A 72,089-nucleotide genomic window follows, 5' to 3' on the forward strand; every position below is an offset into this window, starting at 1 on the left:
AATTTCTTAAGGTCATCCTCTGACCACTTAGACTCACTCTTGACAGATTTTACTCCGTCAACAATTTCATAGGGAACAAACGGGCCTTGGACTATAGCCAGCCATGCACTCATGTTTGTTGCCTGAATGAAGTTTTTCATTCTGTTCTTCCAAAATGTATAGTTTGACCCGAAGAACAGAGGAGGCCGACTAATCGATAATCCCTCAGGGAGTATCTGTGTTGTTTGATTTCCTGGAAGGAAACAAGTGCTGTTCTCAGCCATTTACAGGGATCATCTCAAGATAGTTTTATCTTGAATAGTGAGCTACTGAGATCTGATACCACTTGTTGGTCCCGTGTAACTTAATATGATTAGTTCCAAGGGGGGGGGGGGGTTAGGAACTAATATAACTTTTTCGCTTAATAATGCTGACTTAATTAAATGTTTAATATTTTAACTCAGCTTTAGGTCAGCAAGGCTAAGTGAAGTGTGAGACAGCTTTAATCAGACACTGACTAGAGCTGTTTCAATTATGAGTTGGGAGATAACACTTTAGGTCAGCTTCCGACTCAGCACCCTGATTACTCTGCGTCGGCTTATACAAATTATATACTGAGTAATTTAAGCAAGCAACACATACATATATATCAAGAGAAAGGGTTAGAGATTACTCAGCAGTCTTATCCTGGTTCGGCCTCACCGCCTACGTCCAGTCCCCAGAATCCCTCCGGGCTTTTTCAATCCACTACTGAGCTCTTTAAAGGTAGAGCACAAACCGTTTACAAAGCAATTAAGTATAAAAGAGTACCGTCCTTTATTCGTCTACTCAATCCTACTGAGCGCTATAACCGAACACTCAGATTTTCTCTAGCGCTGAGTATTAAAACCGAGTACTCAACTTCACTCTTCTAACCTTTACAATTGATACATGATTGTTCTCTCTAAATGAAGAACACTTTAGATGAATACAAATTCACTCTAGACTTTTACACAATGATTGGAAATTGGGTGTAAGAACTTGCTTTGATTTCAGACAGCTTCTATTTTGGATTTTCACTCTTGTGAAGATTTGCTTTTCTGTCTGTATTGGCTTGTATGTGTTGTAAGGATCCAAGTGATGAACTTGTCCTTTTATAGTGAATTCTGAAGCTTCAAATCATTTGAATTCTGACATATCCGTTGGGAGTAACGGTCTTCAATCGTCATTCATTGGTCAGCTTCCAGAATCGCAGGCCAATCCTGCCGTCTGATTTTAACAAGCGTCAGGCTTGCCAGTTTCGTCTTCTTACGCGAGGTTCGTCTTCTAGCGCTAGTTTTGTCTTTTTGCCAAATGCCAGGTGATCCAGGCGTCTCGAAAAGGTCTTTGATCACATTTCCAAGGCTTCTGAATTAGTGCAGACCTGTGTCGGACTTTGTCTTCTAGTCAATGGATCATTGGCGCTGTCCTGATGAATATACAGCTTGACTTGATCGGCTTTGCCTTCAATCTTTTTCTTTATCTATGCTGAGTCACATTCTCCTCAGCTTCTTCGGTCAGCTTTGCCTTCAAGCGTTATTCAGAAGAAGACTTTTCTTTTAACGGGGCTGAGTTACATTCTACTCAGCTTCTGCTGTGTGTATTTACTCATGCTGACTTCGTTCTGTCTTTCTTTTTATGAACACTTAGTTCCTGTTCTCGTTAGTTAATATACTCAACATTGAACAAACACATTAGTACAATTAAACCAAAGCACTTAAATTTAATTGTCTTAATCATGAGATTAACTTAAATAATTTTGTCAAATCAAAATCATGTGGAAAGGTGTTTCAATATTATAAACTATATCTGACTCTCCTATCCCTCGTAAATTAGGGTAGATCGATTAAGCCAATACCGACAACTGATTCAAGGAGTGATGGTGTGATGGAGATCCAATGTCAGGTGTAGTTTATATCTCTATAGTGTTTTTTATACCAACTTAGTTTCCACCATAGCCTAGTGGTTAAGAGCTTACCTATGCCTTGGGAGGTCATGAGTTCGAATCACATCCGGGTCTGGTGGGGATTTTTCTTTCTTCTTTAATGTAAGCGCATTGCGCAACTTTAAAAAAAAAAAGTTTCCACCATAGCGTACATCGATATGATTTCAGTCATCACTTTTTGTAATAGTTTTCTTATAGTCTTGCTAATGCTTAGAGTTGAATTTAGTTATGACAAAACTCCTCCTACACCAAGTTGGCTCTAAATGTACTTATATATATAAAAAGCAAACATTGAAAATAAATTGTTATGCAATAAAAAAAAAATTATAGCCTCAATCTAATCAATTTATATTTTTTTTTGGTAGAAATCTAATCAATTTATATAAGTTTATATATTACTGAGGTCTTTTTGTCGTTAAACATAACTACTATGATTTTTTTTATTAATTTGAGACAATCCTTTCTCTTAACTTTATATAAAGGGTAAATAATTATAAGATCATTGAGTTTTTACTTAGTACACTAGTCAGTCTTTCTGTTTTTAGAAATAATTATATAATCCTTCAGTTTTTGTTTTCATCAACTCCTTAATCCTTATGTTTGAGTCAATGATCAAACTATACAAAATAAATTTCAAAATACGAAAATTACCCTTTATTCTATGTTTTAATAATAAAACAGCTATTTTTCCTTTTTTATGTTTTTCTTATTTTTTCCTACATAATCTCTACAACATTGAGTAATTTGTTTATTAAATTTTATATAATCATAGAACTTTAATTTAGTAGTCTAAATTTTATTGACTCAAGAAATGAATGAAAAATATTTCAAAAATTATCAAATAAAAAGTAATTTTTATTTATCTCTAATAAATTTTATAAATGAAGGAAAAAATATTTGATTTTTAAAAAAAAATATTAATATTTAATGTTAGTTTAAAAACATTATATTAAAAAATAAAAATTTAAGAGAATAAAAATACATTTTTAATGATTAGTATATACAATTATATAAATTTTGATGTATACATATTTCATAAATTTTATTAAAACTATTTAGATTAAATTTGAAACTAAAAGATAAAATTTGTATGTAAATAACTAAGGGTAATTTGGACTTTTATCTACAAAAACAAATGAAAAGCTTATGTACAATAAAAGATAGGGTCCAATCTTCGTCATGTCAAAACCTGCCAAGACTTTCTTCAAGTTTTCAGTTAATTCCTAGTGAAAGGTCTATTTTCTTCTAAGTGTTCCGTCAATTTATTCATCGGTGTTTCATTCTATTAGATTTTTCTGTATATAAATTTCACTCTAAAAAGGACAAGCATTATGAACTATATCCGACTCTCCTATCCCTCGTAAATTAGGATAGATCGATTAAGCCAATACCGACAACTGATTCAAGGAGTGATGGTGTGATGGAGATCCAATGTCAGGTATAGTTTATATCTCTATAGTGTTTTTTATACCAACTTAGTTTCCACCATAGCGTACATCGATATGATTTCAGTCATCACTTTTTGTAATAGTTTTCTTATAGTCTTGTTAACGCAAGCTTGGAGTTGAATTTAGTTATGACGAAACTCCTCCTACACCAAGTTGGTTCTAAATGTACTTATATATATAAAAAGCAAACATTGAAAATAAATTGTTATGCAATAAAAAAAAAATTTATAGCCTCAATCTAATCAATTTATATAAGTTTATATATTACTGAGGTCTTTTTTAACGTTAAACATAACTATGATTTTTTTTTATTTAAAAAAACCATCCTTTCTCTTTGGGATTTTTTTATTTTTTATTTTTTAATATAAGTTTATGATTTTTTTTACTAATATGAGACCATCCTTTCTCTTTGAGATTCTTCTTTGGAGTGAATGTTCAAAATTTATATAAATATTTTTATTGAACATTAACCGACGGTTTAAACTTTTATTTCATTTAATTTTTTAACATGATGTCAGAGTTTGTTAGGCTCGATAATAGAGGGTCTGAATCCTGATGACCTTATGATAGAATAAATATGTGTGATACACGGTTCAAGTTCAAGGAATATTCACATCAAAGACTATAAAATAATTTAAGCAATCAAAGAGTTTCTTTTTTTTTATATAAACAACGAAGGCTCAAAGTCCAGAAAACAAAAACAAACTGGGAACTAAAAACAAGCTAAAAATTTACAACAAACCAATATACTTAATATCAGACTTTTGCCATCTGACAGGATCTCCTAGAGGCCTGCAGGAGGCACATCAAGCTCATGATGACTAGTGATTTTCTTCAGGCCGACAAAAGGCTGCTTCAATGACGGAAAGAGCAATAGAACAAAAACCTACGAAGTTCGCCAACCAGTCAGCGGCTCGATTACCTTCCTTATACGTGTGAACAAACTTGGCATATCAATCCCTATCACGTAATTTCCGGCACCGAACCAGCCAAAAGAAGAAGAGCCACTCTTGAATCTAGCTCCACTTTAACCTTTCGGAAACCCTTCTCCCAGGCTAAGAGAAAGCCAACGAACATACCCCAAATTTCCGCTAGGGTGATTGTACAGTGGCCAATATTTACCCCGAAGCCACCTAACCAAATACCTTGATCATTCCGAATTAGACTATGCAGAAACAAACCTAGGATTCCCTTTGCAGGTACCATCCGTGTTCACTTTGACCTAACCTAGTTCGGGCGCCAGTCGCCGAACCCGAATCTGACGATGCACCACCATATTAGCTCCAAAATTCATAGTGTATGCAATCAAAGTCTCTTATTACTCAACCCAATCTCTAAAAAAAAAAAAAAAAAAAATTATTTTGGCTCATTTTTATTAATTTATTTGGAATATTTGATTATACAAATTTAATGACGATAAAATAGAAACAAAGACACACGAAAAACACGTTAGTTCCATATTAATATTTTTGTTATATTAATATTTGGCTTAATAGAATAAAACGATATGGAAATGAGAATGATTGTAATCTAATTAATTAAGTATATGTGGAAGAATAAAAAGGAAAAAGAAATGAAACTTCTTAAAAAAAAAAAAGGGGCTTAATACATCATTTGCCTCCTGAATTTGTTCAGAATGGTTAATTGGCCCCTTGAACTTTCAAAGTGTCTCGATAGCTTCCTGAACTTGCATAAATTGTTCAGTTAGCCCCATAAACTTGCGTAAAATATAATCAATTAATCATTCAGTTGTAAAAAAGTAAGTAAATGTGGAAGATATGTTACACGTGACTTAGAATTTTATTACATACTTCATAAAATAGATTAAAACATGTTAAAAAAGAATTTCTTACTTATTCAACTATAAAACATTTTCTTCTCTAATATTATAATCGCATACCCCGATCTTGGTCGTTTTACTTTTTTAAGATGCGTGTAACATATTTTCTGTATTTAACTTACTTTTTTTACAACTGAGTGATTAATTAATTGCATTTAATGCAAGTTCATGGGGCTAACTGAATATTTTATATAAGTTCAAGGAGCTATCGAGACACTTTAAAAGTTCAGGGGGCCAATCAACCATTTTGGACAAGTTCAGGGGCAAATAATAACGTATTAAACCAAAAAAAAGGACTTTGAAATGTTTAAGTAATTGTGTGGAAAGTGGATTAAGAAAGGAGTGATGTGATTATCAACTACTAATTGACAACTTGTCCAATACGTAAGAAATTTGTAAGTGCTTGACTTCAACCACTATTTAATGCTATCAACAAACAATCAAACTAGGGGATCAAAAAAAAAATCCAAAAAAACCGATGGCGGAAACCGATAAAAGGTGAATTTTTTTGGTTCGGTTATTTTAATAACGTGATTCAGTTTAATCGTTAAATTTTTTTTGGTATTCGATTATTGATTTGATTAAAAGATCGGTTTAACCAAGCATCAAATCGAATTTATATTTAAATAAAAATCTAAAATTTTAGTTTTAAACATTATTGAATTAATTTGTAATATATAAATAGATGTATCTACGGGCTGGTCTTGGTCGAGTTCGGGCTGTGTTTATGGGATTTTATGTAAATAATAAGTCCAGCTTGGTTCATTATTAATTTAGGCGGACTCGGATTTATAAATCAAATTTCAAATTCAGTTCATATAAGTCCATCTAAAAATATATATATATAATTTTTAAATATATAAAAAATAAAATTTATACTAAAAAGTAAATATTTAATATATAAATATATAAATTCATTAATGATAATAGGCGGGTTGGGCTGGATCGGATTGAATAGGCAAGTTTTAGCAGGCCTGAGCCAGACTGAACCTAAGATTAATTTTCATTGCCCAAGCCCGGTGCAAGGGACACGAGCCTAGACGGACCTGATGGGTACCCGAACTCTTAGTATTTGGTTAATTGGTTTTGAATTGCAAATTCCAAATCAATAAAACTCAAATTTCATAATTTATAATATTTTAAACATTTAAATTAAAAATATGAAAATTTAGGTTATTTGGTTAGTATTCGAATTGAAATTTTCGGTTTAATCAAATCCTATTATTTTAGTTATTTAGTATGGTTCAGTTTTTAAAATTACAGAAACATCGGTTCAGATAGTAACCGAACCAACCGATGCTCATTCTTAAATGGAACAGATTAAATGCATTTTTTGTCATCCAATTTAAATTTGTGTCAATAAAATTATTCAATTTTGAATTTTATCTCAATTAAGTCACTTTGGCGATTTCAAAAGTAAAAAGCATTGGAAAAGTGGCGTGGCTGCCACCTCAATAGCAGTCAAAATTCACCGCTAATAGAAACATCACGTGGCTACTACTTAGATGACATGTGGCTACCACCTAACCGACAGAAACGACACGTGTCAGTTAGATGGAAATCAACCGTGTCTCGTTTCGATAAACTCATATGTCATTTCGGCCAACGGTGAAAGTTGATTAGTGTTAACGTAAAAGCCACATTCTAATGACGTAAATGCCAATATCTAACATGATCTACAAATTCAGTATTTATTTATACAGTTTAAAACCAAATATTTTGGATCTGACATATTTTTTTTTTCTTGAAAGAAAGGCTAGCTTAGGTTGTATATATTGTGTTTTTGTTTTTCAAAAAATGCTTTTGATTTTTGTCCTATATTGAAATTTGGATAAATCTCAGTGACCGTTGGTTAAGTTTGAACAATCAGGGTCATCTCTGAGACCATGACCCTGTTTGGTAAAAAACGTTTTGGGATAAAAAAAGCGGTTTTGATCAATTTTAGAGGTTTGACCACTAAAACCGCTGATTGGAGTGTTTGGTGGAGAGAGGTTTGGGATGAAAACGCTAATTTAGAAAAAGCTCTTAAAATGAGCTTTTTCCATTAGCGTTTTGGAATATTAAAATTAATGGACTTCTTTAACCCTAATAGATAGACTCCCTCTTCTCCTGCGCCAAAATTAATGCCCTTATTCGTCTTTTTGCACAAACCGCTATTATCAATCAGCTAATTTTTACCAAACAGGTCTACACAAATCAGCTAGTCAAATCAGCTAACAGCTAATGTAATCAGCTAACAGCTAACAGCTAATTCCCAAACAGGGCCATATGTAACACATATAGCTTTCAAACAGCGATGGCACCAAAATAGTAGATTGACTCTCTGAACTTTACAAATGTCGCACCAACTCTCTAAATTTGTTTATTTATATTACTAACTCTCTAAACTTGTCCATAAAATAAGCAAATTTAGAAAGCTGGTGAGACACTTGCAAAATTCAGGAAATCAATTTACTATTTTGGACAAGTTCAGAGAGTTGGTGATGTATTGGGCCAAAAAAATAGATATATTAACTTTATTATCTATTTAATATGACTGAGTTTATAAATTGCTCCGAAGCGTTCCGTTTTGGGATAAATAGTCATGATACTAATTTTAAAGAAATGACTGAGTTTATAAATTGCAAAAAGCACAGACTCATGTTTACAAATTTTTAAACCACATATATTGTCTTACAAATTGGCCAAATCACAAGATTTATTTGGTGTTGTTAAACATAACCTCAGTTTTCCACCCCTAGCCCCGTGAAAGGATGAATACCCTTTGAGGTTTTGGGGTGGGAAGTTGAGATTTTTTTCCTCTCCCGCCACGCGGACATGAGGAAATCACGCCTCACCTTGTGGTGAGACGTGATTTCCTCACGTCCGCGTGGCGAGAGAGGAAAAAAATATAAATATAGTGTATTATACGGACGGTTTATTGCGGATTACTCGGATTAGACGGTTCATTGCGGTTTACACGGTTTATTGCGGATTACTCGGATTAGACAGTTTATTGCGGATTAACCTTTTAGAAATAAAAATTAACAACATTAACATTAAAATTAATTAATATACACAAAATATTACATATATTTTCAAAAGTGTTAAAATGTGTTAAAAACAATAAGTTCTAGTAAATAACAACATATATCAGTTCGTTCGGCGCCACTCGTCCATAAACTGATCCATATCAGTCCTAATCAGTGGAGCCTCCTCATTATGTCGCCCAACGACCGACCACTCAGTGATATGCTACAAACGGCTAACCCATTGCAGAAAATTAAATATTAGAAAACAAACATATGTAAACCAATAATAAATAACAAAATAATAATAAACTTACATATTCGTTGTTGGAGCGAGCATGCTGGACCGGCGCATCCCGAGGGGCATGAAGGAGATGAGGATGTGAATATCGTCTGTACCACTCCATGTACCCCGCATCACAAGCAGTGGGATCGGCTCCAACTGGCTGGCATCGCCTCCGATCAATGCCACGAATCGATAGAAATCTCTGTCAGGTATCATCAACTGTAACAGATGAATGTGCAAGTCTGTACGATATAGACTTCCATGGTCGGAATACAATATTAGGTCTAATACGCTCAGCTGGGGTAGGCTGAACATAACCGACCTGCTGTAGGACTCGATCAGGCATATACGGCTCAACAGTGTCTCTACACCGTATCCAACCGGCGTAGGACACTCGTAGCTGATCGTCATCAGCGACTGGACCATAAGGCAACCACGTCACCTGCAAAAAATAATACTCAATTATAAATAATAGGGTAAATTCCAAAAACAACCCTTGTGGTTTCATGTTGTTCAAAAAAACCCATGTGGTTTGTTTTTACAAAAAAAAAAAGGACTGTGTTATATGCCGTTACCCGAAAAACGGAAAATGGATTAACACCGTTAGTTTTGATGACGTGGCAGAGGGTAAAATTGTCCAAATTAAAATAAATAAATAAAATAACAAAATAACAAAATAAAAATTAAAATAAATAAATAAAATCTCCAAATGACCACCTTCTCTTTTCTTCTTCTCTCTTCTTCCTGGACTTTCTTCTTCTTTTGTTACATATACGATCTTCTTCTTCTTCTAATTTCATTATTTTCACTTTCTTTTTAATCTCAATTTAAAGTTTTTCTGATCTCTTTCTTCTTTTGAAGATCTTTTATTTAACGGGATCTCCATATTAATGACAACAAGCTGTAGCGGACGACGATTCTTGCTGAGACGATTCGGCGGCACTCATTCTCAAATCCGTGGCCATGGCGTCGATTCTCCAAAAAAAAGTTTATCTATTCTTCTCCACAACTAAACCATCACAGGGAATTTGTTTGGTTTCAGTGGCCATGGCGTCGATTCTCGAGGAATTCAGATCGATCTCGGTGGATTTTGTTTGGTTTCAGTTTTTTTAATACTCCTTGATTTTTGTATTTTTATGCTTTGATTTATTATAACCAATTTTTAATTTATTCTTTTGTGCTGAGCTGCCTCTGGAATGATCAGATTGCTATTTTCCATTGTTTGCGCGGAGAGTTGTAATTGTAAGAGAAGAAGAAGAAGGCTGCTTCTGGAATGATCAGATTTCTGTTGTTTGCGCGAAGAGGAAGAAGAGGATTTCTGCTGTTCGCCGCGTCGGATCGTTGCTGGAGGAGACGAGAAAAGAAGAATCTCACCAGAAGAAGAGAAGAATGTCGAGGGATGCGTCTGTCGTCGAACGAGGAGAAGAGAAGAAAGAATCGCAGAGAGAGAGAGGAAGAAGAAAAGGAAGGACGCACGCAGGAAACAAGAAGAGAAGAGAGGAAAAAGAAAAAAATAAAAATAATTATTTTTCCAATTTTACCCCTTGCCACGTCAGCACTTTTAACGGTGTTAAGCCATTTTCCGTTTTTCAGGTAACGGCGTATAACACAGTCCTTTTTTTTGTAAAAACAAACCACAGGGTTTTTTTTTGAACAACATGAAACCACAGGGGTTGTTTTTGGAATTTACCCTAAATAATACTATACTAAATAATACTAAAATTATAAATAATACTATACTAAATAAAACTATACTATAAATAATACTAAAATACTAAATAATACTATACTATAAATAATGCTAAAATTTTAAATAATACCTCGGCTGCCGTCATGCGGTCCAATTGTGCATGTATGGTCTCAAGTCGGGCGGCCTCCCTGCCTGGAACCCCGACCTCCCATCTGCATGCCCGGGGAGAATCATCTAGGAACTAGAGTGGTAGTCGATGGGGCCGGAACACCAGAAAATACTCATATATCCACGCTTGGAGGAGGGTCAAACATCCGCAAATACCCAAGCACTTTCCTCTACTCGCTATCCCCAGCTGTCGATATAATGTGGCAAGTGTAGCAGGCCCCCAAGAAAGTCCAGTTGCCCCTCCAACACCGTCGTGAACCTCCTAGAGATGGGACGGCCTGATCCTATTGCCACTCTTGGCGACAAACAAGGTGGATCCTAACATAAGCCACATTCACGTTGTGACTCGAGTCCCATCCTCCCGACCCACCCCTTCATGGGTAAGTCTCTCCACAACATCAGCAAAAACACCTCCACCACTCCAGTAATGTCAGGATGGCGATAGCAACTCCTCCTGACTGACCTCGAACATCATCATACACATGGCCTGAGCCGCTCAGCACTGCATGCATCGGAGACCATCTGACCGTGCACCGGGATACGTAGAATCTATCATACATCGTACAATAGAATATTCATCTCCCCGAACGGCATGTGGAAGGAGTTCGTATCGGGCTGCCACCGCTCCACGAACGCAGATATCAGAGGCGCGTCTAGGTTCTTGAACATGGTGGATGAGAGGTGAGACAACCTAGTCCTCCTGACCATATCCCACATCTGTAAACATGACACATATACAATTACTGAATGTTTTTGAGGGTTAGGGTTAAAAATAATAAGTAAAATAATTTTTTGACCAAATTATTCTTACCTCGGATGTCACACTGCGTAACCATCCCACCAATGTCTGACATGCTAATGATCTATTGTAGCATGTTAGATACGATCGAAGATCCCCTCCCAACATCCGTGAGGCAACGTGTCCTAGAAAACTAGGAATCAGGGAACCATCACTGGGGCCACCATCCATCGGCCTAGAAACAATCCAGCTACGGTCCTCATTAGCTTTGGACCGTTTACTGTTCCCTGAAATAAATAATACTCAATTATAAATAATACTAAAATTATAAATAATACTATACTAAATAATACTAAAATTTTAAATAATACTAAAATTATTTATAATACTATACTAAATAATATTAAAATTATAAATAATACTAAAATTATAAATAATACTAAAATTTTATATAATACTATACTAAATAATAAAATTTTAAATAATACTAAAATTATTTATAATACTATACTAAATAATACTAAAATTATAAATAATGCTATACTAAATAATATTAAAATTTTAAGTAATACTAAAATTATTTATAATACTATACTAAATAGTACTAAAATTATAAATAATACTATACTAAATAATACTAGTTCGAATCACATCCGGGTCTGGTGGGGATTTTTCTTTTTTCTTTAATGTAAGCGCATTGTGCGCAATTTTTAATAAAAAAATCTATACTAAATAATACTAAAATTTTAAATAATACTAAAATTATTTATAATACTATACTAAATAATACTAAAATTATAAATAATACTATACTAAATAATACTAAAATTATTTATAATACTATACTAAATAATACTAAAATCAAACATTAATTCGTACCATTAGTGCTTTTTCTTTGCCGCCCCTCCCCCGATCCATGTTTTCATTGATAAATTAGTCCGGATTTGATTGAAGAGACTTTAAAGTATTTGAGAGGTTTTGAGATTTTTCAAAATTGTCCAAAGGGTATTTCGGTCTATTCTTGAGGCTAAGTGTGAGAATCAAGGGCTAGGTACAGTAATTCACTTTTTATTTGGGATAAGGTGTAAAGATACCCCTAACTTTTACAACCGGGAGCAATTTTACCCTTAACGTTTAAAATGATGCAATTTTACACCTAACATCGACATCAAAAAACAATTTTACCCCTAACGCTGACAAATTGGACCAATTTTATCAAACTGTCTTCTTGGTTATGAATCTTGGTCATCAATACTTCACATGTGCATCATTCATTAGTTATATAGAACAGAAATATATAATTAGACGTGATTTTTTTTTAAAAAAAATTAAACAAATATACTTTTTTTTGTACGAGTGGAAAAAATTCAAATATTTCGTCAAATTTATAAATTATTAACCTCTAATTATATTATTAAATTATTGCTTCAAAAAAATTATATTATTAAATAATAAAAATAGGAATTTTTTTTCCAGAACTAATTGATATGCAATTGATACAGAACAATTTTACTTTTGATGTATGAAATAGTGAAATTTTACGCTTAACATTGACAGATAAGAGCTATTTTACTCCATAAATTAGCAAATTGCATCAATTTAAGATATTATTATAAAAGACAAATTGCATATCAATTAGTTCTAAAAAAAATTCACATTTTTATGATTTAATAATATAATTGGAGGTTAATAATTTATAAATTTTGTGAAATATTTGAAATTTTTTCAACTCGTACAAAAAAAACAGTATATTTGTTTAATTTTTTTAAAAAAATTCACGTCTAATTATATATTTCTGTTATGTTACTAATGAATGACGCACATGTGAAGTATTGATGACCAAGATTCATAACCAAGAAGACAGTTTGATGAATTATTTCTCAAATTTACCCAACTTGTCAATGTTATAATTGCACCATTTTAGACATTAAGGGTAAAATTGCTCCTAACTATAAATATTAGAGGTATTTTTGCACCCTATCCTATTATAAAATAAAAAAGGCATCATTTACCACCTGACCCTGTCCAAAAAACTTGATTGGCTCCTGAACTTTCAAAGTGTTACGATAGCCCCCTGAACTTGCATAAAATGTTCAGTTAGCCCTATAAACTTACGTAAAATGTAATCAATTAATTAATCACCCGGTTGTAAAAAAGTAAGTTAAATGTGGAAGATAGGTTACACACATCTGAAAAAAAGTAAAATGACCAAGGTCAAGGTATGCGATTATAATATTAGAGAATAAATTTTTTTATAGTTGAACAAGTAATAACTTCTTTTTTAGTATGTTTTAATCTATTTTGTGAATTAAGTAATAACATTTTAAGACACGTGCAACATGTTTTCCGCATTTAACTTACTTTTTTACAATCGAATGATTAATTGATTACATTTTACGCAAGTTTAGAGTGCTAACTGAACATTTTATGCAAGTTCAGGGAGCTATCGGAACACTTTGAAAGCTTATGAGGCCAATAAAGCTTTTTGGACAAGTTCACGAGACAAATGATGTATTAACCCAATGAAAAATATGTTACATGAATTAATAAAAATAATCTATATACAAAATAAAAAATAAAAAATAATTGACTGTAACAAAACCTTATTCTTCCGATAACTTTGTTGTAGAAATATAAATAATGTGAAAGAAGAAACATAATTTATGGAAATAAGAAGGATAATTTTGCAATAACAAATAACTACAAACAACTGTTTATGAAAAGCTCTAAATATGAGCTTTTCATGAAAAGCCCCAACATGCTGCAGTTCCAAAGAAAATGCTAAACGCTGCAGTTATATAACGTAACTAAACGCTATGTTTCATGCGGTTTGGAATGAAACGTTACTCGCTTATCCGAAAAGCTGAAACAAACATCTCTTAAATCTACTATCGGTCAATAATCATAAGTAGGCTTATCCATAGGCTGAGCGACTGAGCCTAATCATGTTTCACACTAAACTACATTCTTCAAATCCAACTTAACCTGCATTATATTTAGGGTAAAGTACAAAAAAAAACCCTGTGGTTTCCGACTTTTGCAAACAAGATCCCGTGTTTTAAAAGCGTACAAACGGGGGTCTGTGGTACCAGCCGTTAACAAAGAAGGTATTTTTTATGGATGCCGTTAAGTTGGGCTGACCTGTCACTTTGACTGAAAATTGCACCAAGGGCAATTATCATGCTTGGAAAATTTTACTTGACAAATTTAGTTCAGTGCATAGAAAATTGAGAAAGAACTTTCCCAAGCATTAATAGCAATCCAACAAAGCCTACCAACTCAATACTTAGAACCATTATAAATACTTAAAGACATACCACAATGAACTGCAATCCTGGAAATTTTGAACCAGAGGCTGTATGGACCAAAAAAGAAGTGGAAAAGCGAATTTGGGGGATGGAATTTCTCAAGCCTTTTATACCACAATTGGGATGCGAAAGGATGAAATTGCCCTTGGTGCAATTTTCAGTCAAAGTGCCAGGTCAACCCAACTTAACGGCATCCATAAAAAATCTCTTCTTTATTAATGGCTGGTACCACAGACCCCCATTTGTACGCTTTTAAAACACGGGACTTTGTTTGCAAAAGTCGGAAACCACACGTTTTTTTTTTTTGTACTTTACCCTTATATTTAGATCGGGTACAAATTAGGTTGGTCCAAAATAAGAAATCGATTCCCAAAACTACCCAATTTACCCAACTAATATATTATATTGAAATATATATTTTTCGAGAAAAAAACAAATTAAAATTAAATTATAAATATGAACAACAAAATATCATAAATTAATTAATTAACAAAAAATAATTCGATATTACCAAAAAATATTTAAGAAAGTGACAAAATTAAGGGTTTGTTTGGTTCAGTTGTTAGCTAATAGCTGTTTGCTGTTGCTGTTAGCTATTTGTTGTTAACTGTTTAATTATTAGTGTTTGGTAAAATTATATTAAATTGTTGCCGTTAATATTTAAAATGTCTAATATAGACATGTTTTAAATTAATCAACAAATAAATTATAAAATAAGAAGGATAATTTTGTCAATAATTAATAACTACAAACAGCTGTTTATGAAAAACTCTAAAAATGAGCTTTTCGTGAAAAGCTCCAAAACGCTGCAGTATTCTAAGAAAATGCTAAACGTTGCGGTTGTATAAACCTAACCAAACACTATATTTCCTGCGGTTTGGAGTGAAACGCTAAATGGTCATCCGAAAAGCTGAAACAAACATCATCTAAATATATATAAAGGCGGTTAGGTTGACATTGGATTTTGGAATAACTTTCAAGCTCGATTCATTTTATACACGGGTTTGAATGGATTTAGGTTGAGTCGAACCAATTCTCAAATATAGATATATCCAAATCGAGAGGTGACTTTGGACGGACTGGACGAACCAATAAACTCATGAAATGTCTCGTAGTTAAAGTTATATATTTACTTTATTTATTTATGGGATAAAGATTAAATTTAGCTTTAATGTTTCTGGTGAAGTTCAGATTTAGTCCTAACATATTAAATTGTTCAAATTTAATCCTAACGTTTTTAAGGAAGATTAATTTTAACCCCATCTTATCGAAATTTTTAAAAAACAGTATTGACTGATATTTAACTGTCACATCAGATTTTCCAAACAAGATTGTCGATAAATTGAAACAGTTCTATAAATTTTTGTTTGGTTATATAACTATATTAGAAACACAAATATATTGAGAAAAAAAAATTATTAACTTACATATATCAGACTTATTTATTAGCATTTTAATATACATATTTTTTTAATTGTGTTAATAATATTGACTCTGATTATCGAATGATTGAAGAGCTGGGAGTAAATTTTTTTTTTAATTTGCGCACAATACACTTATATATTAAGAAGAAAGAAAAATCTCCCCCAGACCCGGATGTGATTCGAACCCATGCTGGGAGCAGGGGCGGATGTAGGGGGTCAAAGGGGGCATTTGCCCCCCTTCATTCCACTAATTTTTTTTTAAATCCAAAAATAAAGGTTAAAATGTAAAAATACTCCTAAAGTTTTGGGTCATGATCAATTTTATCTCTAACGTCTAAAATGGTACACTTTTATCCCTAATGTTGTAAGCCAAGAGCAATTTTACCCCTAACGTTGATAAATTGGGTCAATTTGAGAAATAATTCATCAAACATTAGGGGTAAAATTGCATCATTTTAGATGTTAGGGGTAAAATTGCACCTGACCCAAAACGTTAGGGATATTTGATGCGTAACAACCCGAGAATCCGGAAATGGATGGTTATGAGTCGGAAACATTATAATTTACGTTTTTTATCAAAAAAATCATGAAAATAATGCATGCAAATTGAACGATTTTGCATTTTTCGTCACAAAAAATTGAACAATTTTGCATTTTTTATCATAAAAAATTAAACAATTTTACACTTTTTGTCTAAAATTTTTTTACGTAGAATTTTGCCACCTGCTCCCTCAAATCCTGGATTCGCCACTGGCTGTGAGCAACTTATTTACAATAATTAGTTGATATTCATAAAAAAGTATCTTATGAATTATGAGTTCAATATACCATGTTTAACAGAAAAATGGATATTCCTTACTTATTATCAGACAACAGCTTATTTACAAGCTTTATATTAAATATCCTAAATATAATTGATATTTAAAAGATTGTCTAATTATAAAGCATAATCCCAAATTGAGAATTTTTTTACCCTGTATTTGAAGCAACCGCAAAAACGTTTCATCGGATTTGTATCACGTCAAAGATCTGATTATCACACTCCACGATTGTTGCAGCTTTTGTATTTCACGTGTTTTTTCAATTGCAGTCCATATCAACAATTTGTGGTTATGTTTTATAATTGGACAAGTTTGATGGATTATGTTTTACAATTGAATAAATTTAAAGGGTAAGTTGTTATAATTAAAAATTGAGAAAGACACTTACAACATTTAAACAAATTGGAAGGATTATTTATATATTAGTGACTCAAATTCGGATGGAAATGACGATTTTTCAACTACACCATGACGTCATCGGAAATTACTTTTAAAACAAATAGTGACTCATATACTGCAGTATCTTTCAATCCGAGAAATTCTTCAATCTAATTCTTAATTATTCTGTTTATAATTTAAACATCCCAATTTCTTCCTAACACGTTCTTCCTCAAACCGAAACGAAACAAAACAAAAAAAAAAAAAACATGCTGTGGAATATAAAAAGAAGGAAAAGGACATTTCGGACATTTCCCTCAAACCCCGCGTCAAAGTTGGCGTGCTTTTCAACAGTTTGAAAATACTAATACCATACCCTTGTCTACTGTTTTTACCTCCAAAAAAAAAAAGCGAAACCCTCAAGAACTTTCCTCTTCATTCTCTACAAAAAACCCCCAAATTTCTCACTCCTTCTTCGTCTTCCTCTTCCTCTTCTCCCCCGGCGGCCATGGATTCCTCCTACGATGAACAAGCAAACAAAAGCTACGCTCTAAGCGGAAGAATTATGCTAAGTGCGATCATTATTCTCTTTTTCGTTGTTGTTATGATGGTTTGTCTCCATCTATATGCTCGCTGGTACCTTATAAACGCTCGCCGTCGCCAAATTCGCCGCGCTCGGAATCGCCGGACGCATCTTGTCTTCTACGTTGATCCGTCTAATCCAAACGGTGCCGTTCCGTCTCGGGGTCTCGATTCCACTCTTCTGAAATCGCTGCCTGTTTTTGTATTTGATTCCGGGTCTAACCCGGATCCGATTGAGTGCGCGGTTTGTTTATCTGAGTTTGAAGAGAATGAAACGGGTCGGACTTTGCCGAAATGTAAACATAGTTTCCATATTGAATGTATTGATATGTGGTTCCATTCTCACTCCACTTGCCCTCTCTGCCGGTCTCCGGTTGAGGCTGTCACGGAGAACCCGACGGAGGGGGATAATCCGTCGTCGGAGATTATTGAAACGGAAGCGAATTTCCATGAGGAACAAGTTGGGGCTTCTACGTCGTCGTTTGGAGGGCGAAGGAAACCGACGGAGCTCGTTGGTGTTACGATAGAAATACCGAGGAGAAACGGGGTTTTTGAGAACGAGTCAGTGAGTGAGTCACCGGTGTACAGATCGCCGATGAGTCGGATGCTGTCGTTTAGGAGGATTCTCAGCAGAGACAGGAGAGGAAATGCGCCATCGTCACCGAGTTGTGGTGGTGGTGGTGGCGAGTCAGAGTTAGAGAGAGGTGAGACTCACCAAACTCGGGGTAAAACCGGTTGTGACTCAGCTGTTTGAGTGAACTGACTGACTGACTGACGCGTGGCTGTTATCTTATAGGGCTTTGAAACGGAGAAACATTCAGACATGTCAGGTGTATCTACTCTCGAGGCGGGAAATTATTGTGTAGGGGCAATTTTGTGTAAGCTCGGATGCTGAGTGGGCCCTTTTGGTGTTATCATCAGCCACCTTCGGTCAACGTGTTAGCTGTATATATTTTCTCATTTCATTGATTTATATACTTTTTTATTTATTTGATTGAAAATATTTATACTTTAGTGTTACTATATTGCTCTCAAAATGGATATGGTCAATATAGAAACTTTATATTAAGAAAATTCTCAGAGTACCATATGGAAATATATAATGTCATTAATTATTGAATGAGATAATCCCTAATTCATGCATCAAGTTGATTTGAAAAAGAGGTTTTTGCGGTATATTTCATTTTTATTTCAACAACTAATATTATAGTCAATATAAAATCAAAGTTGACAAGCAAAATAGTCGGTTTAAATAGGCAAACTAGGAGAAATAAAATGAAGGATTTTCTATATGTGACGAAGATGCATGTATCTATTGGTGTTCGGGATAAATAAACCCAAAGGTAGGACATATGCGGTTGGGGTTTTGAGTATGAGTAAGCCTGTAGCTTTTTCTAACAATTTATCGAAGATAATGTGTCTATATTACTGGTGAAACTTATACGCAGACTTTGTAGAATAAGATCTAGGAATTATATACTTAAAAAACTGGCAATAATAAATTATTTTATTTGATCAAATTGGTTTAAATGAAATATTAAGACGGTACTTCTCAGTTCTAAAGGATCGTGGACCAGTTGGATAGTAGGAGGCTGAAAATTAAAAATGACTTCACAACTTTACTAACACTTCACTAGAGTTGGGCGAGACTTTAAAATTTTCACTTTCAAAATTCGCACATGGTAAAATTAGTATGAAGTTTGTCAAGAATGGAACTTTAAATGAAGAGATAAGGTGTATGATGTAGGCAGCCGCTACATTACAATGAAACACTTTGGATTTCTATGGAGAAGAGTGAGGTCATAGGATTCAAATAAAGAGGCAGAAGAAAATGCCATATCAATTTTTTTTTACAGAAAGCTTAAGCAAGAAACGAATAAAGGTAAAAAAAGAAAAGAGACATATAGTACCAATGACGAACGAGAAAATGTCGCTGGTGAGTTCTATGTTGTTTATGATGTTGATATTATGAATCTTGTGATCCAAGTGACTAGTTGGGTGATTGATAATGGTGTTACTATACTCGCCACATCTCGAAGTGGGTTCTTCTCATCTTGCACATAATGAGATTTTGGTGTAATAAGGATGAGAAATGATAACTTCTCTAAAATTGTGGGCGATGTTCATCTATAAGCTAAGAATGACATGAAATTGGTGCTAAGAGATGTTAGACATGTTACAGATATGCGTCTGAACTGATCTCTATAAACAAACTTGACGGAGAATGTTTATGTACCTTCCATAATGATCAATGGAACCCCATCAAAGGTTCGATGTTGCAAGCGGATCTCCTAAGAAGTTGTAAACGCGACAAAGAATGAAAATGCAATCGAATTGTGGCACAGACGTCTCAGGCACATACCTGAGAAAGGTATGACAAAACTGGCTAAAAATGTTATGAATGAATTTGATCAAGCTAGATGGAAACGGAAAGCTAGTGAAGTACAAAGCTTGTCTAGTGGTGAAAGGTTTTCAACATAAGAAAGACATTGATTTCGATGAGATTTTTTCGCCAGTTGTTAAAATGACATCTATTCGAGTAGTTCTAAGCTTGACAGCTATGGAGCTTGAACAACTAGATGTGAAAACAACATTCCTTCATGGTGATTTGAAGGAAGAAATCTACATAGTGCAACCAGAAGACTTTGAAGAGAAAGGAAAGGAACACATGGTTTACAAGCTGCAAAATAGGTTGAAACAAGCACCCAAACAATGGTACAAGAAGTTTGATTCTTTCATAAGCACTCATGGATACAAGAACACCCAAGCAGATTTATGTGTCTAGTTCAAAAGATTTTCTGGTAACAACTATCATTTTTTTGTTATATGTTGATGATATGCTGATTGTGGGACAAGATGCTTTATGAATTCGTAAATTAGAGGAGCAATTATCAGCGTCCTTTGACATAAAGGACTTGGGACCATCACAACAGATTTTAGGCATGAAAATTGTTTGTGACAAAAACACCAAAAACTTATGGTTGTCACAAGATAAGTATTTTGAACTGGTATTGGAACGTTTCAACATGTTAAATGCTAAACCAATCAGCATTCCGCTTGCTGGTCATATGAAGCTGAATAAGGAGTCTTATCCCACAACTAAATGAGAGAAGGAACACATGAGAAATTTTTCATACGCTTCTGCGGTCGGGAGTTTGATGTATGCCATGGTTTGAACAAAACCAATTATTGCACATGACGTTGGAGTCGTAAGCAGATTCCTAGATAATCCAGGAAAACAACACTGGGAAGCTGTTAAATGGATTCTCAGATACTTGAAGAGAAGTCCTAAGGTGTGCTTATGTTATGGAAGATCTGAACCAATCCTAGAAGGCTTTGTTGATGTTGATATGGCAGGAGATCTCGACCATAGAAGGTCAACTTCAGGATACATATTTACATTCGTTGGGGGAGCAATTTCTTGGCAATCTAAACTAGTGGAGTTATTTTTTCGGCACCCTGTAGTTTTTCCTTACAAAAGGTTTCCATGTAAAATCCGTCTCTCCTTATCACTTTATTTGTATTGTTCTAATTTTATTTATATACATAACATAGTTATGAGTTTAATTTATACGAGATATTAACAATAAATACTATTTAAAAAAACGTTAAGTTACATAGTTTTGTTACTTTAATCTAGGCCAAAATTACGTTATCCCAAGTTCACAAGTAAAAACATTTGATTTATTGCTGTCACGATCCATTGAGATTCAGTCCTTTGTGGCTTAAAAAATTTGGTTTAATTCTTGCAAACACAAAACATCTAGTTTAATAATAATAATAATAATAATAATAATAATAATAATAATAATAATAATAAGGGTTAAGGTGTAAAAATGCCCCTAGCATTTTAGGTCAGGAGCAATTTTACCCCTAATGTCTAAAATGATGTAATTTTACCCATAAGCTTGGAAGTCAAGAACAATTTTACCCATAACATTGATAAATTGGGTCAATTTGAGAAATAATTCATCAAACTGTCTTTTCCGTCATGAAACTTGTCATTTGCACTTCACACGTACGTCATTTTATGAATAACAAATCACAAACATATGTTGAGATGTGAAAAAAATAAAAAAAATATACTTCTTTTCTACGAATTAGACAAAAAAAAATTCAAAAAGTTCACCGATTTTTTTTTTTGTGGTAGAAATAGGAAAAGAAAAAACAAAACAACAAACACCTAACCTGGAATCAGCCTATTTAAAAAATTCAAAAAATTTACCGAATTTATAAATATTAATCTCCCATTCTATTATTAAATTATAAAAAATATGAAAACTTTTTTTTAGAACCGATTGATATGCAATTGGTGAAAATAAAGAAAAAAAATATATGTGTTTTATAATAGCGTCTGAAATTGACCCAAATTATTAAAGTTAGGGGTAAAATTGCTCTTGGCTACCAACGTTAAGGGTAAAATTGTACAATTTTAAACGTTAGGGGTATTTTTGTACCTTAACCCTAATAATAATAATAATAATAATAATAATAGAAACCGTTGTATTTGGTGAATATTTAATATTTGGTATTTGTTGAAAAATAGATATGATGCGATTGAAAATGATAAATCCAATAAGGTAGCTGTCAAGAGGTCCAATAAGGTAGGAAGTATAAATCCAAAAGGAGATATAATTGGTTTTTTTCCTTTTAAAAATAAAAATAAAACAGGAATTATTGTTTTGCAATCTATTTATGGGAGCCGTTTGGCACAATTTCTGATTATGGTACCAAAATATTACATAAAATATGTTAGATGATCGAATATGGTACCATTGGTCTATCGGGGATTCCCCATCCCCGTCCCGAATAACATATGGGGAAAATTTTGGCTAGCATCCCCATCCCGCGAGGAATCCGGATCCCTGCGGAGATTTCCCATTCCTGTTTAACTTTTTAATTTCTCTACTTTTTTTTTTAAGGTTTCGAAGGTTTTGATTATCTAAAATTCTCATCCTCGCAGGGAATCCCCATCCTGGGTATATGCATTACTTATTAGCTTTCAATTTTTTTTTATTTTATAATTTCTACTCCTAATTGCATAGGTTCCTTTTTAATTTTAAACCAACCTAGTTAGAGTTTATCTTAATTTATTTTTAGAATATATTCCGTTTTAAAGCAACCAGGTATTACAACTCAATCTTTTTTTAGTTTATCTAAATCACCTATATATTTTTTTAGTTTATTTTTTTGATATTCGGGTATTTAGTCGGGGATCCCCGTTGGGGACATTCGGGGACATGGATGGGGACGGGGATGGAACACTTATAACCATACCCGCCCCGTCCCCGACTATCGGGGACAAAATAAAAACCATCCCCGCCCCATGGGGATTACAAACGGGGATTCCCCATCCCCAACGGGTCGGGTCTCTAACGGAGATGGAGAATCCCAAACTAATTGACAGCCTTATTAACCATCACGGAATGAGAATCCTAAATTTAGGGGACATTTTAGAGAGGACCGGATCCTTTCTAAAATTCATTTTTAAGATTGTGACATAATGTATTCTTAAAAAGGTCTTGGGAGAATCTGATCTCCAAAAACCCTTCAAAATTTAAGAGTGTTTTTGATAAAAAAAATCGTTTGAAATCATTTGTAATTCCTATTGGGCATGGTTATAGATTTATCGGATTGAGATCATATCAAGGTGAGTTTCAATTTTAGAGATCAAATTGTAATTTCAATTATCCAATATCAGCAGTGAGTAAGTAAAATATTAAATAATAAACTAAAAAATATAATATTTTAAAATTTAATTACATAAATTAAAGCGAAAATAGTTACTTTTGCATTTTTTTGAAGCAAAAATACTAATTAGACTTTTAATATCTTCATGCAAATTTTTTCAATTGATAATAAATTTAATCAATTTGATTTTTGTTTGACATGATTGATCGCATTTATATATGAATAAATTGAACGACCGAGAGAGAACGACCGAGAGTGAACGTATGAGAGAACGTTCGAGATCAGGCGGCGGAGCGATCGGGGTCGACGGCGGGAGGGGTGCGCGACGCTCAGGCAGGGGAGGTGAGATCAGGTGCGAGTGATTTGCGGTTGGCTGGGGTAGACGGCGATAGAAATCGATCTTCTCCCAGATCTGGCAGTGTTCAGCAGTTGGAGGCGCCGACGGTTTCGGATTTGGGGGGAGGGATGGAGGGTGCGGCGGCAGGAGGTTTGGTGCCGCCTAGGGATGGGATTGCTGGGATTGCCGCGGGTAAGGGTGGCAGATCTGGTGTAGGGGGCGGGGTCGGGTTGTCCGGCCGGTCAGGTGAGACCTTTTGCAAGGATCAGGCGGCTTCCGTGGAGGTCCTTGCGGAGGCGATCAATTCTCCTTTGGATTCCCGGGATGTTTCCGAGATGGGAGTTAGTGGAGAGATGGTTGATGGGGTGCAAGGGTTGGTGTTACCGGGAAATATGAAAATGTCTTGGAAAGACACGGTCATGGGTGTAGTGGAAGAGGATACATCCTTTAACGGAGGAATGGAGGATGAAAACTTGGAGGGAATTTTGTCAGATTCGGATATAGAGGATGAGGAACAAGACGATCCTTTATGTCCTGTGATCCGTTTGTCCTCGGCTGATAAACGATCCCTTCGTTCTAAATGGAAATTGTCTTTAATAGTGACTGTCCTAGGGAAAAAAATTGGATTTAATTATTTTGCTCAGAAAATCTGGGCTCAGTGGGCTAAAAAAGGTAAAGTCAGTATCACTGACTTGGAAAATGACTATTATGTGATTAAGTTTACACAGGCTGAAGATTATGAAGTTGTCATTAATGGGGGCCCCTACATTATATCCAATCATGTTCTTGCCATAAGACCTTGGGTTCCTAACTTTAATCCAAGGGATTGTTCGGTTAATAGAATTTTGACTTGGGTGAGATTCTCGGGTCTCCCGATTGAGTATTATAATTAAATATTTCTTAAGAAAATTGCAGGGCTTGTTGGTAAAGTCCACCATGTGGATAAAACTACTATTGGAACTGAAAGAGGCAAGTTTGCTAGAGTTTGTATTGATGTTGACCTAGCTAAACCTCTTTTATTTAAATTTTGTTTACAACATACAATCTACTATATTGAGTATGAAGGGATCCATAATATCTGTTATGAATGTGGGATGTTTGGTCATAATTATGAGGGTTGCCCTAAAAAGAAGAAGGTAACAGAGGAGTTAGTTGAAGCTGTCAAGGCTAGGGAAGAAGGTAGCCAAGGGGATGTGAGGAATTTTGGCCCTTGGATGGTTGCTAAGAGTTCTGGGAGACGAAGGACGCGCGCTCCTGTGGCCCACAATATTCCTCCTGACATTAATAACTATCAGCTCCTGCTCCAAAATGATTATGGAAGGAAGGAGATGTCTAGTCCAAAGGATTGTGTGGCTTCCGACGACCCTTTGGAGTCATGTTCTGGATCTAGGTTTGGGGTTCTTCCAGTGGATGAAGATCAAGACCATGGTCCTACTAATGATCAAGTAGAGTTGGGCATGCCGGACTTAGAACCTGCAGATCCTGGAGCAAATAATGTGGAGACGGTTAACCCTTTGTTTGAATCCAAAGAAGGGCCCCATGATTGTTCTCAGATTCAAGCTCCTCAAGTTTCTGTGATGAATAAAGAGGTTAATTTTTCTAAAGTCCGTATTGAGGCTAGAAATGGGAAGGCCATGGGAGTTAATAAAATGAGTATGGAGAAACTCAAGGGTAGTCATAAGAATAACCAAAATTCTTTTGGTTTCTTGGAGAAAAGGGGGTCTGCAGGTACCTCGTCTAGGCTCTTAGGAGCCCTTAATAAATATCTGGTTTAGTTGGGCGGGCCTGTGTTTGTTGCCCTCTTGTTGATGGATATGTTTGTATGGAATGTTAGAGGAGCGGCAAGCAAGGCGACCCGGATCCATGTAAAGGATTTAATTAAGCAGTTCAACCCGTCTTGTTTTGCTTTACTGGAAACTAAGATCAGTGGAGCTAAAGCAGATGAGGTGGTTAAATTATTTAGAAGTTGGAAGTGTGTCAGGTCGGAGGCTACTGGCCGCGCTGGTGGTATTTGGCTTTTGTGGAAGCCTAATCTTGTTCATTTTGATATCGTGAAGATGGATAAATAATTTATTCACAGTAAAGTTACTTACCCTTGTAATAAACCCCTCTTTATTACTATTGTGTATGCTGATCCTATTCTTGCCAATCGTAAACGTCTTTGGGAGATTTTGTTTACTTTAAGTACGAGTATGATGGATGCCTAGTTTGTAGCTGGAGATTTTAATGATATTGCTATTATGAGTGATCAAAGAGGGGGAGGGAATCACTATATTAATAGGTGTCTTAATCATAAGCAGAACATGGATTTGTGTGGACTGTCGGATCTTGGTGCTGCTGGTCATAAGTTTACTTGGAAACGTAATAGTACCTTTATTCGGTTGGACAAAGTTTATGCTAATATTGTTACTCAGAGCAGGTTTCCTGATACAGCTGTGTTGAATCTCCCCTTCCGTCATTCTGATCATTGTCCTATCTTAGTCAGGTTGGTGAGAGCTCCTCGTCCTAGAGGGGAAAGACCTTTTAGGTATCTAGTGGCTTGGGAATCTCACACTGAGTTTAAGAACTTTGTTCATGATAATTGGAAACCCCATTCCAATGTCTTACTGGTTGCGGAGGGTTTTATAAGTAATGTGGTGGGCTGGAATAGGAACATTTTTGGCCATATTATCAGAAGGAAACAGAAAATTCTGAGTAGGATTGAAGGCATCCAACGTATCTTGGAGATCAGGTTTGACCATAGTTTGAATTGTCTTCTTAGATCCCTCCAGAATGAGTTGGAAGCAGTGTTAAGGCAAGAGGAGTTACTTTGGTTTCAGAAATCAAGGAAAGCTTGGATTAAAGATGGAGATCGTAATACGAGGTATTTCCATCTTTCTACTGTTATCAGAAGGTAGAAAAATCGAATTGATGCTATCAAAGATTCTAATGGTAATTGGGTTTACGAGGATGAAGAAATCCGTCTCTTGGCCCTCAATTTCTATAAAGAGTTGTTTAAAGAAGACCTAGTGGATTTGGATGGAGCTCTGTCTAGGTCTACGTTTCCGACGGTTTGTGATGATAAGATTATTGAAGCTTTTCACCCTATTGATCAGAAAGAGATTGGCCAGGCGGTGTTTAGCATAGGTGCTACTAAAGCTCCTGGGGTTGATGGGCTCCCGGCCGGCTTTTATTATAAGCATTGGGAAACTGTAAAAGAAGGAATTTACAGTTTTGTTAAAGGGGTTTTTAATGGGTCTGAGGATATTAGGCTTGTGAATAAAACTCTTCTGGTCCTGATTCCTAAAGTGGAGAAGCCTTCCTCTTTCTTACAGATGAGACCTATTAGTCTGTGTAATGTGATTTATAAGGTGGTTACCAAAATCGTGGCTAATAGACTTCGATGTATTCTCTTTGATATTATTAGCCAGAATCAATGAAGTTTTGTCCCGGGGAGACAGATGATGGATAATATTGTTATCGCTCAGGAGATGGTTCATTCGATGAAGGTAAAAAAGGGTAAGCGTGGTATTGTGGCTCTGAAGCTGGATCTAGAGAAAGCTTACGATCGGATTAACTGGAGTTTTCTTCTAGATAATCTGGAGAGAGTTGGGATTCCGGATAATTGGAGGAAATTAATTGAGGTTTGTATTTCTTCTCTTGTCTTCCAAGTTTTGATAAATGGGGATTTGTCCGAGGAGTTTACCCCTTCCCGGGGTATCCGTCAAGGGGACCCTATAAGCCCGTTCTTATTTGTTATTGCTATGGAGAGGTTAACTCATCTTATCCAAGATGCCGTGAGCACTGGGAAGTTTCATCCGGTTTCCATTAATAAATTCTGTCCACCGGTAACTCATTTATTCTTTGCTGATGATGTGATGATCTTTGTTGAAGGAAGTGGGGAGCAAATTGGTGTGATTATGGATATCCTCAGTAAATTTTGCTCTGCTTCGGGTCAAAAGCTTAATATCCACAAGTCTAGAATGTTGTGCTCTAAAAATATGGACCAAAGGATCTGTAAAAGGATGAGTGAGATTTCTGGTATTCCTCTAACCAAGGCTTTTGGTAACTATCTTGGGGTTCCTCTCCATAGTGATAGAGTTTCTAAAGCTTCCTTTAAAGAGATCTTCGATAGATCTAATAGTAAATGTGCTAGTTGGAAAGCTAAATCCCTTTCACTTGCGGCCATCTTACCTTGATCCAATAAGTGAACTGTGCGGCTCCTAATCACATAATGCAAGCTTGTAGGCTACTGGAGCCTATTTTTAATGGTCTTGATAAAATTAATCATCGTTTCCTGTGGGTGTACTCAGAAGAGGGGAAAAAAATTCATCTTGTCCCTTAGAAAGAGGTTTGCCAACCTAAGAATATGGGAGGTTTGGGGATTAGACAAGCCAGGGACAATAATAAAGTGTTGTTAATTAAGCTACTTTGGAGGATGTGGCAATCCCCGTCTGCTCTTTGGGTTCGATTATTGTGTGGGAAATTTAGGAAGGATAGAATTTTTGGGGGACCAAAAGAGAGGGTTCTTAATTGTTCTTTCTTATGAAAAGGGGTTAACGCTGTGTTTTCGGAGTTTTGCTTTGGAATTGGTTGGTCGGTGGGCAATGGTAGATCTATTAGCTTTTGGAATGACATCTGGCTTGGGAAGAAGCCGTTATTAGATGTTTGTACTTTTCTGCCACCTTTGGAGATTCGTAATTAGAGCATTGCTGATGTTGTGGATTCGGAGGGAGATTGGGTTTGGTCGAGATTTGAGGCTTACCATAGTCTGGAAACGCTCCTGAAGATTCGGGGAGTTAAAGTTAGTAGTAAGGATGAAGATAGGGATAATCACTGTTGGTCCTTTACGAACAATGGTGCTTATTCCTGCAAATCAGCTTTTGAGGCTTTTAATCTTAATTTGGATGCTCCTCCTTCCATCGATTGGAAGAATATTTGGGCCTTGAAAGTCCCGTATCGCATTAGGAGTTTCATGTGGCTTGGTGCAAAGAATAGTCTGCTTACAAATGTTGAAAGGAAAAGACGCCATCTAGTGGATTTTGATACTTGTTGTAGATGCAAAGCTCAGGCGGAAACCATCTGCCATGTTCTTAGAGATTGTGCTAAAAGTAAAAATGTGTGGAGGAAAGTTCTTCTGGTCCATTTGCTTTCTGATTTTTTTGCCCATTCTGATCGTGATTGGTTTATAGATGGGGTTAGTGGTTTGTTATTTCCTGAGCTGGAGCATGGTGTTATCCTCTTTGTTGTTGTCTGTCACCAGCTTTGGCAGTGGAGAAATGCTGATATCTTTGGAGATGGAGCTATTGTTATTCCTAATTTACTTGTTTTCTTCTCCAAGAAAATCAATACTATTATTAATAGCTTAAAAGAGGATAATTTATCTAGTACTAGCCAGAGAACTATTGTTCATCTCTTGGGATGGAGTAGACCTGGTGAAGGGATAGTTAAGTTAAATACTGATGTCTCTTGTTTTGCAGACGGCAGAATTGCGGCTGGAGGTGTTTTGAGAGATGCGGGTGGTGCTTGGGTGTCTGGCTTTGCTCAGAACCTGAGGTTAGGCTCTTCCTTTACTGCTGAGCTCTGGAGAATTTTCTCTGGGCTTAGTCTCGCCAAAAATCTGGGTTTGAAAAGACTACTCGTGGAATCGGACAACCTTGAAGCGGTCAAAATGATCTCTGATAATAAGACTATGTGTCTAGGTTGCCAAAATTTAGTTAAAGAAATCAGAAGATTGTGTGCTTCCTTCGATACCATCAGCTTTGGCCATGTCTACAGGGAGCAGAACCGAGTAGCAGACCGCCTTGCTGCTGAGGGCCATGTGAGGTTATTTGGAGTCTTAATTTTCTCTTCTCCTCCGGACTTCCTTTTTTCGTTACTTTCGGATGATCAGGTGGGTGTTAGCTTTCCTAGGCTAATCCCGGGTTAATTTGTGGGGCTTTTGTTTGTTTGTTTTTTTCTTTCCTTCTCCTACCAAAAAAATTAGGTGCCTTTAATTTTGAGAAAACTTCTTTGTTTAAAATGAAAAATAATTGATATAGTTAATAATATTTTATAAGTAATAAATAAATTTGAAAAACAATTAAATCATTTCAAATAATTTAAAATCTAATTTTTATAAACATTTTAACTCTTGAAACAAGAATATTAATATCATATAAATTTTTATAGTGTAATTATAATTTGAAAGCTACCGGTTTTGCAACTTTTAACTACAAAATTAACTAGTTAAATTTAATAGCTAAATTTAATGAATTATTTTTTGAATAATTAAATTATTAATTTTATAATTAATAATTAAGATGTAATTTTTTATTATAAAAATAATTAAGATGTATTAAATATGATATTATGATCTTCTTCTGAAAAGAAGTTAGTTTCGGTCCCTTAGCAATCTTGTTTCAAGCCTTTAAAGGAGGGGGGTCTTGGACTTAAGCATTTGAAAACCTTGAATCTTGCACTTTCAGGTAAGATGGCTTGGGGTTTGATCTCTTCTAATACGCTTTGCTTTAAGACTCTTAGGTCACGTTTTTTAGGGGGCTCTGGCTTGCTTTGTTCTCGGGTTCTTCCGTCCACGGTTTGGGCTTCTATTAGGTCTGCGTATAGGGTCCTTCGTGATCATTCTTTTTGGATTCCGGGTAATTCGCCTGATTTGTTCTTTTGGACTTCGGAATGGATTCTTCCTCCACTTGTGGATCGTTTGGGCATCTCACTGCCATCGAACCTTTCAACTAAAGTTTCTGATTTTTTTCTAATGAGGTTTGGCATGACCTTCCTGGCCTCGCGGATGCTCTTGCTCACCAAATTAATAATATTCGGGGCAGCGGTCAGTCTGATGATATTTGTTTTTGGCGGCGTGCTAGTAGTGGTGTGTTTTCTGCTAGGCTCTTTTATCTTTGGCTTCGTCCTCCTTCTGCAGTGAATTCGGTTTTTTCGGGGATTTGGCGGCCTTTTACACAACCTTCTCATTCAATGGTGTGTTGGCGTGCATTTTTGGGTTATCTTCCAACGCAAGATGCTCTCCGGGCTAGGGGTTTGCAAATTGTTTCTCGTTGTCCGCTGTGCTGTTGTAATTGTGAGTCTTTGGATCATTTATTGGTTCATTGTTCGTTTGCTAAGCAGGTTTGGGCCAGCATTTCTTTACTTTTTGGTCGTCGGCTGGATCTAACGCTTTCTTTGTCAGGTTTTATTCAGCATGCTTTTGCTCATCGCTTGAGCTCTCACTGATGCCGCCGTTGTGGGTTAAGGCAAACACTGATGCTTCCGTTGTGGCTGGCTTGGCGGGTTGTGGTGGGGTATTTAGGGATCACACGGGTGGTTCTTTGGGGTCTTATGCTTTTCCGCTGGATTGTACGTTAGTGCACATGGCTGAACTCCAGGCGGTTTTATTTGCAATTTCTTATGCTTTTTCGCGTGGGTGGCGCAAGCTTTGGGTTGAGAGTGATTCTTGTTATGTTGTGCATCTGTTTCGTTCTCGATTGATGGTTCCGTGGACTATAAGAGTGGATTGGCAGAACTGTTTGGAGCATATGTTACAGATGGAAGTAGTTTTTTCTCATGTGTTCAGGGAAGGTAATCAAGTTGCGGATAAGCTGGCTGATTTTGGTAGAGTTAGTTCGGATTTTTGTTGGTGGGATGGAATTCCGGATTTTTGTTTTTTTTTCTCCTTCGCGATAATGCTTTAGGTAGGAATTCTTTCCGTTTTGTTTAGTTGTTGTTTTCTGGATGCTCTATTGTTGATTTTTTGTTTTGCTTTTAATAATATTGGGTATCACCCAGCCTTTATTCAAAAAAAAAAAATATATGATATTATGAAGTCTATCAAATCCTTTAATATCAATCAGAAAATAATTGATTGTTTCTAATGGTCGATAACAAAATTTATGTTAATACCTAACATGATAATCCAGATTGGCAGAACAAATAAAATTTATTTTGAATAATGGAATCATGTTACCTACAACTTAAAATACAACACAAACTTTTTTTATACATATAGTTTTTTTTTTTTTTATGAGAAACATACATATAATAATAATAATACTCTGAAATGATATAACCAATTTTGATGTTTATAAATATAAAATTCAGTTGAATTATTTACGCTAATACATTAAAAACGAATGAGATCACACAATCTCATTTTCATTAGGTGCTGTTTGGTAAAACTGAAAATTAAGTGCCGAAAAAATAAATACTGAATTTTAAATGCTGAGTATTATAAGTGCTTAAAATATTGAATGATGTAACTTTTATAAAAATATCAATTGATGATATCTAACTTAAAATGTTAAGTTAAAAATGTTGACTTATCAAAATAAGTTATTTTTAACTTAATTAACTAATTTAAGTGATAGAAAAACAACTGTTATCAAACGCACTTAAATTACATAAGTGTTTAATATTTTAATTTAAGTGATTAAGTTGGTTATCAAACAAGGCCAAAGTTTAAAATGGGGTAACAATATTAGTTAAGCCAAGTGTCTAGTAACAATCTATTAGTTACATACACTGCATATCTTTTAAAATGGCGTAAAGTGCAAAAATACCCTAACGTTTATATCTAGGAGTAATTTTACGTTTAACATGTAAAATTATGTAATTTTACCCATGACATTGGCAATCAAGACCAATTTCATCCATAACGTTGACAAGTTGGGTCAATTCAAACATTATTATACAACACACATTTTGTTCACTTATTCTACACTAATTACATATCTGTTTGTTTCAAAAAAAAAAAAAAAAATCATACCTTTTCAGATTTAATAATTGAATTACAGATTAATATTTTTAAATTCGGTGAAATATTTGAATTTTTTTTGTCCAACTCGTACAAAATACAGTATATTTTTTTAATTTATTTTGAATTTTTTTTCCACATCTAATTATATATTTATGATCTGTTATTAATTAGTGATAAAATAACGTATATATGAAGTGTAGATGATGTGATTCATGATTGAGAGGACAATTTGATAAATTATTTCTCAAATTGACATAATTTATCAACGTTAGGGATAAAATTGCTCTTAGCTGCCAATGTTAGGGGGTAAAATTTCATAATTTTAGACCTTAGGGATACAATTGCTACTGAATGTAAATGTTAAGAGTATTTTTGCACCTTATCCCATTTAAAACCATCACATATTGGCATTATTTTAAGATTTGTTTGGTATATTTAATGTTTGTTGTTGGTGTTTACTGTTAGAGCATCTCTAATACTAAGAGAGTGTTTGCTTCAGCTTTTCGGACCAAAGTTTAAAGTTGCACTCAAAACAGTCTGAAATATGGTGTTTGGTTAGATTTATACAACATTTTTTTTATAGAAACAATAGCGTTTTGAATCTCTTCATGAAAAGCTCTTTTTCATTAATAGTTTTTTTTTATATATTTCTCCGGCTGGGTTGGTTTGGCCTGGGTTCGAGTTCCCTATCGGGTTATCCTTCCTTTTGCCTTTTCCTTCCCCGAGCTTACAATAACAATTTGAATGTGCATTAGCGTTGGAAATTATAAAAAAATAATTATTTCAAAAAAAAAAAATATTTGATGTTGACAAATTTATCATTCTTATTTTCACAAAATGCATTTCTCTGTAACGTTATTTCTAGTTCGATAATATTATTTCCGTAACAACAAAATTTTATTTCGTTCAATAAATCATTGTTTTTTTATTTTTATTTAGTTGTTTAGATTATATTTATTATTTGTGTATTACAATTTTTATTTTTATAATTTATTTGTTGATTAATTTAAAAATGACTATAGTAAATATTTTACATAATAACTGTAAAAACATCTACTCACAATTTTACTAATTGATAATTAGTCAGCTAATAATATTAATAAACAGCTAAGTACCACGACAACAACTATTAACTAATAATTAAATCAAACATGTTCTAACTAATTGTTTGAATCTTTAAAATAATATAAAATATTAGCTAACTAATTTATACCGTACTAACTATTATACTTTTGAGAAAAACTATTATACTTTCTACATCTTTTTGTCTTGCTTTTTTTTTTTTTTACCATAAACACTTTACTTTAACTTTAAGTATAAGAGTGTATACATCGGCCGCCGACTTTAACATTTTTGACTCGTGCCTATCTTATGGATTAACAATTTCCCAGATCACCCTTGTTCCGTGTTATACACTGTTTCATCAATTTCGGTTAATCTAATTTTAGGTTAGCTCGTTTAAAATCTTGGCTCCACCGCTACATTGGTTATACACATCACAATCAAATGAACATGAACAATGTTTCCCCACACGGTTTAACAAATAACTTTGCGTAGTGAAGTTTTGAGTCTTTCTATACCAACAAACAAAAATTATAAGTAAAAGTCAAAACCTAAACCCATTTTGTACTCATTTTCATTTATATATTATTTTTATATGTACCCACCAAATTCATTTTCAACGGTTCAGATTTGATGAATAATTGATTCATGTATGGACATTTCATATTCAAATTATTGAAAATCTTCTAATTTCATTTAAGTTTTCACATTATTCTAAATTTATAAATACTTCTAAAGCATGCACTCTTTAGTTATAAAAATAGATGTATATTTTTTTTATTATATCTTAAAAGATATCAAATGTATTTTTTTAAAGAATTAATGGTGAATTTTGGTCTTTAAAATTGGCATAAAATTTCGTTAATCCAAATCGAAGTTTAAATATCAACTTTAATAAAGAAATTGGTAATATTTAAGAAATTAGTCCAAATTTGATAAATTTATAAATATTAAAATTGATTATATTTAGATTAATTTGTTAAATATTAATAGCTTTAGTAGTGAATTGATACCTAAATTTTAATTTAGGTCAAATCGAAGCTGATCACCAATTTCATTAGCTAAATTGACCATTAATTTATTTTCAAAAAGTATTATGCATCTTCAACGCTTACCAAATGAAGCATGAGAAATGCTCGATTCGGATGATTACTAGTCCAACCCTCCTTAATGTCTTCCTTAATTGTAGGGGAGAAATCGTTTCTTTTCTACGACTTCAAAAAAAGGGGAAGAATCCATAATTTTCCAAATAATGGGAAATCAGTAAAATAATATTTTATTTATCTATTTTTAAATTATTTTTAAATTAAATTTAATATATTATAAAAATAAATGTAGATATATTCTATTTGGGAATTTATTTGTATATATAATTATTTTATATTTGAATATTATTTGAAGTGTTTTGTGTCATACATTATTAAAATTGATTAAATGTGAGAATTATTTTAAATAGAGGAAGTATTTATTATTATCATCAATTATTCAAATATTTAATATAGGCTTAATATCCTCTCAATCCCCTCAAGTTGGCCCAATATTGCAACTGATTTCGTACTTACACCTTTAACAAGTAACTCCTCCAACTTGTTTATTTCGAACAAACAACCCCTTAAGTAAGTTATTTCGGGAGTTTTTTTTTTCCTTTTACTTAATGCATCACTAGATTAGTTAGATATAGCAACCGATAATTTGAAATCTTTTATTTCTGATGTAATATTATGTTGAATGTTTTTTTTTTGGATTTAGTGGTTATTTGTTCTAAATAAGCTAACTTGAGGAGTTATTTGTTCCAATTAAGCAAATGGAGGGATTATTTGTTCCAAATAAGTGAGTTGAGGGAGTTAGGCTCTGTTCTTTATCGCTGAAAAAAACTAAACTGAACTGAACTGAACTGAACTGAACTGAATTGAACTGAACTGAACTGAATTGAATTGAATTGAACTGAACTGAACTGAACTGAATACTGCTGAATACTGAACTGAATTTAACTGAATACTACTGAATACTGAACTTAACTGAATGCTACTGAACTTAACTGAATGCTACCGAACTTAACCGAACTTAACAATAATGATGATATTAGACTTTAAAATAATTTTCATGATAATATTGGACATTAATGAACTTATAATAATAATAATGGTTCTAATAAATTTAATAATATCAATAATAAATAAATATATTATTAAAGATAAAACTAAATTGAATATCAAATAAAAGCCCGGGATGATAAAATCTTGGCTCGATAAAAGCCTATGAAATTAAATAAAAATAAATCTAATTTAAATTAAAAATACAAATTACATACAAACACAAATTTATATATAATTTAAAGCCTATGAAATTAAATACAAATCTTCATATGAATACAAACTCTTAACTTTTTATTTTAATTAAGGGTTAAAGTGTAAAAATAACGTTTTGGGTCAGAAGTAATTTTACCTCTAACGTCTAAAATGGTGGAATTTTATCCCTAACATTGATAAATTGGATAAATTTGAGAAATAATTCATAATATGGATGCAATTCCTAATTTTTAAATATGGATGCATACTTTAGTTTTATTTATTTTTATTAAACCATATATACTTTAATAAACTATCATTTCTTGACTTTTATCTAATTTATAGATAATGATAAATTATAGATAAATAATAATAATAATAAACTATAAATAATAATAATAATAAATAATGATAAATTATAGATAAATAATAATAATTATTATAATAAATTATATATAAATAATGATAATATAATAAATAATGATAAATTACTGAATACTGAAACTGAATGCTGAAACTGGATGCTGAAACTGAATGCTGAAATTGAATGCTGAACTGAACTGAATTGAACTGAACTGAACTGAATTGAACTGAACTGAACTGAACTGAACTGAACTGATTGTTACTGAAATTAAGTGATAAAGAACAGGGCCTTACTTGTTAAAAGTGTAAGTACGAAGTCAGTTGCAGTATTGGAACAACTTGTGGAGGCTGGGAGGGTATTAAGCCTTTAATATATAATAGGGATGTGGATCGAATACTAGCAATGTGAATCGTTGCTGGATGGTTTCGAGGTGTGCTTCGCCCCTGCACTAGGAGCGGTTTCTGAGAACACTCCGACGAGCAAGTTAGTAATATGATGACCGAGGTGAAATGGAGGAAATGAGACAGAGAGAGCAAGCTACTTCCCAGTATTGGTATTAATAGTGAATGTGGTGGACTTCTGGACTTAGAGGACATTGCTATGCTAGTCTTGGGTTTGATCGGTTTGGGCCTAGTGGGCTGCCACATTCCTCATCAAACAATGGAATAAATTTTAGAGGAAATTACACGGTAACTCATCTTTTGATGTTTTTTTTACAATCTTCTATTTTCTTCTTTTTTCTGTTATCACATGCTAGTTTATTAAATTCAAAATATCAGATTCAGATACATTAATTTACACTTTTGTCAAAATTGCAGTTACCGGATATTAATTATTTTATTATTAATTTTTGTAATACATATTTATATTTCAATCCTATATTTTACTTAGCCACTACCCTTGTGCCGTTTCGTTCCTTTTTCTGCGTTTTTTGCTTTTCATTTTCATTTTGCAGCTATTTCTGATTTTGGGTTTTCCGGAAAGGATCAACTACATTGACCACTTCATCTTAAACCTCACTGTAACCTGTGAATCCAGAAGTGATATTGTTCAATTTTCTGGGCTTCTCTTGAATGTTTTGTCATCTGCCATGGTTTCATACTCGAATCTTGTTTCGAAGCTTTTTTTTCCGGTTTGTATGAACAAAGACGGTTACTGGCACTCCAATGGATTTTCCCCACCAAATCACACTGTAAAAAAACAGAGAATATAATGGGTTCTATATAAACTATTATTTTCATTAATATTATCCGAAAAAAAGCAACCAAAATGAATATGAAAAAGATATTGTTTGGGATCGGTTACTTAAGAATATCAGATCAATTGTTGTTAACTTTCATGTTCACTTATTCAATTATATGAATGTCCAATCTTGATGTTTTTTTTCCACAAATGATTCTCCAAAAGAATTTGGAAAGTGAATATGAAGATGAGTTACTGTCATGATATGAATATAAGATCATCTTTATTTTCAATTATGATTTTCATTCTCACAGATGAGTAAAGCAGGAAAGAAAACTGAAGCATCTGTGCAGTTTTTTTAAATATGATTATTTCATTGATTTAATGTTTTAACATTATTATTAAGTTTTAAATTTAAAAACTGCCCCTACTTTAAAAGGTTATGTCGATTGATTGATGACAAATGTAGTTTAGTATTTTAAGAATTTGATACAATTGTAAATTTCTTGATAAGTATGGGACAGTTGTAATAAAACCTTGAATTCTTGACTTCTATGTAATTTACCCTAAATTTTATTCATTATCTGATGAAAAATACGAGTCCATGTGTCAAGCCCATCAAATTAGCTCCAATAAAAGAACTGGCCTTGGCTAACTAGCCAAGAACCAAATGACATAGAAGACACTAGACCACAAGCCCAAACTCTATAAGTAGAAAAACTCATTAATGGTAAAAAAGACTCAAGATTACTCTCTCTCTCTCCATATACCAATTTATTATATCTTTGTCCGAAACTAACTTGATTGTGGAGTGTATTCAGAAGATCAATCCCGACACATATGGAGACCAACGATAGAACAGTGAGTAGAAATCCCACTTCTTCATTATTTAGTGCGGTAGTAAGTTGAGGAAGCTACCATGACACTTCGAAAATTCAGAAAGCAATCAAGCTTTTTGAACAAGTTCGGGTGATACATTAAGCCTTTATTCGATTCGATTCATTTCTACTAGTCTTCGAAGGGAATACATAAATATAATTCAAGCCGGATATACAAGTCTGGAATTTCAGACAAGAACACTGAGGTATCCAAACTGAAACTGCTGTTACATTGATGAAAATAAGATGATTCTACAACTCAAATTAGTCTACTGTTAAATTCAAGGTCTCTTCACCTAAACTCCAATAAGTTACAGATTATTACATATTCTATTTCATACATATGTGATCAACTAAATATGCTCAATGCAGTTCAGCACAGTAGTTGAATTGCACCCCAGCAGATCGCTGCCTCTATCAGTCTACAGCTTCAACAAATCGAGATCTTCGCCTCCTCTTCCTGTCCGGAGTGCATCTTCCACCACTAATCTTGCCGAGCTTCGGAGAAACCTTGCAATTTGGTTGTGATGGCAGCACTTTGAATCCGTTTTGTGAATGTGGGTTGAGAAGGGGCGAAGTTTCTCCTGAACCTTTATCAAATCCTTTCATTCTTGGTGATTTAACTCTCTTTTTCGAGAATCGGAACTGCATTGCGTTCGGTCTCTTCTCGCGGTTCAGAAGGTGAACGTAGAATGGATTTGTGGCTGTAAAACAGGTGGAATTACTTGTTTCTTCTCGCCTCTCCAAGTTGACATCTCCGTTGTTCACCTGAGCAGAAGCTATATCAGCGTTTGGTGCAACAGCCAAATAATCGTGGACTTACTTCGGCAGTCGTTGATGTTTGTGGTCTATTTCGTTGAGTTCGCCAAACTTGATTTTGTTTCAATAAGATCAGTTAACATTTGATTTTGATAAAACCGTTCCAGTCAATTTGTGTATGAAAAATCGCCGGAATGTCTATGTGCCACACAAAGACAGTTGATTATATTTCAACTAAGCATCATTACCAGACGTTCTGAAGTGGCCGAAACATGGCACATCATTAGTTGGCATATAGTCAACTATTTTCTGTGTCACGTCAACATTCTAGTGAGTATTTATACACAATTGACGGGAAGACTTATTGAAATCAATAGTAAAGTTCAACGATTTAACTGAAAAGAAATGAAGTTCAGTGGTCTTTGCGAAACAAACCCAAACTTCAGTGACCGCTGGTGCACTTTAGCCCAATAATAGACGCTTCGGACTAAATTCCCAATTGTCATGGCATCTTCGAAACATCTATTGTCTGATTCAAAAATTAAAAATGGAATTACCAGCTGAAGAAGCGCAGAAAATGTCCGAGCCACATCATGCTTTTCTTGGCCTTTCACAACATCAGCAAAAGACATGGTATTCGAACTATCTTCTTCAACAGATAACTTTTCAAGAATTCTTTCACCGTAGACATGAATATCAAAAGGAGCGCGTGAATCCTGCAATAGACAACACGCATTTATTGTGTCATGACCTTCTTATGCCATTATATATCCCACATGATAAGCGTGTCAAGTGTCATATTTTCCTTTCAGAAATTGACAACACTAGCTATAAGTTGAGCAACTAGAAACTTACTTGCTCATCCAAGTTGTGCTCGATTTTATGTTTCCACGACGAAACCCTAGCAGCCAATTCAGTCTGATTCTCCGTTTCAGCTATATTAGCCAGTAAAGCATCCTAAAAAACACAAAAACTCAGTGCACATATTCTAGCAAACCCAACCAAAACATGAACAAGTATGGGATTAATCTTGCAAGCCAATCATAAGTATTAGATTATATGGAATACGGATTGATAAATTTCTTTCATAGATGTTGCACGGAAACTCCTCTTCAATAGCGTTTATGTGTTTCGTGTCCATTTCCATTTTTTGGCTATGATTTGAAGACTGTTTTAGAAATAATATTTCCTGGTGTCCGTTTCCATGCAACATTGAATTTTGTGCTTACCAAGTGCGAACGACAGAGATCTTCTAGGCTTTCTTGGGTGCTTGGATCCTCGTGTCCAAAAGCATCATTAGTGTCCAAACCATCATTCTGTGTAAAAAAAATGCAGGAAACATAGTTATTAAAGGTGCTAGGGGACCCTGAAGCCTAGGTGTAGTCACAGGCCATAGCAACAAAAGGCAGACTAAGGAAAAAAAAAAAAAAAGGCGGCCCGGTGCACTACGCGATGGTCCGGGGAGGGGTCCCACCACAAGGGTGTACTAGGGGGCAAGCCTTTCCCTGCCAATTTATTTGGCAAGAGGCCGCTCCTAAGACTCGAACCCATGACCTAACGTTTACCGTTGCGCCAAGGCTCGCCATAGTGACAAAAGGCGGACTAAGGAAAAATAATAAATAAAAATGATTAACATTTCTAAAATGCAACAAAATAGTCAAATACTAGAGCATAACTAATTATTCATAATCTTATCATAAAATGCCTGAAATCGTAGCTAGTAGCTGGTTCTCTCCTTCAAAATCGCAGTCTGGTCTTCAAAATGGAGCAGTGTTCTTTTGTAATGTTCTTTTCGATATTTCTCCCGTCCAAATCTTCTTTCCTTTTTCATAAATTTCTTTTTATTCTAATTTAATGTTAGCCGTAGATCATCTAGATAGGATAGTGTTGAGGTTAGAACATCCTATTTTTAACTTGAAACACTAAAAACATTGTGTGGCTTCAAAATTTGGGCCTAGGCGTGGCTCCGGCGAGAAGCTAGGCTCAGAAAGGCGCCTCTTGCACAGGGCCTGGCATTTGGCTTCTCAAGCTACATGTCTGGAGTCTAGCGCCTGAGGCGCACCGATAACAGCGGAAGGTAACACCTCAGATATTCCGACAACAGAATTTCCATATGACTTCAATAAAGGAATGAACCTACAGACTGACCTTTTCGTGTGGAGGAGGTAAATCTTCATCCATACACTCAGGCATTTCGTCATTAGGCAGTCCAAAATCTGGGATACCATTGTCAAATTCATCATCTTCATTGTCCATTTCAGCATCACCGAACGCGTAATTAGGTTGACAACTTCCCCCATTACTAAGGGATTCCCTTAGCTGCACCAAGAATATCAGGAATCATGAGATCGCCACTAGAAAAGTCAGCTAAGAACACAATTCGAAGAAAATCACAACCTTTTCGTATAACGGAGGATTCTTTTCGTTTATTTCAGATTTAGAGCACCGTTCTTTCGATATCTCTGTGAGCTCGGGACTGATAGTGCCACGCATTCTTGCAAGTGGAAAGAGAGTAGTAATAGAAGTCTGCTTAGCAGAACTAACTGCATTCTTTCTGTTAGGTTTTACTGCTTGTTAAGAAAAATCGAGGGCAACTAAAAATTAGGCGCAAAAGAAAATTAGAAATTCGAAAAAGCACAGAGAATTCGTGTCTTTATCAACCTTTTCGAAATGGTTTAACTTTTAAGTTCCCCGGTTCATGGGGATTCAGAGGTTTCCATGGATCTAGATCATCATCATCATCGTTATCGTTAGAATCATCAAAGTTCATAGGTTCTGAATACCCGTCATCCATATTGAATCCGTGATCATTGTCTCCAAAACTGCCAGGACGATCAACATTTACATCGCAACCATTAACTCCAATACTGCATTCAGGAATTGGAGTTTGGTTCAACTCTGCACCCTGATTCTTTACAACAGACTTACGTGCAGTTCCCCCTGAACGTCTCGAAGGGGACTGAAAGTTCTTGCGGACAGAGCTGCCCCTGTAAGTACTATATTGTCCTTTCCGAATGTCATCATCTCCCTTCAGAAATTCATTCACCGCTACACCATCACATGGATCCAAAAGAATGAAATCCCTGTAGATATCATTTGAGGCTAGCTGCAACCGTGAAAGACATATACAAGTTCCTTAAATCGGTAAAGTTATGGATGCATCAATACACGAAAAAGCCGATGCATGTTTCATACCAGGTACGACTCCAATTCCCCGCCGTCACCAGTGTTATCCAAGCAATCACCTTCAAGAACAACAAGATTCGCAGGAGGTTTCACAAAGTGATAGGAAGTAGCATCTTTGCTCGTTGAAGCATCAATACAATTCCTGGCTTCCACTGCAATAAAATGAATATTAAAGCTCATATATGCATTTAAACTCCATGGAAACCGCACGCAAAATTAAAACCTACCCGGGATATCCTCAGAAGTCCAAAATTGATCATTTTCTTCATTGGGAATTGCATTTGAATCATTTTGCTCAGGCTGGGATGAAGAACCTTCAGATTGCTCCTGTTGCCTGTCAACGATGTATACGATCAACAAAACCCCCCCACTTTCTTGTCATAGTCGCACACAGAATATGGTTAACCGAATATGGTTAACAAAAATCCCCAAATTCCATCTATCCTTGCCTCAAAAACATGACAAATGTTATGAATAAAATTCAAAACAAAGATTCAAATATCAGGGATATAAGGCCACGAATTGAACCTTGTCTGTAGTTAACGGAATTTATGAAAAAAAAAAAACTGCTTAAATGTGTACCATACATAGGTATCAAAATGGGTTATCGTGTTATGCGATCTATATATTCCATATGATTATATATGATATATAAATGCAACAAAAATGATAATCGTGTCAAACGAGTCCTGTTAAGCCAGTTATCTCTCTAAATCGTTGTCAGAAATTGACAATCCTACATCACATGTTCTAGGATAAGCTTCTCTTGATTAAAAATTTCAGTTTTACAGCTGCAAACAAGCAGAAAATGTTGGAAACGAAAAGGAAAATGAACGAGATAACCATAACTTCATAAGATAATATACAGAGTAACAGAATTAAAAGCTATACAACTATCCTAAATCACATAGCAAATCATAGCATTCAGTAGCCAAATGTATTGAACTAATTTTTGAATTTCAAGCATAAAATACAGTCTTCCAGCCCATAGACTGAAGAAGCCCCATGAATTTTACACAGACCAACTTAGAAACAGAAATTGACTCGCTAAAAAGAGATGTTACATTCATTTAATTAAACCTAAACATTTTTCTAATTAAGAGTGAAAAGAAAAAAATCAAATCAAACCTCTTTTGAGAAAGGAAGTCCAAAGCATGTAAAACCAGATTGTACAAATACTCAACCTTCCTGCTATACACCTGAACCGAACCTTGAAGCAGCAAAGCAGCTGCATTTTCGAAGAAACACTAAAATGAGGAGTAGGAAAAAAAACAAAAACAAAATTTTAACTAAACCCAAACCACCTTCAGCGAAATTGATGGAAATGTTAGCGGAATGGTCTTCAACGCCGGTAATTTCACCGGAGCAAATCTTCAAGAGGTAGTCTTCGAGTTTCTTAGCGAGATCGACCTCCCAATTGGCCTGTAGGTCACGCTCTGCCTGCACTGTATGGATTTTGCTGGAAGAGTCTTCTTTGTTACTGGTCATTGCATCATTCTGGTGTGGGGATTCGTGGAGAAAACGGAAGTTCAGAACCTAGGGTTTGGGTCAAGGATTCAAAAGATGAAATAAACCCCAAAAAAGAAAGATTGAAAGTGGATTAAGGCTTGTAGCTTGACTGGGTTTCAAGAAATTTGAAGAAAGAGGTTCAATTTGGTGCCAGAAACCACTGGATTTGGCGATTCGTGAGGAGAGAGAAGGAGCGTTGAAGTTCAAAGTTTAAACCTTTTTGCTCGACTGTTTTCCCGCTCGCCTTTCTGTGTGATATATTGGGCCAGTGAAATCTTGAAAAGCCCAATTATTGCATTATGGGCTCCGCATTTCTATTATTTTCTCTTAAATTCTAATTTAGAAGAAAAAGAAACGAAATTTACATAAAAACTATTTACAACCATGTCAAATCATAATTTTGAATTATGTCAAACTAATAAAATTATTATTTTTAAAGTTTATAAATTAGGGATTTAAAATATATTTGAGATTTATGAATTGAAGTTTATACTTTTTAAATTAGATGTAAAAACATATTTTATTTGGTATATATAAAAAAAAATGATAAATTGAAAATTAAGTTTGATAATATGATTTAATTGTAATTTTGTAGTCAATTATAATATTTATGTAAAAATCGTAAAAGAAATTGGGTAACTTATCTTTTAATTAAAGGCTAAACATATATAATTAAGCATCTAAACTTCAATAGTTTTAAGAATTGAGTTCTGATTATTTATTTTTTTTCGCATTAACCTCTAAACTTTAGTTTTCATATACATTGATGTTAATGTATTCCTACTCCCCAGTACATTGTAAGTCTAATGATATTTACACTCTTAAACTTGACAAGTTTTGCCTATTGGGACCCTGAATTTTTTAAATAACCTATCGCACATTTATAGTTAGCTTTAAAAACATATCACATATCTATAGTCGACATTAAAAACTTACTACACACCTATAGTCGACATTAAAAACCTATCACACACCTAAAGTTTGCTCATTTGAACATCCTACACACAAAATTATTGATTTGTCATCTTTGACATATGAGGTGACATACAGAACAAACTAATACGCTTTTCTTTTTTCTATAGCACGTACATCGATCTCGTCTGTCAAAGATGACATGTCAACAATTTTGTTTATAAGAGGTCCGAATGAGCCAACTTTAGGTGTGTGATAGGTTTTTAAAACTAAATATAGGTGTGTGATAGATTTTTAATGTCAAATATAAGTGTGTGATAGGTTATTTAAAAAGTTCAGGGTGCCAATAGGCAAAACTTACCAAGTTTAAGGGTGTAAATATTCATTAAGCCTATATTGTATTTTGACAGTTTATTAATAAATAGCGGATTAATCTTTCAATTTATTTATCTTGTACTAAATTATCTGCTAAAGTTCCAAAGTATGGTGAGTTGTGTATGTTTGGAGGGTTAAGGACTCGGACAAGTGAAACCATGTAGCAATAGGATACTATACCAAAGTGTCCTTAATCTGTTGTTTTTCGTGGGAATGATACTCAGCTAAAGACTAGTATGTGCTCGGGTTGTGATGGTGTTTAACTAGTACAGATATTGGAACTAGAGGCATATGGGCTTATGAAATAGTAAGCGTTGGATAGATCCACTAAATGAAAACACCACATGGTACCGAGTCATATGTGTGTCTTATTGTAACCCTTATTGTGGAATCCTTAGACCGATGTTCAATGCGGGGGCCTAGATGGTTTGTAGTTCACTTTGATTAATCGCCTAATGGACCTGTAATAAGGTATCAAGTATAAAGTTTAGTGAAGTTAGTTGTGTTGTGTATCATGCTTAGAAGCCATGAATACAACAATGAAGTTCTACTCTCTTATAAGAGAAAGGATATCGACGTCCATTCGATTGGCAAGACTAAGAAGTGTACGTCGTATCCAAGTGAAAAATGAAAATATCAACACTTTCTGAAAAAAAAAGATATCAGCCTCATCAAGCTGAAACCTTTCCCCTAGAGCTTCTCATGTCAGGCCTATCTATCCTCGTCGTTTGTAGATAGTCTGAGCTCTCATAAACTGAGCATATCATCAAAACATCATTCCTTAATCTTAAAGGCATCACATCTCTCGAGTCTGGAAAAGAGAATCTATGAAATCATTTCATTCATACATACATATGCATCTCCCAATGTATCCAGACAAAGTAAAATGCACATATAGCATATACATACATTCACACAAACATGCTTTCATGCATACATGCATGATCATTTTCACACATTAAGCCATACCTATCAACATGCATACACTCGTATGCATCACTACACATAGTCATTTGTCATTTCATTCGATGTCGAGTCCATGAGAAAATGAAAATCTTGCTTTATCATAAGGAATACCTAAAACTCCATGACAATCGTCACCACAAGCTAGGGGCAACAAGGTTAACTTGATAACGAATAATCCAAGATCGTTCAAGAGATCTATAACCACAAATCACTGAATAGACCTACAATCAGAGATCATTCAAGAGATCTACAACCACATGTCGTTGACGAGACCATAATCACATATCGTTCAAGAGATCTACAACCCTAAGTCGTTAAAGAGACCTACAAATTAGAGATCGTTCAAGAGATCTACAATCACAGGTCGTTGAAGAGACCTATTATCAAAGATCATTCAAGAGATCCATAATCACAGATCATTAAAGAGACCTACAAATTATAGATCGTTCAAGAGATCTACAACTACAGGTAGGGGTGCACACAAAAATTCGAAAAACCAAAAAATAGAAAACCAAACCGAAACCGAACCGAAAATAAAGTTAACCGAAATTGATGGACTAGTGTGCGGTTTTTAATTTTAAAAATAGAGGTTAATGGTTACGGTTACGGTTTTTGTATTTCAAAAACCATAGTTAACCGAAACCGATCGAATATCAATTAAATATTAAAAAATATATAAAAAATCAATTATATTAATAATATTAATCCACTCTATTCCACCGATTATATTATACAATCCATCCATTATTAATTTATTGTTATGCTATTTTATTTACACTTACTAAATTACTGAGTTTCGCAAAAAAAAAAAAAAAAATTGAAAGACAATCCATCAACTACTATAGGTTGAAATGGAGTTTATAGAAATTTTAATTCATATGAGGCATAAAATTTTAGGTTTCATAATCATTAATCTTTTATAGTTTTAGCTTTTTGGATATAAAGTCCTACATGTGTCTCTACTTGGGATAGAATAAAACCTTACCATATTATGTGATTTGTTATTTTCAATTTAATGCTTATGAGTTAGTTTTGAAATATTAAACTTTGATTTGGTTGGTAGTTAATGTCATAAACTTTAAAATGCATCATTAATTTTATTTGGCAGTAAATTTTCATTTCAATTCTTTTATTATTTTTAAGTTTAGTTATTAATGGTTAGAAACCGAAATAAAAAGATTAATCGACCGAATAATTGGTTAACCGATTATTGGTTAACCGAATTTAGTGGACTAGTGTACGGTTAGTATATTTAAAAAACCAATAAAATGGTTAACCGATCGAATTAATCTTAATGGACTGGTTATCTGACCACGTGCACCCCTAACTATAGGTTGTTGAAAAGACCTACAATTAAAGATCGTTCAAGAGATCTACAATCATAGGTCGTTGAAGAGACCTACAAATCAGAGATTGTTCAAGAGATCTACAACTACAGGTCATTGAAGAGACCTATAATCAAAGATCATTCAAAAGATCCACAATCATAGGTCGTTGAAGAGACTTGCAAATCAGAGATTGTTCAAGAGATCTATAACTACAGGTCGTTGAAGAAACCTACAATCATAGATCGTTCAAGAGATCCACAACAAAAAGTCATTGAAGAGACCTGCAATCTGAGATCGCGGAAGATATCAATAATCGGATGTCCATCTGCTCATAGTCGTTTAAGAGACTGGATCAATGAATCAATCACAACATCCTCCAACTCTAGATGAGTATTTACTTTATCATACTTTGTTTCATTACACACATCTATCTATAATCTATCTATAAAATATACTAAATCTGTAGACTAAATGCTGATGTGGCAGTGATTTAGAGTTTCTACGCTTATGTGTCTTTTCCATAAATTTTCTACCGATATTTAATTTTTTTTTATTTAAATTCCTTTTACTCTCTCCTCAACCCATTTTCTTTCTTAAACTGCTGCTTTTGACAGTTATTTCAAAACTGCTGTTTTTGACAGTTATTTCAAAACGTTTGAATGCTCAGTTTAATTATTTATGTCTATAACTTCCTGTTCCATTGTTCTCCTTCCTCAGTTCTCCCTCCATCGTTTCTTCTTTCTTTGCCTGCTTCTTCTTAAGCAGTTTCCCATCATTGACTGCTCTATCATTTGTTCATGGTATTAAATCTACTAAAGACTTCTTATCAGCAGACAACAGACAACTACTTATGGGTATTTCCTGTTTTTGTTAATGGACTTTTAGGAGTTGTTTTGGATTTATGCTATCCAAGGAACCATTTTCAGCGTTTCAGGTTCGATCTCTTTTTCCTATCTCTCTTTATTTTCTGTGTTGCATTCTTCTGTTAAGTATCTTCTTTATACTTTTGAGCATATTTCCTTTAGGGACTTGGTATCTAGAGGTGCAACATCGATGGACATGATGGTACTAACCTGTTGTGATGAGAATAACATTCCCTGTGAGTATTCTTTTTGTTTTGTTTTTTTTTTTTTTGCGTTTTTGCTTTACTTTTTATATGCTTCATTTGGTTTTATTCACTTTTACAAGCACCTGCTTTCCTATTTCCCATTTTAGCCCAAAAACTCAGTTTAACAACTCTTTAGCATTTTTTCTGACAGATTGTAGTGGCTTTAAATTGTACTATTCTCATGAGTATTTCTTTTTTGGCACACATGTTTTTTCATGTTTCTGTTTTTTTGTTCCATTAATTAAATTTGCAATAGTATGGCTCTTTGCATAAGTTGTGCTATTCTCATCAGTATCATGTTTTCTCTTTCTCTTAACTCATTTTTCTTTTGTCTTACTCATTTGATTCTCCTTATAGGTTGGAATTGCACGAACTATGGATGAAGTCTTATGCAAAATGGAAATAATTTTTTCTTTGCTCGAGGATGATTTGCATATTCTATTTAAGGGTTACAAATGATATCTTCTGGTAACTTGGGGTAAGTATATAGGGATACATTATATTACCACGTATGGCTTTTTCAATTTCAATTATTTTTAACTTATGCATGTTCTTATTTCTGCTTTTGTTTTTTAAATATCTGCTGGTTTCTTTAGTTTAGAATTCAATTTTGGATTATGTTTCCAGTTTCCATCATTGCTGAGGGACATGTAATGGTTTCAATCAACTGATTACCTTTACACTTCTATGCCACAATATTGAAAAGATGATAAAAGAAAAGTAGTGTGTGAAAAATATAAGCTACATGTTACTAATTGGAAGAACTAAGGATCTCTCAATTTTTAAATTGTGAAAAATATATCAGTTGGTAGTTTATTTCTTTAAGCTGCCAAATCCTAAACCACATTCATATAATATAACTTTATTTTTTTATTACTGAGTTGCATTTTCAAGGGATTTTAGATCCTTGAGTTTGGGAATGTTGAATCAGTTGATCAATTATGCTTGCATGTATGGCTTCTACAATCTCTTTGTGCAGTCATGTTATTTTTATATGCCATTATCTAATGGTACCCAGTCAAGTTATTTATATATGCCATTATCTCTTTGTGCAGTCATGTTATTTGATAGTAATAGATTTCCAGAAGGTGAGCCCAAGAACTCAGTCTTCTAGAATGCTTTATCAAGCCCAATGAACCGAAGCCTCTAGAACTACCATATTGCTCATGGAGCATTTTATCCAACTGGTGGTTCGCCAACGAGAAATGGAACGCGCAACTTTTTTCTGCAGCAGAACGTGGATATTAATCCTGTAAGTTCCAGTTATCCTGGATATTTGATATATTAGGTGTTAGATGGTAAATTGCTTGCTTGGGTTAAAAAGAATTGGGAAGCTTTTGAAATTATTAGTTTATGAAATATCCTGTAACCTCACACTTGCTAATGTTTTATATATATAGTTTAATGACTTCTTTTCCTACTAGATCGATATGTAGATAATGAGTGAGGTTACTGCAGAGGGAAACATAGTAATAAAGTAGATCATATAGATATCACGAATATATTTTAAGTCATCTTGATATGTAAATGTCATCCATTTTAAATCATCTTGATTGTAAATGGCATTCAAAAAGTTATGGCTTAGTTTGATGTAAGATGCATTATAGTAAAAATAAGAATTTTTTTTCATTTGATTCTAGCAAGTTCACGATGTTATGAATTTTGTTGTACAAGGAATCACTCTGTAAAATATATTGATGTTTTTTTAAATAAAAGTCGGGACGAACCGGGCAGGGAGCCTGGCATCCCAGCTAGGTTGGCACCCTAGACCTCCTCTAAAATATATTGATGTGAAAGTGTAGAAATAAAAATATATTCTATCATATAAAAAAATTAAAATTTATTGCTTTTCTTTTTAGAGGATTGTGAGTTCGACATGAATGGGGATTAGATTAAAATTTTTCCGATTTCATCTTGGCAAGATTTAAGGATTAAGAATATTTTTTTTGGTTTTTTTAGGAAATGGGGATTAAGATTTTAGAAATAATATGTACAAATAAATTAGATTGCCACAAAAAAAAAAAGTAACGACGATAAAAATAGCAATTAAGACATGACATAAATAAAATATATAATTAAGAGTTAGAAACAAAATAGTTCTTTTTTTAAGACATTAGATTAAATCATTCAAGAGAATAATTATTTGATATTTAAATTTGAAATATCCTTTTATGATTTATTGGTAAATTTTAGTTTTTATCTTATATACTTAAATTTTTACGTACTTACGAGTTTTTACTTTAAAATATCAAATAATAAAATCTAAACAAATTTAGATTAATAGAAAGTTTAGCTTCATTTTTCCAAAATAATATTTTTAGATAGACTAATTAATAAATATATTGGTTTTATAAGAAAATAAAAATAAACATATCGTGCTATTATATAAAAAAAACCGTGCAAAGCACGGGTGGCGAGCTAGTTTTCTTTCTAAATCTTCAAAGTAGGGGAAAAAATCGTTTTTATCAAAACATCTACTTTGAATTTAGTTTTCTAAAGATCCATATAACTCACAATGCATGATAAAGTAGGGGAAACTGTAGAAACTGGAGTCGTAACCTTGTGATGAAAACCTTTTAAAGATGATTTGAAATACGATCGAAAATGGATCATGAAAAAATCACTCACTAGAAAGTCAAAGTCAACCATTTTCCATTTAAAACCAATTTTTCAGAGCACCAAATTGAATTTTGGGATATCTTGGTGCATAATGTCCCCTGAGAGTGTTACAACACACTTTTTCAGGCTCAACTTAAAGGTCTACCGAAGAATCTGTGACTAGTTGAAGTTTTTGGGTGAAATCGAAGATAAAATGGACAATAATCATGTCGGGTAAAATTACCATTTTTGACCTTATTTTCCCCCTTTTTACTGGTTATAACCACGAACCCTAGTTTTGCCTATAAATAGTCAACTTTACACAGCTTTTAGGAGGACAAAAATTATAGTAAAATTAGCCGTAATCATGTCTTTATCACCCGAGAAAAACCCAGTCATCTAAATATTAGTTTTGTGTTTCATTATTTGTGATTTTTCCAATCATTCAACAATCTAGGTAAAAGTTTCCGAGAGACAAATCATGTCTATTATTTAATATTTTCTATTATAAAATATAGATTGTTCTTCCCTTTTCTCATTTTATTTTTTTAATGCTAATTTTTATTATCAATAGGCTGTCAAATATATTTTCTCTATATATTTGATCCCTAAATTGATTTAAAGTAACTATAAATCAATGATTTACCAGTTAAATCACTTGTTTTTTTTTATTTATTCTAATTAATATGTTCTTTTTTTTATACTTCTATTTTTGAATCTGATATTAATAATATTACAAGTTAATAGTATTGATTTAACTGGTTTATTTTGTTCATAATGATGATTTGGGATAACGAATCAATTCGAGATAAATTTTATCTCACAGTCGTGTAGGTACCGATAGTTATAATAAAACTTTCTTTTTTATTTATTTTCCATTCCTAACCTAATATTTTTATTTTTATACAATTTAATCTCTAATCTAACAATTTACTTTTCGCTTCATTTTAATTCCTAACCCAATAACTTCATTTTTATTCACTTTAATCCATGATTTAATAAACTTTATTTTTGTTCAGTTTAATGTTTAATTTAATACTTTTTGTTTTATTCACTTTGGTCCTTAATTTAAAGTTTTCATTTTTCTTTCAATTAGGTCCCTAATAAATAAACCTTTTAAGTTTATTCAGTTTAGTCATTTATCCAATTTTACAACATAATTAATTGTATAGCTATGTTATTTGTTTCTAACCTTTTATTTTGGTTGATATGAGTATGGGGGAACATTGTTTTGGTATGGATTGAAGACCCGAGAATGCCCAGATGTAATTGTATTTAATTTGTATCTATCTCATTGCTTTTGGGGTTGTAATATTTTGTTGTTTATTTTCTTTTGTATATAAATATACAATATGACATAAAAAATTATTTCCCCCAAAAAAATAAATCATTCAAAACGAATATAAAAAGCTTAAAAGAGTTATTAATAGCCTGATTGTATTTAGAAATGTCAAGTAGGAGACTGGTGGGTTCACCGAACGATTTTGAGGGTGCTTAATATTTATTTTCAAGGAGATATTAACCTTCTCCAAGCATACTTAACTTCCCAAATCCACTTGCTTCCCGCAAGGAATCTCAATAACATTCTCAGATCTAAAATCTAGGTGATGACCCTTTCTCCGACATCGGTCCTGCCGAGCTAATCTTTTTCTCAATTGGATTCTGAGTTCAAACAGAACCGTAATAGTCATGGCAGACCTCCCGCGGAAAATATCCCGTCGAGGTAGGCTTCGTCTACATTTGTGTAATGGTTTTTTAGAAAATATACCATGTACCTTGTTTTAGAGCGAGTGTATTATATCGAAGAATCTTTTCGACTCAAGACCTTTGATCGAAATCCTTTTAACATGCATACGTTTGACCTTTAATATGGCCGATTAAGGAATCCTTGATTTATTTACTCAATAGTATGATTGTAAAATGTCTTTTTATTGAGATGTCATAGGAAATAGGAATGAGTACAGTTTACTATGTTTAAATAAAGCATGATAAATAAAGTACTTGCCGAACCTTTTATTGATAGTACTTCCTAAGTGCTATTGTATAGGAATTTTTTGGACACTGGCCTTCCACCCATTCTTTTTTACCTCGAAGCATATGTACCAATACACTTTGTTTTTAGGAATGGGCCTTCCCTTTGGATTCATGGGAGGCTTCAGTGCTACGCTTGGCTAGTTTCCTCCGAGATCTACTATAGTGTAGAGGAGAATGGGGGTTCTCTTATTACTTTGTGAAGATCATAAGCACATTTATCTGGTGGAGGCTTATGCAGCTAATTTTCGCTCTTCGGTCCCAACCTTTTTCGACAGCCGAATGCCAAGGTTAGTGTCCTAAAGACAATTGTTTTAGGATATTAATATTAATGAATAAATTGTTTATTTGATCATATGATTAATCAGATATATAGCATTAAAATGAAACTATATATAAAGGCAAGAATCTTTCATAAAGAAAGTAACCCTAAGTTTATTTAAGTAGTTATAAAGTGTTCATACAAGCATGAAGTGAGACTGTACTTTATAATAGACCAATAGACTTAAAGTAAACCCAAGTCAAGTGATATGTTATAGGGGTTGGTATATTACTATTGAGACTTGCATGTAACAGTGTTTTCTATCGAGACAGAAAGCTGATCTCACAAGCTTTAGATATTCGGATATCTAGACAGTTACATGGATCCGGTGAAGGAGTTCATTAGGATTGGGACCCGACTTGAGATAACAGAATGGATTGATTTATCTAATGTGTCAAATGTTCATCTCATTGGTATTAGTAGGTATAACTAATCCTCAGACTCAAACATTCGTTAATTAGTGATTCTGGATTATGGAGTCTGATACTTTGATTCTGTGCAAGCACGATCCAATAGGTGAGAGCCTAGGGTGTGTGAGAGCAGGGTTGGGTATCACACAAAGTAATTGCAGAATAGTTAATGTCAGATTGAGCATTCGTCACTCCCGGTAAGTGGAAGATATATCCAAATGGCCGTTTGTGGTGAATTGACTGAAATCCTTGCAAGGTGATACCGTTAAGAGTAGAAATGAACATTTCACTTAACTTATCTTTTCAGAGTGAATTCAGCCTGTACAAGAAAACCGGACTCTTCGTTATATGTAACCTTGACACATTCCATGGTTATAAGGAATTGACCGACAGGATATAGTTGATGAATGATCGTATTATACTGTACCTAATACAGAAAGGTTAACGTTAGTTATCAACCTGACTTCTTAATTGCTCTGGGGGAATATCATAGGTTCTGCTAGTAACAGCTCGCGACAGTATTTCGTTATATATATGTTGGAATTAATCGTGATGAATAATTTCAAAGGATATATACGGCTAGTGGCAATAAAGAACCTAATGGGTCGCATATGGGACTTGGAATCGGAGGACAAAAACGTAATTAGCGGGACACAGACACATGGGCCGAAATTTACATATTAGTTAGGGATATTAATTTAGTTTAATAATTATAATTAGATTATGATTATGAATTAAACTAAAGAATTATCTGATAATATTAATTGGATGTTTTATGCAATTAAATAACTAATTAATTATCCCTAACATTAATTAATTATTAATTTGATTAATAATAATTATCTAAATATAATTAGTTATTGTTTAGATAATATTAAAGTTATTATTTAATTATCTAATTAGGAATCCTATTCAGAATAAGATTCCAATTAATTAAATTCCTAACACAACTGGGATTAGGGTTTTGGAAGTCTATAAATAGACCCCTAGCCTCAGTATTTCGGCCAAGATAACAAAAGGAGGAGAAGGAATTGTTCCGTCGTCGTCTCGGCTAATTTACTTTATTTCTTACTCCCTCTTTGATCTCGTACTGATTTCTATTAGAGGCAATCATTGCGATTGCTATTTATTAAAGGTTGATTACTGATTAGTTTTGTTTTTGTGTTGAATCAAACGTTCGTGGTTCACGAGTTGATAATAACAAGTTGTGGGCACTTCGTTTGCAACGGTAGATAGTTCTTCGATAAAGGTATTACTTTCTATCCCTCTTTATATGAAATAACAACTGACAGATCTTGGAAAAGGGAAATAGATAAAATAGATAAAATTTTATTATTCCGCTATGTCTAGGCTTGTATATTTTCCTACATTGGTATCAGAGCCTATGTTAATCTGTTATTTCATATATGTAAATAAAAGGGTTATTCAATCAGATTGAATAGATTTATTGCTAGGACAAATTAATTAATCGGTTAGTTCAATTAATCTAACGATAAATAAGTTTTGATTACTTGTTAATTAAAACTGATTATGCATAGTTCCTGATTATTTCGGTTGATAATCGTTTAAACAAAACCTAAAGGTTTTATAGTTAGATAATTAAAACGTTTTGTTTTATTAAATCTAAAAGATAAAACTGTTTTAATATTCTGAAAATTGTTTTGAAACTGTTTTAGAACAATTATATATATATATATTTAATAAAAAAAATAAATATCAATAGCTGTTCGGGGTCGCTGCCGCGAGGCGGCGACCCCGACTGCTATTGCAACTGGTTGCTGCCTTGCGGCAGCAACCAGTAGCAGCGGACGCTGCTACCGCTGAGGCAGCAGCGCCTGGCCGCTAGCTGCTGAACATAGGGTCGGGTCGATTAAATCGGCCCGGTCCAATCGATGGTACCGTTTTTAAAAGGTGTTTTAAAAGACCGGTTTTAAATATATATATACATATGTTTCAGAATATAATAATTTGTTTTGATTATCAAAATCAATTTATTTAAAAATTTGTTTTACCTAAATATTTGATATAAGTAATTCAAAACATTAAATGAATTATACGAATTAATTAGGATATGCATAATTAAAATTGGATGAAAATTAATTTAAGTTGTTAATTTGATTAACTCAAATATTACATAAATAGTTTATGTAATCAACCAATTAAATTTAGTTTAATTGAGTCTATGCATGTTTGGCGTTATGGACATATTAGACCCTCTATAATCGTTATTTAGTCTTTTGGTATTTAAATAGGACCTACGTGTCCTGCCTTCTCTTACTCTCTATTGTATTTCTCCTCTCATCCAAATCCCTTCAACGAAATTGAAGTTTCTTAGAAATAGAATATTGTTGTAATTCAAGGCGCCAAGGAGAAGACGGAGGACCCAAAGAGAAATATGTAATAGTTAGTATTTCCCTAGGGTGACCCTTTATTCCGTTTCTGGCTCAACGGAATAAACTTAGAGATATGTCCATAATTGTCAATGTTGAATATATGAATGTTTGATATGTGCCAAAGCAAATCAAGACTAGGTTAGATTATGAGACTTAAATAAAATCCCTCACTAATTAAAAGTTAAGTAAATAAGCAAGTTATTAAAATCGGTTGCCCCTCCCTAATATTATAATTCAGCCGGTAGTACTGGGGGCCTTTGGGTTGTTGAGTAAACTCAAGCTCGGGGTCTTATGGTAACACCTGAATTATCGAAAAATTGTTTTTCACGAATATGGGGTAATGCTTAAATTAGGATAGAATAATTGGATGAGTAAACTCATGTTGTTCTAACCTAATGGGCAATATGGTTGGGATTGATAAACGACACATATCAGTTACTAATGTGGTTAGTAACCCAACAACCTAGAAATCACATGTTTTGATGTGATTGATTACATGAATCTTCCTAATGAATGAAACTAGCTTGTTGAGTAAACTCAAGGTGAAATTTCAGGAGTTAGGATTCTAGCTCACTAAAGGAATTGTGAATATCCTTCGAATTAATGTAGAGGGTTATTAATTTGGTAAAATAGTGGGAGCAATTTAAAACATAAAAGTCCAACGTATTTAAATTGTAAGTGAATTAAACAAATGAATAACATCCGTCACTTTTCTCACTCTCAGGTTAATTTTATCAAATCGTACTCTAAAACAATCATGTCGAAAACCGATCTAAGAAATATCCTTACCGATAACAAGTTGAATGGTTCAAACTTCGCCGACTGGTTTCGTAACCTCAAAATTATTTTGAAGTTCGAAAAGATAGGGTATGTACTGGATACATCGATACCCGTTCTTCCGGCCGATGATGCACCCATTGAAGAGATTGGTGCCTATCAGAAGCATAAATCCGATGATGAACACGTCGGGTGCATCATACTTGCATCGATGACACCAGATCTGCAAAGGCAACATGAGGAGATGGATGCCTATTCTATTGTCATGCACTTAAAGGAGTTGTTTGGAAAACAGACTCGGTGCGAACGTTTTGAGATATCAAAACTGTTGTTTCGCTGCAAGATGCAAGAGGGCACATCTGTTATGACACATTGTGTCAAGATGATTGGCTATATCACCAAACTTTCAAGTATTGGCTTTGCGATGGATCATGAACTAAGTGTAGACTTGATTCTTCAATCCTTCCTAGATAGTTATTCACAGTTCTCCATGAACTACAAAATGAATGACTTACACACCTCTCTTGAAGAGCTTGCCAATATGCTCAAGACTGTTGAGCCCAACCTGAAGAAAGATAAGGTGGTACCCGCTCTTGTGATTGAGGGATCAAAGAAGAGGAAAGGGAATTTTCCCAGTCCTAAATATACCAAGAAGAACAAGGGAGGCAAGTCAGCCTAGGCCAAAGGAAAGCAAATCAAGAAGCCCAAAGGGGAATGCCATTTCTATGGTAAAGATGGGCATTAGAGGAGAAATTGCAAGGAGTACCTAGCTTCTCTCAAGAAGGGAAAGGACAATGCTTCAACTTCTGGTATGTTCTATATTGAAATTAACTCAATTTCGCAGTCTGAATCTTGGGTATTAGATACCGGGTGTGGATCTCATATTTGTATGAATATGCAGGAACTAAAGCAGACTAGGGAATTAAAGAAAGGAGACACAAACTTGCGAGTAGGAAATGGAGCAAGAGTTGCCGCCCTCGCAATTGGAGATTATGTTTTGAGTTTGCCCTTTGGGCTTGTAATAGAATTAAGGAACTGTTTGTATGTTCCAGAGATGTCTCGTAACATTATTTCTATTAGCTGTCTAGTTGATGATGGCTTTCATGTTTCAATTAAGAACAATGGTTGTGAATTTTATAGAAATAATATTTTCTATTTTTCAGGAATATCATTAAATGGGATTTATATTTTGAATGATAAAGTTTCTGCTTTCACAATTGATACCAAAAGACTTAGATTAGATAATTCAACTTACTTGTGGCATTATCGTTTAGGCCATATAAACCAGAGACGCATGCTTAAGCTACATCAAGATGGGCTTATAGGCTCAATTGATTGTGAATCAATGGGAACATGTGAGTCATGTTTAAAAGGAAAAATGACAAAGACACCCTTTAGCAATAAAGGTCAGCGTGTATTATACACTTTAGGATTAATACAATCAGATGTATGTGGTCCTATGTCAGTCCAAGCAAGAGGAGGATTGAGATACTTCATTAGCTTCATAGATGATCATACCAGATATGGTTATATCTATTTGATGAAGCACAAGTTAGAAGCTTTTGAGAAATTCAAATGCTTTAAGAATGAAGTTGAGAATCAAACAGGAAAGACTATCAAGATACTTCGATCTGATCGAGGTGGAGAATATCTTTCTAAAAGAATTTATGAGTTATCTAAATGAATGTGGAATATGCTCACAATGGACACCTCCTTATACACCACAACACAATGGTGTATCAGAAAGGAGAAATCGCACCTTACTAGATATGGTACGATCCATGATGAGCACCACTTCTCTTCCAAAATCATTCTGGGGCTATGCCTTAGAAACTGCCCTATTTACCTTAAACCGAGTTCCAACCAAATCCGCCAGTTCCACACCATTCGAACTGTTCGTTGGTAGAAAACCCATCTTCTTTTTCATAAGAATATGGGGATGTTCAGCATACGTCAAACGTATTGTGTCAGATAAATTAGATCCCAAATCTGACAAGTGTTTCTTCATTGGATATCCAAAGGAAACTATGGGATATTACTTTTATCATCCAGATGACCAAAAGGTAATAGTATCCAAATACGCGGTGTTTCTAGAGAAAGAGTTTCTGGAAGAAACACAGAATGGAAGCGTGATTGAACTTGAGGAAGTTCAAGAGGAATCACATGTTGAAAACGCGGAAGAAGTTGAACCCGAACCCGTTTTACCAGATGAAACACAAGTGTCATATCCCACTCATAGGTCTCAAAGAATTCGTGAACTCCCAGTTAGATATGGTTTTCTAGTGGGAGATGACGAACTGGTTCCCGTGTTAAATGATGAACCTGAAACCTACGAAGAAGCTCTTACTAGTCCAGAATCTAAAGCATGGCTTGAAGCCATGAATTCTGAAATGGACTCCATGTATACTAACCAAGTGTGGACTTTGGTTGATCCACCGGAAGGGATAAAATCCATTGGTGCAGGTGGATCTTCAAGAAGAAGACAGACATGGATGGAAAGGTTAGTACCTACAAAGCTAGGTTAGTAGCGAAAGGATATCGTCAAAGGCAAGGTGTTGAATATGACGAGACTTTCTCTCCAGTAGCCATGTTCAAATCCATCAGAATATTGCTTGCAATTGCCGCTCATTTTGCTTATGAGATTTGGCAAATGGATGTGAAAACAGCTTTCCTAAATGGAAACCTACTTGAGGATGTATACATGATGCAACCTGAAGGTTTCACGTCGAAGAATGCAACCAAGGTTTGCAAACTTCAAAGGTCCATTTATGGACTCAAGCAAGCATCTAGAAGCTGGAACAAACGTTTTGATGAAACCATAAAACAATTTGGTTTCGAACAAAACTCAGAAGAGGCTTATGTTTACAAGAAGACAAGTGGGAGCTCAGTCGTTTTCTTAGTACTATATGTTGATGATATACTACTTATGGGAAACGATGTTGCAATGTTGCAAACAGTAAAAGTTTGGTTATCGAGTAATTTCTCCATGAAAGACTTGGGAGAAGCAGCCTACATCTTAGGGATTAAGATCTATCGGGATAGATCAAAGAGACTGCTCGGATTATCCCAGTCTACATATATTGACAAAGTCCTAAAGCGTTTTGACATGCATGAATCGAAAAGAGGTAACTTACCAATGGTCCATGGTGTCAAGTTATCAAATGGTCAATGTCCTAAAACGGACAGTGACAAGAATCGCATGGCTGTAATTCCTTACTCCAGCGCGGTTGGTTCGATCATGTATGCTATGCTTTGCACTAGACCTGATGTGGCGTTCGCATTGAGTATGACGAGCCGATATCAAGGGAATCCAGGATTTGATCATTGGATTGCTATCAAGAACATTCTTAAGTATCTTAGAAGAACGAAAGACATGTTCCTCGTATATGGACAAGGAGAATTGAAAATTGAAGGATATTCAGATGCTAGTCATCTGACTGATGAAAATGATTATAGATCCCAATCAGGATACCAGTTTATCTTGAATGGAGGTTCAGTTAGTTGGAAGAGTTCCAAGCAAGGAAGTGTTGCTTTCTCGTCAACTGAATCAGAGTACATCGCAGCTGCAGAAGCGACAAAGGAGTCTGTTTGGATTAGGAAGTTCATAACAGAACTAGGAGTGGTACCTGACATTGTGAATCCCATTACTTTGTACTGTGATAACAATGGAGCCATTGCACAAGCAAAGGAACCACAGTCTCATAATGCATCCAAACATTATCTCAAGCGATATCATCTCATTAGGGAGATCATAACCAGGGGAGATGTGAGAATAGAAAAGGTGCCCACTGAGGACAACGTTGCAGATCCGTTGACCAAGCCATTACCAGAAAGAGCTCAAGATAGACATCTTAGTTCTTCTGGTATTAGTTTCAGGAACAATTGGCTTTAGTCAAAGTGGGAGAATGTTGGAGTTTAGTGTCCTAAAGACAATTGTTTTAGGATATTAATATTAATGAATAAATTGTTTATTTGATCATTTGATTAATCAGATATATAGTATTAAAATGAAACTATATATAAAGGCAAGAATCTTTCATAAAGAAAGTAACCCTAAGTTTATTTAAGTAGTTATAAAGTGTTCATACAAGCATGAAGTGAGACTGTACTTTATAATAGACCAATAGACTTAAAGTAAACCCAAGTCAAGTGATATGTTATAGGGGTTGGCATATTACCGTTGAGACTTGCATGTAACAGTGTTTTCTGTCGAGATAGAAAGCTGATCTCACAAGCTTTAGATATTCAGATATCTAGACAGTTACATGGATCCGGTGAAGGAGTTCATTAGGATTGGGACCCGACTTGAGATAACAGAATGGATTGATTTATCTAATGTGTCAAATGTTCATCTCATTGGTATTAGTAGGTATAACTAATCCTCAGACTCAAACATTCGTTAATTAGTGATTCTGGATTATGGAGTCTGATACTTTGATTCTGTGCGAGCACGATCCAATAGGTGAGAGCCTAGGGTGTGTGAGAGCAGGGTTGGGTATCACACAAAGTAATTCCAGAATAGTTAATGTCAGATTGAGCATTCGTCACTCCCGGTAAGTGGGAGATATATCCAAATGGCCGCTTGTGGTGAATTGGCTGAAATCCTTGCAAGGTGATACAGTTAAGAGTAGAAATGAACATTTCACTTAACTTATCTTTTCAGAGTGAATTCAACCTGTACAAGTAAAACCGGACTCTTCGTTATATGTAACCTTGACACATTCCATGGTTATAAGGAATTGACCGACATGATATAGTTGATGAAGGATCGTATTATATTGTACCTAATACAGAAAGGTTAACGTCAGTTATCAACCTGACTTCTTAATTGCTCTGGGGGAATATCATAGGTTCTGCTAGTAACCGCTCGCGACGGTATTCCGATATATATGTTGGAATTAATTGTGATGAATAATTTCAAAGGATATATACGGCTAGTGGCAATAAAGAACCTAATGGATCGCATATGGGACTTGGAATCGGAGGACGAAAACGTAATTAGCGGGACACAGACACATGGGCCGAAATTTACATATTAGTTAGGGATATTAATTTAGTTTAATAATTATAATTAGATTATGATTATGAATTAAACTAAAGAATTATCTGATAATATTAATTGGATGTTTTATGCAATTAAAACTTTAATTAATTATCCCTAACATTAATTAATTATTAATTTGATTAATAATAATTATCTAAATATAATTAGTTATTGTTTAGATAATATTAAAGTGTTTATTTAATTATCTAATTAGGAATCCTATTCAGAATAAGATTCCAATTAATTAAATTCCTAACACAACTGGTATTAGGGTTTTGGAAGTCTATAAATAGACCCCTAGCCTCAGTATTTCGGTCAAGATAAGAAAAGGAGGAGAAGAAATTGTTCCGTCGTCGTCTCGGCTAATTTACTTTATTTCTTACTCCCTCTTTGATCTCGTATCGATTTCTGTTAGAGGCAATCATTGCGATTGCTATTTATTAAAAGTTGATTACTGATTAGTTTTGTTTTTGTGTTGAATCAAACGTTCGTGGTTCACGAGTTGATAATAACAAGTTGTGGGCACTTCGTTTGCAACGGTAGATAGTTCTTCGATAAAGGTATTACTTTCTATCCCTCTTTATATGAAATAACAACTGACAGATCTTGGAAAAGGGAAATAGATAAAATAGATAAAATTTTATTATTCCGCTATGCCTAGACTTGTCTATTTTCCTACATTACTATTGAATAGGGGTGACAAGCCCTTAAGAGTGGTTTTTTTAGTTTCATAAAACCCATAGGGATCTGTCTTTTTCCATCGGCTACTTTCATCCATAAAATATTGAGTCTTTGCTTCGGATGGACCCTTTTTTCAACACGGCCACAGACTCAAAGTATTTTGTCGTTCATACGGGTTATCTGCTGTCCATCCTGATCATGAATTCTTGACCTTTGGTAGATCCTTCAGAGGCGTTTTGAAACATCTGTTTTTATAGGTGCCTCCAATCCATTGATCATCCAAAGAGACCCGCTTTTGACACAACCAACTATTTCTAAGGACCTTGCAAGTTCGGCTCGCACCCACTCCTGCTTTTGGACAATATAAGAGGACTGAGAATATATTAAGCTTATTATATAATACTCTTCCAAAAAAATATATTATATAACAAAAATGTATATTTATATAATAACTTTTATATATAACGACTATATTTATATTTATATTTATATTTATAACTTTTATATGTATATAATACTTGTATTTTATTCCATTCAAAAAAAGTATATTATGTAATACCTCTTATATACAAACTATATTTATAACTTATATATATATATAGTATTTTTCATTTATTCTTTTCAAATAATAATATTATATAACAGATGCCTTCTATGGTTACTTTGTTTTTGACAAAGTAAACCTTACTTGGTTATTTTTACCATTGGATGATGGAGTATAAAATTCATTCAATGGTGAAAACGCACAAAGTAAGGGTTACTTTATCAAAAACAAAGTAACCATAGCCTTTACCTATATAACAACATACACTATAATTATATTTATGTATAAGTAAACAAAAAATAAAAGATATTAGTAAATATTATTTGATGTTGCATCAAATTTTTGATGCCGCGAGAGAAAATCCGTATTCATTAAAAGTAGATACGACACGAAATCGACACGTAGTTTTAGTAATTTAGGTTTAGGTTAGTAGGTAATGTATAATTTTTGAGTTGACACGAAACTGACACGTAATTTTTTTGGTTGGGTTAGAGTTGATATGCTAACCCAAAAACGACACGAATATTTAAAATTATTGTTATATTCGCTCGTGTTTTCATATGTCACTTTATTAATAAAGATAATAAAATAATAATTATTACTTGCAAATATGATTCGAACATTCTAACTTATTATAAACACATTACATGGCCTCCTAACATGATATTAACGGATTTTTCAGTGGTTAGCGTTAACATACTAATCTAAAAATGACATAAAGTATTTAAAAATAATACTATATCTTCTTATATTTTTAAAAGTTATCATTAACATATATGCATAACAAAATTACATATAATCTGAAAATACGACACGAAATATACACTAACCTGAACAGGTTAACACGATTGTGACCCGAAAGTTTTTGGATTGGGTTTAGATTTATGTTTTTAAACACAAAACTGAAAATGACACGACACAAACACGACTCGAACACAATAATTATTAGTTCTAGTATTTTTACACCTTATCTTATAGATCTAAACGACCATTTTGGTACTTTTCATCCATTATATATTTATTTTTATCACTATTTTTTAGTATAATTTTTTTTGGTATAATTAATCTACATTTTTCTTTGCTGTAACTTATCATCATCGCATAAAATTAAGTGTTAACTTTCCTTCCGGAGAATTTTTTTTTTTGAAACAAAAAAAAAATTTCATTAATGAAATTCAGAATAGAATATAGAACAAATAATCAGGAGGTCTTAAAGACCATTCCATCAGTCCTGATATAGAATAGACAGTCCCAGCAAGCTCATATGGACTACACTATTCGCAAAACGGCTAACGAAATTGACAGTGACGTTATTTAAACTTCATCTAGAGATAAAACATTGAACATAAACCAAAATTGTTTATTTCTTCAAAATTTTAATTTGTAAATGTATTTTTTGAAAATAATCTATTCTACTAAATTATGTTTGAAATCAGTTTTTAAATTTATTTTACAGTTTTGCAACTTCTTTTTCTAATTTTTTATTTATTTAATTTTATTGTTAAATACATTCTTTTATTTTTATAGTTACTGTTTTTCATCTTTTTTACTATGGATTTCTATAAACAGTTCTAAATTTTAAGAATATGACATTTTGGAATTTTTTTTTAAATATGAAATACTTGTCAATAATTTAACCAATTTGACTATTATGTAACTCAGTAATGTCATGTCATAAAATCAAACTTATAAATTGTCCCAACTTTGAAAATATTTTCAAAAGCAACGCAAAAGAAATAAAATACTAATTTCAGCAAATTAACTTAACAATATAGAAAGATTATATTATTTTCAGCAGCATCAAATACCTTCAAAATGACAAATATCATGTAGCTATCTGTGGTGTCTGTGTTTCTTTCCACTAAAAAAAACCATAAACTTAAACAAGTTCATATCTCTCTATCTCTATACTCTATACTCTATACTGCTGATAAAATAAACTCCAAAACTACTCAGAATCATCCTCCTCATCCTCGTCGTCATCATCATCATTGCTGTCATAAAAATTGTAATCATCAATCAGAGGGTCCTTAAAAAACCGAAGCTTCAAACACATATTCAAAAGATCACCGTCCAGATCAAATTTCCAGCACCCTTGAATGTTAAGATGCGAAAGAGCTTTGCAGTTAGCAAGTATAGCTTCGAGACCTAATTCTCCAAAAGACCCATAACAAATCTCGAGTTTCGTTAGTCCTTGCATGGTACTTGCTATCGCCATAGCCTCCCCGTCATCAACTTTGGAATCATAGTCATCCGGTGGTGGCATATTTCTTCTGAGATCAATTAGATTTTTACACTTACGCCCAAATTCTGCAATCCCTTTGCTTGTGATCTTCAAACAATAAGTAATGTCTAAAACACTCAAATTCACAAGTGCATCAGCATGTATTTCCACCATCTTGTCTGTCACATATGACATTGGCATTTTTAGCACCTTCAGTTTTGCCCCCCTACAAAAAAAAAAAAAAAAAAACAGATAAATTCATGTATATCCAGAATGTCAAATGTATTTTTTTCCTTATTAGGGAAATTTTTTTAATTATTATCTGAAACTTTAAGGAAAGTCTGAAAGTTTCCCAAAATTAGCCTTTTTCCAATATTTGAACCAAATGAAAATTCCAGGTTCCTGAAATCTGATAAACATAACACATTTTTACATGGATTTTTATTGAGATTAGGCGTAAGCTTTCCTAAGTGTTTTTATTTATATGGGCATCTTTCAGGTTTTTTTAGAACAAAAAAAAAAAACCCTTTTTAAACGTTGTTTCTTGTAAGAAAAAGTTTAGGTAAGGATAGATCTAACTACTCCCAAAGTTAGGCAAACCAGAGATCTCGATGAGAATTTACAGTGGAATTTACAGATTACTGAGGGCTAAGTTTTTACAGAGTGGGGGAATCAAACCTCAAAACTGTCAAACTGAGGTTCAATACCTTACCACTCGAACCAACCCTGTCAAGCAGAGATTCAACAGAACTCGATGGATTTACAGTAGAATTTACACATTACCTATCAATAAGGGCTAAGTTTTTAAGGAGCCGGGAATGGAACCTCAAACCTGTCAAACATAGGTTCAAACAACTTATCCCGTCAAGCAGAGGTTCAACACCTTACCGCTCAAACCAATCTCGTTGGCCACCATTTTTAAACATTGAAAGAGCAGAAAAACTAGAAAAACGAAAAGAGAGAGAGAAAGAGAGAGTACCAGTAAGTAGAGAAAACGAAGCCGGGGTCTCCAAGGCGGTAAGCAGAGAGCAAAACAAATGAATTTATATTGCGCTTCATTAGCTTACGGGCCACCCTGTCAACATCATCGACGGGACGGTTCCATTTCCGGCGGCACCAGGCTTGGATATCGATTTCAGACCAGCAGTAAGGCCCAGAAACGCAAGCTAACCAGTTTTTGCAAACCAAGGAAACGTGACCAACCCTCTCTTCAATCGGGAGTCGGACGATTATCTGAGATAGTATCTCCGGATTCAGATCCTCCCACCGGGAAAAGGAAGAGCACTCTTTCTTCTTCTTCAGAAACATATTTGCCATTAAAACTGAAAAAAAGGAGAAAAAGTAACTTTTTTTGTTTCGTGAGTGAGGAGTCTGATCCTATTCCTCCCCTCATTTTATACACGTCTAACCATATACTCATAAGGGATTCTTGGACATTTTTGTAATTTTGTCATTTTGATTGTCCAGTTAAAATTGGGTTAATCTCCAAATGGGGGGTTTTGTGTCAATTATGGCACATATACATTAGAAAATTATTATTTTTAATTATTTTATTTATTTATATTAAATATATTATTATTAATTTTTATGATTTTATTAAAAAAAATTATAAATTTTTTACTCTATTAGGATTTTTATAGTTATTGTGATTGATATTTTTAATTTTTAATTTTTTTATTAAATATATTGTATTGTATATCTAATACAGGAATATTAATTTGTATTTATCTTTTACCTTTTTATTTTTTTAATTAATTATTAGACAGTTTGACAAAGAAAAAATTCGTGATTAATTTATATGTAGTAGATTTAGTTTTAGCATTTTAACAGAATTTTTGTTTGTAATACACTAAATATCTTAGACATAATTGATATTTGAAATGTTTAAAGTGACAATTAATAATAATTTGACAAGTGTAATTTGACTGTTATTTTACTATCACGTCGGACCTTCCAAACAAGTTTATCGATAAATTGAAGCAGTTTTGTATATTTTTTTTTAGTTTTTTTCAAAACTATATTAATAACACAATAAATATTTTAGACAGTTTGACAAAAAAGAATGTGATTAACTTATATGTAACACATAATTTTTGTAATTTTTTTATTAATAATACACTAAATATCCTAAGCATTAATTCTAACTCTCCAATTTTTCAACGTGTAGAATCAACTATCATTTAAATCAAACACTTAATGGTAAGAACAAGTAATTCACTCAGACCACTCCTGGAAAAAGGAGAAGCTTTCATGTTTGATTTTCCTTGATTGGGCTAGGAACATGCTCATTATTCTTAGGCATGAGGCAAGGGAATACGTGCTGAATGTTGCTCTTCCAAGAGCTGGTCCGACGGATCGAGGCGCTATGGAGGAAGCTCTAGCGCAGTATGAGCATCATGTTAAGGACGATAGAAAGGTGACCTATGTCATGCTTGGTACGATGATCCCAAATCTGCAGAAGCAGTTCATGGACATGCATGCTTTTGAAATGATGTACTCCTTGAAGAGGATTTCCAGGATCAGGAACGTCAAAAACGCTACCTGACAACCAAGGCTTTAATGACAACGACTATGCAAGCCGAAACATCTGTTAGCATATATGTGATAAAGATGAAGGACTACATCGATAGTTTATCGAGGTTGGACACCTTAGTTAGTGTAAAGACACAAGTGGACATCGTTTTGGGCTCGCTCCCAGAGTCCTACAACAATATCATTCTCAACTATAATATGCATGGTCAGAATGTAACTATCATGGAGTTGCATGGCATGCTGAAGCAGGCCGAGCAGTCCATGAAGAGGACTCCGAAAGTGCTACTGGTAAGCAAGGGCAGAGGGGCAAAGGATGGCAATAAGGGGCATTCTAAGTTTATGGCCAAGGCCCAAAAGCCAAAGCCTAAAGCAAAAAAGGTTTTCAAGACACACCCTAATGACCTCTGCGATGAGTGTATGGAGAAAGGGCACTGAAAAGGTGTGTGTCCAAAGCTGAGGGAGAAGATGAAGGGCAAGTCTGTAGCCTCGACTTTAGGTATTTATGTTATCGAAATAAACCTGGCTATTTCAACATCTTGGGTTTTAGACACTAGCAGGATGTTTGTTAGAAGGGATATAGGAGGTGTGATAGGGATAAAAAAATACGAGATAAGTTATCCCGTGTTTGTTTGGAAGATAGAAGAGTGAGACGGATGAGGGATAAGCTTCTTATCCCTCAAATCCTATACCCACATTGGGGAGGTATAAGGAGGTGGGATAAGCTCCTGCGATTTTAATAGGATGGAAAAGTCCATCTTATCCCTTAAATTAATGTTATGTAGTTTAAATAAGGTTAAAATAGTAAAATGTATTATTTTATCCTCATCCCTATCCCACATACCAAACATTGAATAATAATTGTCTACTATCATATTTTTATCCTTATCACAACCATTTATCCTTATCCTTTCCCAACCATTATCTCTATTCCTATCCCAATAGAATACCAAACGCCCCGTAGATGTGGATCTCACATTTTTTCAAATGTGCAGGACTAGGGGTGTTCACGGTCGGTTCGGACCGAAATAATCGAAGACCGAATAAGTCCTAAAATTAAAACCAAACCGAGTATTTCAGTTCGGTTTGGTTTTCGGTTATAGCATTTCCTAAAACAGTTTTGTTAAAGTAAATAAAAGTTTAAATTACAACTATAAACAATTTACTAATTAATTTGATTATAATAATTTAATAAACAAATTACTAAATTAGGTTTTTTAAATGTAAAAATTAAAAAAATACATGTAAAATAGTAATGACATCTACTACCCTATATAATATTAAGCTACTGTATATAATATTAAGAATCATAAATTTTGTTTTTGATAATTATATAAGATTTTTAATTACCTATTATATATTTTTTTTTGAAAGAACCTATACTCTAAAACTTAGTCGGTATATACTTTTTTTTTTTTTTTTATCTATAGTCATCAAGAATCTAAAACTTAATCAGTATATATCTTTTAACTATAGTCATATTTTGGTTCGGTTAAGTTATTTTGGTTATTTCGTCAAAAAACTGAACCGACCGATACCGATATATTTTAATATTTAAAACTGAAACCGAACCTATTAGATTGAAAAACCGAACTGAAAAATCGAAATCCATCGGTTCGGTCAGTTATTTCGGTCCGGATCGATTTTTAAACACCCCTAGCAGTGACTAAGAAATAAGAGGTTGCTGGGATCTAGCGAGCTGGATCTTCGAGTTGGCAATGACGCTCACTATTGAGCGATTTCCGCAAGTGCACGGTTTCGCTTGTAGTAAAAAAAAGAGATCGATCCCACAAGGAACGTTTTTCAACAAAAACTTATTTATGTGTAGATTAAATACGACTTAAGGTTTATATAAATAGATAATCGTTATTTGAAATTGGTTTTGAGATTGATAGAATAAGAATTAGGATAGAATATGTAGAATGTTAGAATCAGTTCTGTTTTGAGAATGAATTACAAAACAGAAACGTTTTGTGTTTAAAATAAGAGAATAATTGTATTCGTTTGCATTAAGCAAAGAAAACAACTTTAAACTTTGTATAAATTATAAAAATATAATAACGTAAACTCCTTCAATTAAAAGGCTTTGAACCGTAGACAATCATCCTACAGTCGGGTTAGATTGCTACCTTAATCAAATTAACACTTATTTCCGATAAGCCGACTTAACGATCATATCGTCCTTAAGAATGAATTTGCCTAAGTGTTCAACAAAGTTTCCTTGTAAAGATATTGAATTCAACTACGTTTTAATGAAAACACCAGAACTCACTTCCGATCATTTTCAGAAGTGCTACATAAAAATTTATTGAATTGCATGAACTTTATTAGATGAAGTATGAATTTGATACAAGTTTACAGAGAATAAAAAAGCATGGAAGCATTCAAACGACATGAGGGTTTCGGGTCGTCAATCCTTTCCTCAAACCTCGTTAGAGTTTGTCAGGCTCGTGGGTCGAATCCGCTACTTAATCTTCTCGCTGAATCTTCGGAATAGAGATGGTTCGTCAACTACCAGAATGTAAACTAATATAAACTGATCTTAATCTAAATCTAAATGCTATTGTGTTTGTAATTATTTGATAAACAATGCGTGTACATCATATTGCTTTTTACAAAATCGAACTTTTAACTCTGAATCGTTTGACTCAGAATTTCTGCATTGATTCTGTACTAAATCTTAACTCTAAAAAATCATCTTTCAACTCTGAAATCAACTCTTTATTTATAGATGTTGAAGAGTCGAGTTTAAGGGACGTGTCTGCTGCGAAGAGACGTTCTTATCCAATCGAACGGACGCGTATCTTTGAAAACGAACAAGTGTATGTTGTGCTGCCTGAAAATCTGAAGTTACCGAGAATTATAAATTCTCGACCGAGAATGGAGAAATGCAATTTTCAGCCTTCAAACGAAAGGGAGGGATGCCTGGGCGACGCGTGTCGCGACCGAGAATGAGGAATCTCTGTCGCTACACGGGAATTTATTTCCGTCTCTGACTTCGTTCCTCGTCTTCGTTTTGGTGCGTTTGATTTTCGTCGTCTTTGACTCCTTTTGTAGGGTTTTTCCTTCATTTTTGACCTCTTTTCGTTCCTATTTGGATTTTACCAAATATTTAAGTACCTTGCATGAAAGAAACAGATTCGAACGTAAAAGTACTCGAAATAGATATAAACAGCACAAATTCGTAGTAAGACTGATGTAAATATTGATGATAATTTAGGTATATTTTGGGCTTAACACTCACGTAGAGGCATTGGAGATCAAAGACTACTCTTTGGAGATGCCCACTGGGCTCGTGTTGGAGCTCAAGGATTGTTACTTTGTACCTGCCATGTGCAGGAATATTATTTCGATTTCAATATTGGATCTGGATTTTCTTTTGTTATTGGACATGGGATTTTATCTATAAAATGTGGCAATATTGTTTATGGAAATGGCGTTCTTGAGAACGGGTTAGATATCCTAGATTTAAGGCGTGAATCGCACATTTACAACATAAATACTAAAAGGATCAAACAGAATGATTTGAATCCTACATTCGTATGGCACTGTCATCTTGGGCATATAAACGAGAAACACATAGCTAGGCTCCACTCTAGTGGAGTGCTGGGGTCGTTCGACTTAAAGTCATATGATACGTGCGAATCTTATTTACGTGGTGATAGCGTGTCGCCTCTAGTAGAGCGGTAAGTATTGTGTTGTGTGTGTGTGTGCGTGTATTACGGTTATGATCCTTCGGCGTGCTCTAACTCTACTAGACACTACGTAGGGGCAAGTGTACCCCGTCGTATCAAGTAATAAATCTAGTTAAGTCCAGGTATCAAATCCACGGGATTTATACCTACAAGTATTAAACTACTCAGTTCTATGTGTTATCTAGGCGGTGAATACTTTAGCTTTGGGTTGGGTGACAATTACAATTACTCCTAAGCTACGGTGAAATAGACTTGTGTAGTTTAAACTCTAATGAAGTGTTACAGGTAATAATAAGTTATAACATATGACAAACAATTCGGAACATATATGATTAATAATTTACTATTGCAAAGACGACTATCTATAGACCGAACAACTCCATGAGGTTCTTAGGTCGTGATTCCCTTTTAAGGCGACTCTAATTCTTAAGATCAGAAACTAGGGCTCGTAAGTTTCGTGGCTCGTCAATTCCTACAGTTTCCGGACTGTCAATTCGGGTAGGGCAGCACCTATGTGAATCCTAATAGATTTCGGAG

At 34.0% G+C, this 72,089-nt stretch overlaps 2 protein-coding genes across 2 annotated transcripts; one reads left to right on the forward strand and one right to left on the reverse strand.

The window, feature by feature from the left end:
• The first annotated feature begins 17,452 nt into the window (after window positions 1-17,452).
• On the forward strand, window positions 17,453-18,657 carry LOC136219987 (RING-H2 finger protein ATL2). The gene is made up of 2 exons (XM_066007623.1): window positions 17,453-18,338; window positions 18,431-18,657. Exons 1-2 carry the CDS (start codon window positions 17,561-17,563, stop codon window positions 18,436-18,438), a joined length of 786 nt encoding a protein of 261 aa, XP_065863695.1. The 5' UTR covers window positions 17,453-17,560; the 3' UTR covers window positions 18,439-18,657.
• A 19,711-nt stretch (window positions 18,658-38,368) lies between these two features.
• LOC136219988 (condensin-2 complex subunit H2) lies at window positions 38,369-43,846 on the reverse strand. Its single transcript, XM_066007624.1, has 11 exons — window positions 43,411-43,846; window positions 43,235-43,334; window positions 42,334-42,440; window positions 42,116-42,258; window positions 41,582-42,026; window positions 41,318-41,487; window positions 41,069-41,239; window positions 40,150-40,236; window positions 39,776-39,877; window positions 39,478-39,636; window positions 38,369-38,929 (listed from the first exon to the last, which is right to left on the reverse strand). Exons 1-11 carry the CDS (start codon window positions 43,592-43,594, stop codon window positions 38,579-38,581), a joined length of 2,019 nt encoding a protein of 672 aa, XP_065863696.1. The 5' UTR covers window positions 43,595-43,846; the 3' UTR covers window positions 38,369-38,578.
• Window positions 43,847-72,089: the final 28,243 nt, after the last annotated feature.

Source organism: Euphorbia lathyris, chromosome 2 (assembly GCF_963576675.1).
Source record: "Euphorbia lathyris chromosome 2, ddEupLath1.1, whole genome shotgun sequence".
NCBI lineage: Eukaryota > Viridiplantae > Streptophyta > Magnoliopsida > Malpighiales > Euphorbiaceae > Euphorbia > Euphorbia lathyris.

Excerpts from the sequence above, each read along its gene's own strand:
- LOC136219987 (XM_066007623.1), top strand. The coding sequence starts at position 17,561 with ATGGATTCCTCCTACGATGAACAAGCAAACAAAAGCTACGCTCTAAGC.
- LOC136219988 (XM_066007624.1), bottom strand. The coding sequence starts at position 43,594 with ATGACCAGTAACAAAGAAGACTCTTCCAGCAAAATCCATACAGTGCAG. Across the intron at positions 42,027-42,115 it reads GGGAATTGGAGTCGTACCTG|CTAGCCTCAAATGATATCTA; the intron begins GTATGAAACATG and ends TCACGGTTGCAG. Across the intron at positions 38,930-39,477 it reads TTTCTGCGCTTCTTCAGCTG|GTGAACAACGGAGATGTCAA; the intron begins GTAATTCCATTT and ends GCTTCTGCTCAG.